The sequence below is a fragment of the Gossypium hirsutum genome, chromosome D03 (genome assembly GCF_007990345.1).
Source record: "Gossypium hirsutum isolate 1008001.06 chromosome D03, Gossypium_hirsutum_v2.1, whole genome shotgun sequence".
NCBI lineage: Eukaryota > Viridiplantae > Streptophyta > Magnoliopsida > Malvales > Malvaceae > Gossypium > Gossypium hirsutum.
In genome coordinates this window covers 34283992-34356080 of record NC_053439.1, presented here as the reverse complement: position 1 = coordinate 34356080, position 72089 = coordinate 34283992, and the positions used below count along the sequence as shown (strand labels likewise).

General features: G+C 32.9%; 2 protein-coding genes and 1 non-coding gene across 3 annotated transcripts; all 3 read right to left on the bottom strand.

Annotated features, from left to right (window-relative positions):
* Positions 1-35031: 35031 nt before the first annotated feature.
* Positions 35032-35103, bottom strand: TRNAQ-CUG (transfer RNA glutamine (anticodon CUG)). Its single transcript has one exon. It is a non-coding gene; the product is annotated as a tRNA-Gln (tRNA).
* A 202-nt stretch (positions 35104-35305) lies between these two features.
* LOC107950771 (F-box protein SKIP8) lies at positions 35306-37450 on the bottom strand. Its single transcript, XM_016885729.2, has 3 exons — positions 36705-37450; positions 36390-36586; positions 35306-35794 (listed from the first exon to the last, which is right to left on the bottom strand). Exons 1-3 carry the CDS (start codon positions 37158-37160, stop codon positions 35539-35541), a joined length of 909 nt encoding a protein of 302 aa, XP_016741218.2. The 5' UTR covers positions 37161-37450; the 3' UTR covers positions 35306-35538.
* Positions 37451-57451: 20001 nt separating this feature from the next.
* On the bottom strand, positions 57452-58936 carry LOC121215413 (golgin subfamily A member 6-like protein 7). Its single transcript, XM_041089885.1, has 2 exons — positions 58408-58936; positions 57452-57843 (listed from the first exon to the last, which is right to left on the bottom strand). The coding sequence occupies exons 1-2, from the start codon at positions 58934-58936 to the stop codon at positions 57452-57454; spliced, it is 921 nt and encodes a 306-aa protein (XP_040945819.1).
* Positions 58937-72089: the final 13153 nt, after the last annotated feature.

Sequence of the window (72089 nt, the reverse complement as noted above, 5' to 3'; positions counted from 1 at the left end):
AAAAAACCATACTGGTGAACTTTTTATTTATTTAAAAATCTTTTCTAAGTCAAAAGTTTTGAACGAAACGTTTATTATTTATAACAGACTCTTAAAAGCAATATAAAATATCGCAACTTAAATTTTTTTATCAAATAGACATATTTGTGGTGTATAATACTATTCACTATTTGAAAACATATTCCCAAAATTGTCTCTCTGTATGCATAACATTGCACTACAATCAACCACCCTGGCATATTGCAGGCTTGGTCCCTTCTAGCGAACTGGTTCAACTCAAGAACCTACATTACAAATAAACACTCATAAATTCAATGGAACTTAATGAGTTTCAACCAGTTTTACCTTTAAACAATGATGTTGAATTCCTCGACTTAAGAATTTTAGACTTCTTTTTAGATTTTGGAGGATACTTTTTTTATTCCTAGCGGAAAACTAAACGCCAACCTCTAACTCGACCATTTTGTACACATTCCACTTGATTGGTGGATTACAGACTTCCCACCTTAGAGCAAATCTTATTTTGCAATTGCTTGAAAATAAAAATTGGATATATTTCTTAGAATGATATACCTACGAACACTACTATCAACAGATTCATTTATGGGCTCTAGCAGCGGTCAGAATACCAGTCACGTCGTATCTTCATGTCGATCCAGACAATGAATTTGGTTTGATGAAGGTAATATTTAGATCAACCAATGAAAGTTTAGATAACTTTAGATACAAAAAGGGAAAGACTCTCCAATTTGGCGGCCACATACACCACCCACAAATACTTATATGCCAAGCTCTTTTTTTGAACTAGTGAGTTACTATGACAGATTCATCAGTTGAGTAATCTACCGAGGAAACCTTCAAAAAATGCCTCAAAAGCATACTCAGTTCTCACCACAGAGGCACACTAACAACTTGTCACTTAGTCATTACAGAATTCACTTTACAAACGTTCTAGATAATACATCACAAAGGCTCTTCAGATAATTCACCACAAAGGCTCTTTAGATAATTCGTCACAAAGGCTTGGCTTGGTTTTCCACCAGGCACCACACCAATTTTTGTGTTTGACGATATGGATTTGCCCAAAATGAGCATATCCTGAGGTTTTTCCATCATTGTATTAGATATGGTGCCGTAAGTGTGGTATTTTCGTCAATATACACTTGTAATTTTTCGAATACAAATTCATTAATTACGATTAATATACTTTATATTATTGTCCTCAAATGGTTTTCACATGCAAAGAAAAATGGAAGCAAATATTGCTCATTAGTTGTCTAATGTTTAACTAATACTAAACGGTATTACGTGGTCAGACCGAAATACGAAAAGACAACTTGTATTAGTAGAAAAACCTAAACATGTCCTTAGTCTAATCAGAAATAAGCAAACAGATTGAAAGTCTAATATGTCGTCTATCAAGTCCAATTGGGGAGATACATTGTCTTGGGCATCGGAGTAGATGACTCCCAAAAGATAGAGATATAGATGTGGACTGATAGTACATTGGATATGACTCAAGTAGAAAAGATCCTGAATTCGTTTATGGATTTATTCACTTGTGAAGTTCATAGTGTGACATACCTAAATCCTGAGTGGATGGCGGACTATGTATGCATGACTCGTACACTTTGATGTAAGTAAAAGCTTGAGTTCAAATAGATAAGGAACGAAAGTTGGTGCGTTGGATATACAAGTTCTGTAGCATGTAGCGTCATTCACATAAGTGAAATTCATAGCCTAAAACATGGGTAAATGATATACTCTCATTGGTATTAAATTGTTGATGAAAAGTAAACATGGCCACAGGTCGTCCGTCTTTGTGATGGATGACTTGATTACTATTTGATACTGATTGACTTTTTATGAAGGAAGATGTAATGATTACCATAAGATAAAATATGATCATATTGGGAGAACGAATATTATCCCAAATAGATTAAGGATATCCTATGAGGGTAACGCACTTATGACAAGGTCATTGGACGAGTATTGAGTAGTTGCTTTCGTAATAGTATGTCGTTAGGGAGAGCTCAATCACGATACTATAGTGGAATGACTTCGTGACTAAATGAGTTTATAATTAATAGACAAAAAGTCAAGACTTAATTATAAATCATTTGAGCCTCAACTACATAAGTCCAATCGGTCCCTCCACTAGCTCGTTGAAACTAGAAATGAATTACGTGTTTGAATATAAATGAACAAAATGAATAGAAAAAGAGAAATGAGAAACATTCAAGAATGATTATGGTTTTCTTTGAAATGGAGAAATGAAATCATTTGGAAATGAATGTAGGTTTTCAAAAATAGAAATGGAAATGGAAATGGAAATGGAAAATTGCAATACTATATAAGATTACTTAAAAAATGATGGAAGAATGTGTTTATGTTTTCGGACTGTTTTGAAGCCCGAAAATAAAAATAAATCATTCGATCATAGTGAATGTGTTAAGTTGTAGCATATTTAATGAATTTTCTCAAAATTTTATTAGGGGTAAAGTCGTCAAAATTTTCAATTAAAAAATGATGTTTTCTTCTTCCGAAGTTGATTGTAGCTTAAGGATAGTGATAAAATTTTGTTTTATTATAGTTTAAGTTTATTTAATTATTATTTTACCATTTTACCTTTATACTATAACTTAATAATTCAAAAAACCTTACCCAAATTTGTCCGCTACCTTTCTATATGGTTTATTTGCCATAATAGTCCACCAGTTCTTTATTCTATAACTATTTGACTCCTTTAAATAATAGAAACTAACATTCATAACTTTTACAATTTAGTCCTTTTTGTTTAATCAACTATCTAAACGTTAAAATTTTTATAACAAATTTTAATACAAAACTAGTGACCTCTTAAATATTAAATAATTAATATTTACAGACTGACACATTAGAGTTGTGGTCTCGAAATCACTATTTCTGACACCATTGAAAAACGGGCTATTACAAGTCTCTTCCCTTTAGGAAATTTCGTCTTCAAAATTTTTTACTAGTGAATAGGTTCGAGTACTATGCTTTCATTGATTCTTCAGTTTCCCATTTAACTTCTTCAGGACCATACTGGTGCCATAAAACTTTTACTAATAATACTCATTTATTCCGTAATTCTTTTACTTTGTGAGCCAAGATTGTCATCTATTCCTCAGGATACGAAAAATTTGGTTGTAACTCGACTTCATCGGGAGAAATCACATGTGAAGGATCTGACCTATAACGTCTAGCATCGAAACATGAAAAACATTGTGAATCTTTTCAAGTTCTGGAGGTAAAATTAATTGGTAAGCTATAGGATTGATTCTTTCACTAATCTCATACGACCCGATAAACCTTGGACTTAACTTTCCTTTTCTACCAAACTGTAATACCTTCATTCACGGTGAAACCTTTAAAAATACTAGATTGCCAACAACAAATTCTGTATCTTTTCTTTTTAAATTCGCGTATGATTTCTGACAGTCTGACGCTTCTTTCAAGCAATCACGAATTATACAGACCTTGTCTTTAGTCTCACGAATCAAGTTTGTGCCAATTAACTTAGATTCACTCAACTCGAACCAGTAAAGTGGTGTTCTACATTTTCTACCATACAAAGCCTCAAATGGTTCCATTTGAATACTGGATTGATAACTGTTATTATACGCAAATTCTGCCAATGGTAAATAATTTTCCCAGCTACCTTCAAACTCAAGAATGCGTCATCACAACATATCTTCCTGAATATGTATTACCCGTTCTGATTGCCCGTCTATCTATAGATGATACACTATACTAAAATTAAGTTTAGTACCCAAATCTTCGTGAAGTTTACCCCAAAATCTAGAGCTAAATCTTGAGTCTCTATCAGAAATAATTGACATAGGTACCCTGTGTAATCTGACAATCTCTGACACATATAACTCGGCTAATTTCTCGAGTGAATAATCTATTTAAACGGGAATAAAATGAGCCAACTTTGTCAATCTATCCACAATAACCCAGATTGAGTCTTTCTTCCTTGGTGTCACGGTAATCCAAATACAAAACCATCGTAACTCGCTCCCATTTCCACTCATGAATCGTGATAGGTTGTAACAATCCTGATGGTACTTGATGTTCAGCTTTATAGGTTGTAACAATCCTAATGGTACTTGATGTTCAGCTTTTATCTGCTGACAAACTAGACATTTAACTACAAATTTAGAAATCCTGCATTTCATACCTGGCCACCAATACATCTTCTCCAAGTCATTAAACATCTTAGTACTACCCGGATGAATGGAATATGTATTGCTGTGAGACTCTGATAAAATGTCTTGTTTTAGCTCTGAATTATTCAAAACACATAACCTATTACAAAAATACATCATACCACTAGTATCCATAGTAAATCTAGTAGACGGATCATTCTGGATTTGCTCCCATTTAGCTGTCAGCTTTGAGTCGTTATCTTGCAATTCTTGAATCTGCTGGAGAAATAACAGTCTAGCTCTCAATTCTGTTAAGATAGAACCATCGATCTCCAATGTCAAATGACCATTTAATGCTCTAAAAAAATAATGATTTTTTACTTAATGCATCTGCAACAACATTAGCTATCCCGGGATGATAGTCAATCAAAAGATAATAATCTTTTAATAACTCTAGCCACTATTGCTGTGTGAAATTCAGCTCCTTTTGAGTCATCAAATACTTTAGACTTTTATGATCTGTAAATATGTGACGCTAGATCTTCAAAGTAAAAATAATAGCAGCTAAATCCAAATCGTGAGTCAGATAATTCCTTTCATGTGGTTTTAACTAACAAGAAGCATATGTTATTACTTTCCCGGCTTGCATTAACACACAACCCAGTCCACTGAGTGACACATCACTGTAAACAACAAATTCTTTCCCAGGTTCAGACTGAGTTACTATTGAAGCTTCTATCAACATTCTTTTCAACTGATCAAAACTCTGTTGGCACTCATCTGACCAAATGAATCGAACATTCTTCTGTAATAACTTGGTCATCAGTGAAGCTATTATAGAGAAGTTTTTGACAAAATGACGGAACTAACTTGCTAGTCCCAGAAAAATTTGTACCTTTGAAACATTTTTCAAAGCTTTCTAATTAAAAATAGCAGAAATCTTACTCAGATCAGCACGAATTCAATTTGCAGAAATCACGTGACCAAGAAATCTAACTTCTTTAAGCCAGAACTCACACTTGCTGAATTTTGCATACAGCTATTTCTCGTGTAGAATCTGTAATGCAGTTCTCAAATGCTAGGCATGCTCAGATTCTATTTTTGAATAAATCCCAATTGATGTTATCTCTCGGTATTACTGCTGTTAACGTTGACCACTAGCTACAGGCTTCATATTTTAGTAATAACACAACATATCAGAGATAATCATTAGGAGAACAGACCATTTCATCAAAAACTCATTGAATATTCTCAAGCCAATAGCAGGATCATCTTCAGTTCTACCCCAAAATTCCTTGGCACCATATTATCTGACTGTATCAATTAGAACCCATCAACTTGTTTCAATTATCGGAGGAGGTGGAGGTACTACAGGAGGTACAACAATGGGTGGAGATTGTTGAGGCGCAAAGTTATTTCTTATAAACTCAGTGAACCATTAACCCATAAACCAAATAAAACATTTTTAACTTCGTTTTCAGACATCTGTGGAATTGGTATACTATGGCTAGCTTCAGAATCAGTAGTCAGGACTTTACTATTAACTTCATTAGTTTCATCATGATCAGATTCACATGACATCTTTAAAATCTACAAGAAAGTAGGGGTTTGATCAGATCAATCAATATCACACTATCACAAGTTTATATGGCATGTAATTTCTAGACTTCAAATACGGTATGTTCAGTTCGAGAACTAACTAAATTGTAGCTCTGATACCATTAAATGTAACACTCATAATATGTTTCCATCACTAGATTAGGGTTACGGAGTATTATTTTACATTTCAGAATATTTAACAAGTAATATTGAGTTTATCAATTATTTGAAAACATTCATATATGGGCCTTAAATCGAGCCTACGAGGCCTTAAAATAGTTTAGAAATAATTAGGGACCAATTCAAAGTAAATTAAGAAGTTTTGATGAAAAACTGAAAGTTTTCAAAATAGGGATCACACGACTGTGTGATAGAACCCAGACTGTGTGGCTCCAAACATGGCCGTATGGCTACTCCACATGCCCGCGTAACTACTTCACATGCCCGTGTAACTACTTCACATACCCATGTATGTAGACCATGTAACTAATTGTGCCCATGTAAAATAAGGTCTCACAACCGTATAGCTCTCTATGACTGTGTAGCTTTGGGTCACACAGCCATGCCTCCAGGTCCTGTAACTCTTTGTGCCCGTGTGGACCAACCTGTACTGAAAACAGTTAAGGCACACAATCATGTGAGTAGGCCATGTGTGACACACGGTGGTGTGACAACCTGTGTCCCAGGCTGTGTACATCCAAGATTGACCCAAAACTTGTCATTTTCACTCCCAAATGCTTAGGTACCTAAACCAACTTACTAACACATGATCACAAGGCCTCAACACACATTCAAGAACAACCAAAACATGCCAAATCAATCAACCAAATATCTAACCAATAAGTCATTAAGGACACCACAACTTAATCACTTAACATTTCATTATCTAGTTAAACTTCCAAGCTATGAACACTTAATCTCAACTAGCATACATTAAGATAACCAAGCTTTTTAATTGACTCACATAACTACATCCACTTGTGTCTAAATTGTAATCATACATACATTTATGAAGGAGTTGTAAAACACATCAAGATCATAAGCGTAACAAGTTAGACAACCTAAGCAATTATGCATATTTACAAACAAACTTAAATGCTCCTATTACATGTCATATAAGTGACAGCCTCTGGACGTACTAATGTCCAGAATGTGAATACTGCAATAAAATAGAGACTTATGAGGCTATATTCACAAGTATACTGGTCGAGTTCTAATATAGATTTTACAACGAAGTAGGGGAGTACTCCGAGGATCGTACCTAAGGAAGGCGAGTACTAAATCAATCTTTCCCTCAACAATTAAAGATGAAATTAATACTTTAAGTTAGTTATAACATGAGAGTAAAATAAGAAATATATTTAGGGTTTGTAAAATAATAAAATAAAATAACATAAAAAGAAATTAAAGTTGCGAGAGATAGAGATAAATAAAGTGAATCAAATCTGAGGATGGGTGATCAGCTCGCTTTGGCAATCCTAATTAACTATCATCTCAGGTTTCTTGTCAACCAACTAGTCGCTACCCTAGTAGGATCTTGCAATCTTCCACTAACATTACGAGTCAACAAGAAATACTTATCTCTCGACCTCACAGTCCAGACTGGCTTGGGTTAAAGGTGTTCACGAATGGGAAATACGAAATTTGGGTTAATTTCCACCTTGATGACTTCCCAGGGTTGTCAGGCCTAGGGTTGGTTTCATGTTCTTCCTTTTCCAAACAATTGATCCGTTGAGTAACTCTATAAAATAGTTAAGAGATCATGCCTCCACTGGCTAATCCCCTATAGAAGGACTAGTTCCTTATGGCTTTAATAAACAACATGTAAAGAATGGAAGAATTGATCATGGGGAATGAAGCAAAATAGAGAGTTTAAGAAAACCTGATTGATATTGAATAATATGAATCCACAGAAGTTAATCTTGATTTACAATCAAATCTCTTGAAGAAATAAATAAACTAGACTATGAAAACCTAAAAGAAACAAGAAAACAAATCTAAAACCTAAGAAAAGAATTTGAGCTAATGGAAAGCCTCTATAATGTGTGCCAGAGATGTCTATTTATAGCCTTCAGGTAGCTGTTGTCCTTAACCCTAGGTTAGTTGACGTTCTCGAGCTTTAATTTTGATTGTGCAGACCAAAACGCCCCTACTTTGTGTTTTATTCTTGTCACAGAGTTGATGTCGCGACACACCAGGACCTATGTCAGACATAGCAACTAATATGGTCCTCTATAACCATTTTTAGGGGTATGTCGCGACATAGGCTAAGGATGTCACGACATTGAAGAAAGTTTCTCACTTTCTCTATTCTGCTCTTTATGTTGCAGCATTGGATCTCCCATGTTGCGACAGATCGTCCAGTATTGGCCCGAAATGCCTTCTAATGGTCTCCTACACATTCATAAAGTACGTTAGTTCTCCCTTAGGCCTCATTCGGCCCTTAAGGTCAATAAAAGACTCGATTTGCACAATTTATTGAATGTTCGTAAAACTAAAGAAACCTAATTAAAACATAACAAAAATACTTGTATTCAAGCTCCTTAAATGTGAAAACTAGTTTAACCTGCTACATCGAATTACGGCAGATCAATAAGCCAATTTGTAATCAAAATCTACCAGAATGATCCTCAAATAGTGTGATTTCTTCAAATTGATTTGATCTCCTGATTTCCACAAAATAGTAATCTACAAAAAAAGAGACAAAAACACGAGTAAGCTTTCATAAGCTTAGTAAGTTCGAAGATTAAAACGATAAAGCTTATCGAATTAAATAAATAAATTCTATTTACAAGTTTAATAATCAAAACTTCCTTTCAACACAGTCACAGCAGCTGAGTCGATGCTCAACTAGAATATAAATCAATTTTTCTACATTTCAATAACATTTGATTATCGCCAAAACATTGTCGTTGAACGTTCTATGTATATGAGTACACGATTAACCATCCGAGAACATGCCAAATGCTTATACTAGCTAATCCAATCGATAACACACCTCGACACTAAGTGCCTAGCCCGTAGGCTAACATCCGCCCCCAGTAACACACCAGAAAACACTGTAATATAGCACGATAGTCCACAACAAATGTACGACCTCAATATATCCAGTGTATAGGAGATATACAAGAATAATCATCACATCTCATACCAATCCCGTACCACACACAAATTAATCTATTGACATGCCAATCGTACTCTATCCTTAGTTTATCCGGCTCAAGATATTTCATCAGTACGAAATGCTATAACGATTCATTACTTCCATTCTTAATTACAAGCATTAATACATTATTCAACACTCAACAATTAAATTCATATGACACACATTTAATTTGTATTAAATTAAACCGAATGAACTTACCAGACTAAACCGCAACAATAACAAAAGTACATGGGCTATTCTGCAACTTTCTCTTTTCCTCGATTTTGAACTCGTTCTTGATCTAGAATAATAATTTCATTCAATTAACTAATTCCAACAAAAAAATTAACTCATTTTATGCATTTAAGTCCTTTTATAATTTTTTTACAAAATTAGCCCAATATTTCACTTCTATGCAATTTAGTCCCTAAGTCCAACAAAAAAATTAACTCATTTTATGCATTTAAGTCCTTTTATAATTTTTTACAAATTAGCCCAATATTTCACTTCTATGCAATTTAGTCCCTAAGTCCAAAACACGCAATTAAACCATTCTCAACTTGAACCCAACTTAGTCGAACCGTGTAGGAGCTCATTACAGCCCATATTTTCTGTTAATTCAATCAAGTACAAGCAACTTTACTATTTTTCATTTTAGTCCTTAAACGTTAAAATCATCAAAAACTACTTTACAAAATAATATTATCTAACAACCAGGCTCAACATCTACCATAAAACTTCAAAGATAACTCAAACTCATTAATGGCATAATCCATAACGTTTGATAGTTTTACAAATTAGTACTTGGGTTAGCTAAATCAAGCTAATATGAGCTAAGAAACATAAAAATCACTAAAAATAGAATAAAAAATCACTTACAAGCTCCAACACTAGCTTGACCGAACTTTGCTCTTCCAAAATGGTGTTTTCTTCTTCCAAAGTCGATTGTAGCTTGAGAATGGTGATAAATTTTTGTTTTATTATTAGTTTAAGTTTACTTAATTACTATTTTACCATTTTACCCTTATATTATAACTTAATAATTCATAAAACCTTAACCAAATTTTTCCACCACCTTTCTATATGGTTTATTTGCCATAATAGTCCACCACTTCTTTATTCTTCCTTTAAATAATAGATACTAACATTCACAGCTTTTACAATTTAGTCCTTTTCATTTAATCAACTATCTAAACGTTAAAATTTTTAGTCCAAATTTTAACATGAAACTAGTGACCCCGTAAATATTAAATAATTAATATTTACGGACTGACACATCGAATTTTTGGCCCCAAACCACTATTTCTGACACCACTGAAAAATAGGATGTTACAGTGATAGCTCATTTCTCAAGCCATATGCTCCATTTTTAACATCCAATGCTAGCTAAAACAAACACCAATTCTTGCACACCAAGACACAGCATGCCTAGCTTGTTTCACATGGTTAAAAGCATATTCAAACATATACCAAATGTACCAAATATCACATTCTATGTGCTTAACCAATGTATCCTCACTGCCACCACAAATGTTACACAATCACATCACTTAAAAGATTAGCATTACCTAATACCAAACACATACCATAAATAAATCCAACTTGACCAACATCATAAAATACCTATAAAAAATTGCCATACTTCATTTCAACATCGATAAAGTTACCAAATCAAAATAATGTTTAACCAAAAGCACAAATATTTCCATACCAAAATATTATCAACTTGAGATTTAACTTACCAAATCACAACCATAAAAGCTTAGTTACAATTCAACTAATAAATTAACCATAACAACATCAAGTCCTATATACATGCCACAACCAAAATGACTCAAAGACAAAAGCTATCGAAGAGAGTCTGGAAAATATGAGCGTTGAAGCTTATCCATCCGAACCGTTTTGCAAAACGTTAACTATAAAAACAAAAAAGAAAATAGGTAAGCTTAAGAATTTTAGTAAGTCCATAGCTAAATATTCAAATAAACTTACCTCATTCCATAAATGAATACTAAAAGAGCATTAAATTTCTAAACCTGGAAATTGTTTCCAAAATCACATAATGTCGGTACCAAAACTTTCAATTAAGTGATTCAGAATCCACGGTAGTTCAAATAAAAACAAATCATCCTTTGGTATTTAAATTCATAACTTTGTCACCAATATCGAATTTATAAAGCATGTGTTTCACATATATAACTATACACTTTCCCTTTGTTTCAAAATTGTTACAAACAACTTTTAAAAACATAATCATTAATTATTTAATTTCATCACTTAACATCTTCATATTCATCTAAACATATCATCTCCAAATTATTCATAAATTCAATATCAACTTACCTTAAACAAAATAGATAATCAATAGGATGAATCTCTAATTCCTAATAACTGAATGCAAGATCACACTACATTAGTATATAATCATATATAATGTAAATGATACTTTTTGAAAGAACTAACCAAATTCTATCAATCACCATATCTCAATGTACTTATCAACATTTATACAAAAGCATTTTATAGAGATGTTTATAACATAGTAGCAATTTAAACATTCCATAGAATTAAGCAAGAAAATAAGTTTTAAGTAAATTACTACATAGCCTGATGGACTATAGTAACTTGACTCGAATACTCAGGTAACTACACCACACCAAAGACATCAAATATGCGTAATAGAGACACAAATGTGCAATTAGAGGCACCGAAGTACAATTTTGTACCAATGCGCGTTCTAACCCTATTGGCATGCCAATCATATCCTAATTGTTTACTATGTTCAAATGGGCATTTAAATTGAGTTCATCACATTAACAAAATCAGAGGCACTTACACAATATCTGTGCACATACTACATATTTATTTCATCCATTCCAAGATAATATCATTCATATGTCTTAACCATTTCTCAATTTTTGAATAGTACACCTTTACTTTATAAATAATTATATACAATTCATAATTAGATTTCATTACTAAATATCCAATCACAACTCAATTTAAAGAAATAGAAAACAATATAATTTATAAACATATTAAATTATTCACTAATTCTATGAACTTACTTAGAATATGCTAATGGCTGACTCGTAGGGACTAATTTAACATTTTCTCTTTTTCCTTGGTTATCCTCCATACGAATCAAATCTTGATCTATAATGATTAAATTCAATCTCATTAAATTCAAATACAAATCCCAACTAAATTTAACAAAATTCCAAATTTAACAAAATTTCTCTAGTACTCAAGCTAGCCGAATTTATTCGCATACTAGGATAGTCCATATTTATTAAAAAATTACAAAAATTCCATGTCAATTTTAACATTTTATCAAACTAGTCATTTAATTAAAACTATCAAAAATTACTTTGCAAATTAATCCTAACTAACAACCAATACTTCAAATCCATCATTTAACATAAAAAATAACAAAGATTCATTAATGGAAACTCCAAAATCCTTAGTAGTTTAAAAAATAAAGGTATGCGTTAGCTGGACCTAGTTGCAACAATCTCAAAAACATAAAAATTACTCACAATAGATCAATAAATCTTACCATGCAAGAGTGCTAAACCATTTTCAAAACTTAAGATCTTTCAATGAAGGAAAATGGTTTTTTTTTCGATGGAATTAAAATTAAGAAGATGATTTTATTTTAACTTTTATACTTTTTTTATATTTTAATTAATTTAACATTAAAAGTAATGTATAAAATTTATAAATACACCCACTAATCGTCCCAGTAAATAAAAAATGCATATTTTCCATATAAAACCTTCCACTTAATTAAGTCATTTAATCATTATAATTCAATAGCGATTAAGTTTTATGACTTTAACGATTTAGTCCTTTTCAATTAATCAACTATCTAAACATTAAAACTTCTAAACCAAACTTTCACGTAACAAAACAATATCTTTGTAAAAATATTTACAAGCTTAGTTTTCAAAAACAAGGTCTTGATATCTCACTTTCTGAAACCATTTGACTTTCGGGACAACCACTTATACCTAACTATTTATTGAATTAACTAAAATTCACCAAGTCAAAACTCAATATCAAATTATAATCGACTCATATGAATCAAATGATAATTAATACAGACTTTCTCATTGAATTTGTGGTATTGAAACCACTTTTTTCGAAACAATAGAAAATAGGTTGTTGCAAACCTCGTCCCAAGGAGGATGATCGGGGGTACATCCCGTTATGCTTCGAATTTAATAACTTAGTATCCGAGTAATGGGAAACAATAATCCATTCTCAAGAGTAATTAGATAAAGTCAGAATCTGCCAAGAAAATATAACATTTAGAAACCACCGAAACCCTTACGACATGATATAAGCTTGACCAGGTTCTTATGGTATTAGAAGTTAAACCATCGATAAGGAAAGGTGGAAAGTGTGTAACATCTCGAAATTTGGTCTAGAAGTTTTGAGGGCAATTTTTGAATAATAGCTCAAAATCAATTCAAAAATTCGAAACATGGTAAATCGAAAATGTCTTTGTCTATAGCTTTTTGAAAATTAAATCAATTTGTGAAAATAGTGTGGAAAAGACCTTTAATTTTAAAGTATGGGCTGTTTTGAAAAATGGGTTAAAATTGAGAGAACCACGAAAGTAAATATACCAAAGTTTAAAAAAATGCACTATTCCCCCCACCTATAGAAAACTCAAGAAAACTGCTTCTCCCCCACTTGTTTTTTTCTATCCCTTGATGTTCCCAAACATCATACATCTATTTTGATTTCCATTACTTCCACCCTTTGGGTTTCCATCATCTTTCAAACATTAAACCTCCCTAGAATTTCAAGAAGAGCATCAAGAGCACCATTAATTTTGCTATTGTGTAACTTGTGGGCTTTCTTAGATTCACACCAATCATTCATTTTCCCCTCAATAAAGGTAACATTTCAATTTCCTAATAACATTTGACATAATCTAGCCATTTAAATCAAGTTTTAAGCTATTAAATCAAATGTTTTAGGTAGAAGTTGAAACTTGGGTCGTTAATGGTGAAATTCAGGTTTTTGAATGAAATTATTTTTTCAAAGTATTTTCAACTTTTTTTGATGTAATTAGAAGGTTTTCAAACTCTCCTTAAAGTTTCGTTAAAGAATTTGATGGTTTTGTTGAGTTTTCGTTGAAAGGGGTCGTGTATGTCGAATTTTTGAAACCATGAACCTAAGCAGTTTTGTGTGGTTTGAAGGTTAAAAATTATTCTTAGATGAGTAATTAGATTATTGGAATTGATTTTAAGGAATGGGAATGAATAGAGATTAAGGTATTTGGGTTTCGAGTTTGCTAGTAGAAAAATTTCAATTCCAAGAGGAACTAACCTTAGACCTACGTTTTTTTTTCTTGTTGAGGTGTGTCTATGGCTGTAAATTAATTTTATTTGTTGTATGATTAACTTTGTTAAATATTAAAAACCATTGGTGCCTTCTTCGCGTAAGGCGAGAGGCAATGAAAAGCTAGTTTAAGCTTTCGGTAATTAGGCAAAAGTGTGAACGATGAGTGTTTAGAATCACTAGTTGTAGACACTATTCATGGTGTTAAATGGGAGCTTAGGAGTAGCCTAACCCCATACTCTAAGTTTTGAGTGTAAGCTTTCTTATTCCTCTCGTTTATTTTGCAAAAATTGTGACTATATGATGTGGATTGAGTAATATGATGTGTAATGTGATGTGTGATATATGTTGTGCTTGCTCTTGTGAAATGTTTCAGTTGTGAGAATGCTAAACATGCCAAGTGATAGTGATGATGTTGTGTTAATAATGTAAATGTGCAGAGAAAGTGTACAAAAAATGGTAAGTAAATATGTGTTTATTTGTGGATACTTTGGCCTTATGATATTTTGAGGCCGTTGGATATAGTTGGCATGCCATAGGATTATGTGAGTACTCACTCCTATATTGTAATTTTGGGGCATTAAGGCATAGGACAATTTGGAGAGATAAGGGTGTAATAGCCTGGTTTTAGTTAAATCAGAATAGTAGTTTTGGAACCACAAATTCAAGGTCAAAAAATTATTTTAATATTATTTTTGGTATTTATAGCATGTAAATATATATGTGTGAAAGTTTCATAAAGAAAATTTACTGTTTGAATGCTTAATTCGGTAAAAAGGACTAAATTGCGTAAAGTGTAAAAGTTGTGTTCTATAAGCTAAAGGTGTCTAATAGCTATATAACATTAAAGTAAAGGCCCTTAAGTAGTAAATAGGTCATTTTTAAGTTAGTGGATGATAGTGGAATGACATTTGGTGTAATTACTAATGTTTTTAATGGTTAAATAAGTAAATTAGTAAATAAATGATAAATTAAGTAAAATTAAGTAAATGTATCATCTTTTTCCATCTTCTTCAACCGAATAGCCAAGAAAAAGAAGCCATTTTTTCTATTTAGGGTTTGGCACACACATAGTTTGATTAAGGTATGGTTTGAGCTTGGTTTTTTTTATAATTTTTACATTTTTGAGATCGTTGCTTTGTATCCTAGCTAGCCCATGCCTTAATTTTTTGGATTGGTTGATGAATTTGTGAGTTTCCATTGATGATAGCTTGATGTTTTTGTTGTTTGATGATGAAAAATAAATATTTGATGTTAGATTATCATGTTTTACTAAGTGACTTTTGATAAAAATACTTATTAAGGATTAAATTGAGAAATGTGTAAATTTAGTGGTTGAAATGTGAAATAAATGCAAATTATGGGTCGATAGGGACCTCTAATATATTCGGCTAAGCATGGGTGTATTGAAATTTTGTGTAATTTGTGATTTTGTGAAATAGGGACTAAATTGAATAAATGTGAAACTTGGGGGCTAAAGTGAAAAAATATCCAAATAGATATTTTTGAATGAAATTGAATGAATAGGTGATTAAATGAGCTAAATTTGAATTCATATAGATCAAGAAAGAAAGAAATCAGATTTAGATCGGGGGAAATCGAAAGTTGACGAGTAGTCAATCCAATCTGTTCATTGTATATGCGAGGTAAGTTCATATGCAAATAAATACCTTTAAATTGATTTATGTATGTTTATTTGTTATTGAATTGCTTTGGATGTTGAATATTTGAATACGAGAAAGTATTAACCGAATTACGACGTCCGAAAGCCCCGTACGAACCATAGGAATAGTATAGGATACGTATGTCATGAAATTAGGATTCCGAGGTGTGATTTTGTGTAAGACCATGTCTGGGACATTGGCATCGTATATGATTTCGTGTAAGACCCTATCTGGGACAGTGGCATCGGTATATTATAACATGTAAGACCTTATCTGGGATATGGCATTGTACGAGCTTTATGTTCTATCCGAGTATCCTTATCAATTCTGAACGGTTCAACGGGCAATATTGAGAAGTGGATGAATATGAGAATGAGTAATCAATTCAGGTATGTATGATATTATATGAAAATTGAATGCTTAAGGTAACTGATGCTTATGAATCGTTAACAAGTGAGCTAGATGAGGAATGTGATATTTATACATGTGATTAGCCATGATTTTTCATTGATGAGTTGGTTATATTTACTTCATGTATTATAAGTTTATTTGTATATGGCTTACTAAGCTTTTAAAGCTTACTGTGTTTATTTTTTTCACTATTTTATAGATTATCGAAGCTAGTTCAGACTCGAGGATTGTCGGAAAACGTCATCACACTATCGATAATCTTGTTGGTACTTTTGAAGCTTTGTATATATGGTATATGGCTTGTATAGGCTAATGAATTTTTTGTATGTTTTGAATTGTAATTCTAGCCATGTAAGTTGGCTTGGAAATGGTATATCTTGTGTGATGGATTGTGGCAATTCGGTTTGTGTGATGATATGATGCTGTCCAAATTGATGCTTAATTGCTGTCCATTTTTTAGTATATTAATGTTGTCCAAATTGGTGCTTAAGTGCTATCCATTTTTTTACAAATCAATGCTGTCCGAATGTTGTTACTGCTGTCCAAATATTTGTGAATTAATGATGTTTATTTAGTTGCAATTTATGGTGTCTAGACCTGATTGGTAAAGGGATTAAAGCAGCCATTTATGAAGTTGTTGGATGAGAAATAAAGCAAAGTAACTGTTGCATAATTTATGTATAAGTGTTAGTTAATGTACTGGTTAAATGGTGTTCAATAGTTGTATATTTATGTTGTTTGGGCTACTGTTGGACAATTAGTTACAATAGGAGAAATAGTTGCAATAATGTTAGTAAATGATGTCTGAATTGATGCCAAATTAAGTTGCTGAAGAATGTAATTGGAAATTAATATGTGCTACATTAATAAGTTAATTGAATGTAAATAATGTTGTCTAAATGAATGAAAAGGTTGCTGTTCGAAAATGCCATTTAAAATGTTTACATGTGAAAATTTAAAGAGTTTATGAGGGTTAAAAGTTACAAGTAATGGTGTATGATGGTTGGAGTTTATTATGTCCAAATTACCCCAAATCTAAGCTGAGTAATTGTGTCTGGATTTAATCTAATGTGCTCTCGTTTATGTTGTTTAAGTGCCTTATCTATATTGTATTGTTAATGTGTTTATGCTGTACAAATCTGAACATATTGATTATGTTTCTTGCTATTGTTGATTAAATACTATGCGTTAATGTTGTATTTTGTTGTTCAATAAATTTAGATAAATCAAAAATAAATTGTAAGTTGAATTTCATGATTTTTGCCATTGTAAATTTCGAACTGATCTAACAAGTTGAAGATGGACTTGTCAAATTGACCTTAGAAATTAAAATTCTTTAATTATATTTTTCCTATTTAAATGTTTGCACTTTTTTTAGAGTATTTAAATGTCATATAATGTTATCCGATTTAATTACCTTGTTAATATTGTTCATTATCACCTTATTATTCGGTTCAATGTAATTGCTGTTTTGAATGACATAATATTTTCTTTTATAGTTGTTCGGATGCTAAGATATTAACGTTGGTTAGTTTTGGTTAAGTTGATATGTTTCTTTCTCGATTGATTTTTGGCTTGCTACATGATTAAATTGAATATGGAGTATGAGAGCATAATATGATTGATTAAAATTGATATTTTTGTTCAAGTTAAGTTTGAAACTTTCTCTCAGTTTTTATTTATTTATTTTAATCAGTTGAAGAAAGTTCACCTTGCACCCTTTATTGAGCCGACTATGTATAGAACCGTGTTATGTTCCGTAATGCCTCTAACCCCTTTCTGGTGACGAATATGGGTTAGGGGTGTTATAAAGGGAATGTGAGCTAAGCTCTATTCATTGGGATATGTTGGTGTGTTAGAGAGTGTTAGCTTGACGCTGCACTTTTAGGATATGTTCGACTCTACGAGTCATTGGTTTGTTGGAGATGTGTATCCAATGAGTGGTGATAGAGCCCACTTTTATGTTTCATAGTCTCAAGTTGCCAATTTATCAATAAATGAATTGTGTACGAAATGTGATGCATGTATAAATATGTGAATATAATGTCAGATGTATTAGAAAGTGATGCATAAGTATGCTAGATTTATACTATAGTTAAATACTGTTGAGAATGTGTCTTTTGTGGCTTTCGTTTAACGTATGATATTATGTGTATTCGTGGTAATTTTATACATTCATTGAGCTTGTTTAAGCTCACACACTCCATTCTAAACCATTGTAGTTATTTAGTATTGCAATGTGAGCGGTGTGGTCTTAAGAAAGTGATCCAAGTTAGGCTTAGTAAATTGAGTAGGTGACATTTTGGTTATTCTTTGGACTGTGGGAATAAAGGAAATGTGGCTAAAACTTTGGTTTTTTATGCTATTATGTCCATAGTGTTCTGATATGATTATATAATTTTAAGATTTGATGGACGTTTACCATTATACTGTTGGTTTGTTATAGTTTCATTAAATTAAGGTAGAGATGTTATTTTGGACTACGATTATGATCATTTTGATGTTGGATGGTAGGTCAGTTGATGCCTATTGGATAGAAAGATGTTTAAGTATGAATTTTTGCCCTATTTTGTTGTGTTTTTGATTTTTTGTGTAAATGTATCGATATTCGGGCATAAGTATCGATACCTCCATGTTATAATGAATATGCAAGAAAATAGTAGCTAATTTTGGTATCGATAGCCTTTCACGAGTATTGATATTCAGGGTAAAAATACAGATACTTTTGTTTTGTATCGATAATTTGTTTGGTTCTAAAATTTAAAAAGAAATATAATGCTAAAAAGGTACCGATTTTTTTAATGTTATCGATACTAGTCTCAATAAATATCGATACCAACAATGGTGTATTGATACCTACGCGACTTCTTTGGAAAATTTTGTTAGATGGTCCCCATACATGGTTAAACTTGTTATTAATGTTGATAAACATTGTTAAGTCATTTTAAATGTTGCCTAAGGTGTTTAAGACTTAATACTCCTCTAAATATTTGAAAGTGATGATGGTTGCATAAATTTGAGACTGTATGAATATGAATAAGTTCAATGTTTGATGTAGCATCCTGTTACTCGGGCTCGACGATTGAGCTGGGCATAGGGTGTTACAAAGCGGATGAGAACCCCCCAATTTAGGCATGGCTCGGAAGTTTAATAAAAACAGAGAGTTAAAGTATTTTAATTTCTTTTAAGTTAATACCCCAACTAAAAAGGGGTGAGCTATTCATGGTAGTAGCGAAGAAACACATTAAGTTCATTTGAACTTACAAATGTTTTGGATTATGATTACAGGACTCGTTGGGTAAGGAACTCGAGGAGGACCAAGCCAGATAGTGTTGGAGCAAGAATAAACGTTAGTTGGGAGTCATGCACATAGGAAGGGGCACCATTAAAGACTTTGCTTATGGTTTGAATGTATTGTAACTAAATAGTCCCCTTAGAGTAAGGAGTTGCGACAGTGAAATTTTATTTTAACTTATTGTTTATGTTGTATAGGTTTTTTAAGTAAATAGGTAATATAGTCTAATTGTTAAATAGTAAGACTTAAATGTGTACATCAACCTGTTTCAGATGTGACGCTTCGTACTTCAATTCGATGATCGGGTCGGGTAGGAGTGTTAGAAGCTAAGCATGACAACCATTTATCGATTAAATTGAAGTTATTCAACCTTAAAACCTAGAACCCAGTTTACAAAAACTTATTATGAGTCCTTGCCCTCTTTTTTTCTCAAATTCTCGAGCACTGAGAGTTAGAAAGCTTACCAGTTTTAAAATCTCTCTACTTCCAGACTCCAATTCTCACAACTTCTGCTCCATGCAAAGCTCTCCTAAATTCTCTTCTTTTCTAGAGCAATCGAAGAAGACAACGCAAGTAAAAAGAAACTTACAGACTGAATTAAATAGAAATTTTCTCATTTGCCAGAGTGACCACTTTTACCTATATATCTCTCTCCTATATACGGTCTCCCAGACCTTCTTATCCAATCACTGGAAATCGTTATGTCTCCCACTATAGAATTAATCAGTTCCATCCTATCCAAACCAGAATTAGAAGTTAATTATTTAATCGTCAATCACAATTTTTTCCCAAAATTCCTGGTAGAGTCCGCGAACTCTCAACTTTGTTTAATTAAGTCCCAAAATTCCTCTAAATTTGAGTCCTTAAAAGTATCCGAGTGTGAGACCCACTGTTTAATCGGTACTGTAACACCCCGTACCCTGTTCCTTGCAGGAACAGAGTATGAGGTATTACTAGAACTCAAACACTTATAATTTTTTTTATAAAAATTTCGGCAGCATTTCTGCTTATTTTTACATAAAACCCTTGCAAATTTTCAAAGTCAATTTCAAACAACTTCAATATTTCCAACCAATTACAGTTATATGTTCAGACATAATTTATCCATTAATAAACACCAACATATTAAACCGAACAATACTGAATATATACATATTTATACCACACTACATAAAGTCATCCATACATGCCATGTTTCCCAAGTATTAATTGCAAAATACCCAAAAAGTTGATGATACTGTGGATGATTATCTGACGTCGTCCAAGTTCCGAGCTGATTGATGTCACTATAATCAAGGGAAAATAAAAACGAGTAAGCATATAGCTTAGTAAGTAAACATATGACCAATAAATAAATTCCTCACATGATTACATAGTAACATAATTTTAATCACACATAAATTTCATTGTTTGTTCAATTTCCAGCAAGTTGTTTTTCTGCATCATGGTCACTAATTTATTTTATCTAGAGCTACAGGGCTTCAAATTAAGTTTTGTACATTTTCCCTGAAACTAGATTCATATACCTTTCCACCATAAAATTTTCATAATTTTTGGTTTGGCAAATTAGTACAGTTTATTCTCTAAAGATTCCTCTGTTTCACTGCTCGACAGTTCTGACCTCTTCTTACTAAAATTTACTTAAATCCCTGTACAGAATTCAAACAATGTTCTTTTTTTGTTTATATTAAAAATAGACTCATTAAGGAATCCAAACATATAGATTTCAAGCCATAATTATGTTTTTACAATTTATGGTGATTTTCCAAAGTTGGAATAGGGGATTTCGAAATTGAATTCAACCCTGTCTCAATAAAATTCAAATATCCCCAAATATACAACTCTTTTGCTTGCTCTATTTCTTTCATATGAAAATAAACTCGTCCAGATTCAATTTCATATATTATTCAACCTCTAATTCATTTTCCACCATTTATGGTGATTTTTCAAAGTTGCCCAACTGTTATTATTCAAAATAGTTTTGTATTTAAATTGTTCTTTTGTATTTTTGATATTTCCTCTCATCTTACATATGGGTTGATTAAGTATCAAACTCAATATTCCTCTCATAAACTTGTCCACCATATATAAATATTCACCTTTCCAATTTCCTCGTTGAACACTCGGAATGTTATCCGTTATCGGTGGATTCAGCACTTAGCAACCACCAATGAGTCGGATATCAGCACTTAGCAACCCCTTTCACATTTAAGATATGGTGGGATCAGTACTTAGCAACCACCAATGATTCGGGGAATCAGCACTTAGCAACCCCTCGGGGGAATCAACACTTAGCAACCCCCTTCACATTTAAGATACGGTGGAATCAGCACTTAGCAACCACCAATGAATCGGGGAATCAGCACTTAGCAACCCCTTGGGGGAATCAGCACTTAGCAACCCCCTTTATATTCAATGTAATCCAGCCTATTCCGAGTGTTCAACCAGAAACCGTGTTTTTCAACACTTTACCACCTTTCCCAACTTAACCACACTTTTAGAATCTTTGCCAAATATTTATTCTATGTTCAAATAAATCTCAACATATATCAAATAATATAAAAAATATGCATTATTTCACATGTTTACTTACCTCGGTGCAAAATATCGTAATTTTGCAATTTACTCCACTATCTTCTCTTTTCCCCGTTTAAGGTAGTCTTCTCATCTTTCTTGATCTATAATAGCAATTTTAACTCATTTAATGTTCAAATTTAATAAAATAATCCTCCACCCAACTTTTTGAAAAATTACAATTTTGCCCCCAAACTTTTGAATATTTACACTTGTGTCCCTAAGCTCGGAAAGTAAATTTCATCTCTTATTCTTATGTTTTACAACATGCTGAACACTTTTCCCTTCTATAGAAACATCAAATTCTCACTCTAACACATACTTTTGAACATTAACTATTTTTACCGATTATGTCAATTTACCCGTTTTCGTTTAAAATTGCTTAGCAAAAGTTGTTTAACATAATTTCTAGCTTCATATCCCACCATAAAACAGCAAAATAAACACTTTTCACCTATGGGTATTTTTCCAAATATAAACCCTAGGTTAAATTATTGCTAGAATAAGCTAAATTAAGCTACCGGGACTCTAAAAACGTAAAGAATATTAAAAACGGGGCTTGGAATCACTTACTATTGAGCTTGAAAGCTTAAAAACCCTAACTATGGCTTCCCCCTTGCTGATTTCATTCACCATGGAGAAGATGAGCACATTTTGCCATCTTTTTCCCTTTTAATTCTTTTTATTACTAAATGACTAAAATGCCCCCATTTAAAAAAATCTATTTCACCCATTTCTTATGTCTATTTTTGTCCATAAATTAAATAATGGTCTAATTACCATATAAGGACCACCAATTTATAATTTCATAACAATTAGACACTTCTAACATGTAGAACTCAACTTTTGCACTTTTTACAATTTAGTCCTTTTAACTAAATTGAGTGCCCAAACGTCGAAATTTTTGAACGAAATTTTTACGAAATTTTTCTGTGAAATTTTAGATCATAAAAATATAATAATAATATTTTCCCTTGTTGGATTTGTGGTCCCGAAACCACTGTTCCGACAGAATCGGTCTGTTACAGGTACACACTTCGATGAGTTTTCCCAAAGTGATTACTAATTGATCTATCCATTGTAGGAACACTACCAACGCTGATTACTAATGTAGTTGGGGATCTCAAGTTACTCAATTTCGGCTTATCTTTTCTCAAAAATCCTGACGAAGAATTGGAATCACTAAAAACATACTTTGACTTCTTTGGTAGAGGAGTTAGAGACAATCTTAGTCGTACTTTGTTTACTGGAGTCTCCGAGTTTTAACTCTTAAAATTCTCTTTTTCTTTTTTCTAGGTATGGTCGACTGGTGTATTTATTTCAATCAGTATTCAGCTCTAACCGAATCATCATCAGTTTTAATCTTGAATTCTTCAGCTCCACTTTTCTAAATCTTATTAATTGGAGGTCTGTGAACATATATCGGATCTTGAGGAAAATGGGGTGTCGTAGGACACACAGTCGATGGTGGAGGTTGCGAAGCTGCAAGATTAGCTTGCAAATACTCTAAGAACCATTGGTTCATCTTTTAACAAAAACTAATTTGCATATCATTATTTGGCCATTTCAAAATGAACGTGCTATAACTAGCTCCCTGATTGGAAGTGAAAACATTACCATTTACCTCATCTAATACTGCACGATTAACCTCAACCGACATATTTTATCTTAAAAGAAAATAAAGTCAGATCGGATCGAAAGTATCATACTATCGCAGATTAATGTGACATGTATTTCTAGACTCAACACATGTTACGTTCAATCCTAGAATCAACTAAACCATAGCTTTGATACCACTAAATGTAACACCCCTCACCCGTCCCCATCGCCGGAGTCGAGTTACGGGATGCTACAACAAATAACAAAATAATTACATATGATTTTAAATCAAGAATTCATTTAAAACATTTAATAATTTCATACATTCACACAAATCATACTTTGCAAACAAAATTGGCTTTAAATCGATCTTACAAAAGCTCTAAAGTAGGCCCGGAATCGAACAAGAACCAATTTAAAACTTTTATAAAAGTTTAAAGGCAATTATACAAAAAAAGGGGGTCACACGACTATGTGCTCAGGGTGTGTAACTCAATGTGCTCGTGTGAGTATAGTACCCACACTGCAATGCCATCATCCTATGTCTTTCACATGGCCGTGTGGCAACCCGTGTGGTACAAAAATAGGTTATTCGATGCTTGTTTCAAATCCAACCTTAAAAAGTGCCGTAAAATGTATTTCAACCATTATAAACCTGTTCAAACCATACGATGCCAAAACATAACATATAATCACCTAATCAAATCATACAACCAATATGCCACATTTGACACCAAATCACAACAAAGTTATATGTACAATTACATGCAATTCAACCATTCCATTTTGCAATTCAAATAATGTTCATTCTTGCATCAATAGGTACAAAACATACATATTCTAACCTGTTATATAAATTTTACACATATATATACCATTCATAACTACCACACCACCCATTTAACAACTTGATCATGCATACATTACTTGCTTGATTTACAAAGCATACTTATAAAATAAAAGCATTGAATTTTCAAACATAAGAAATTTGGCATAAGTGATAAAACCAAGTATGTCTCAAAACATACTTAACATTACAAATAATAAGACACTCTTAGACACATGCCATATATAACTAGGTTCAAACGATCAAAATTGTACCAAATCAGGAGTTGGATAGTGTGAGCTCCGAGATAATCTAATCTTCTTGCTCCATTCTGTAATCAACAATCTACAAGTAAGGGAGGACAACGGTAAGCATATCAAAGGCTTAGTAAGGGAAGACAACAGTAATCATATCAAAGGCTTAGTAAGTTCATACAAAATTTAACTTAACTTACCTAACTTTATATCAATTTAATCTATAGAATTACAAAGATACATATCATGAAACTTCTTTGCCATCCTTAAACATTCTTGTACAAGTTCACAAAACAACCACAAGTTAGTACATTGGCATAATAAGATCAAAGTATTCAAATCACATTCATGTGCCATCATACTAACTATTTTCATGTTATTCTCACATTTACATTTTATAAACATATCAACCAGGTTCATAATCACTCTTCCTTACCTTTTGCACCTTTAGTGCCTTTGTACACTTCCAACCTTGTATAAAACATGTTCAAACACATTTCAAAAAATACATTTTAAACAGTTCAATTCAATTTGATCCAATATCAACATTTCAATAGGTTATGCATAATTAGTTCAACATGTAACCACTTTAAAATACCAAAACCATATCATGCACAATTATACTTTTACCCCAGTTATCCGAGCTGAATGTATATATAAGCATACATCAGGTTACCAGTTCGGGCTAAACCTTTTAAAAATTCATCAAGATACTCATCCGAGCTAAATCTGTGTCCCAAGTATCTCTGATGTATCAATTGCTCGTCCGAGCTTAATGTATAATCATGTCAGGTTACCGAACTTGGATAAACCTTTAAAGACACATTAAGTAGCTTGGCCAAAGTTATAGTACACATGTCAAGTTACCTGTCCGGGCTAAACCTTTAAAACGACAACAGGTTACTCAATCAAACTAAACCAATGTCACATGTATCTTTGGACATCAATTGCTCATCTGAGCTGAAAATATATATATTCGTGTCATTTTACCCATCTAGATTAAACCTTTGAAGACACGTCAAATTGTTTGGCCAGCTAAAAATATACATGTAAGGTTACCCGTCCGAGCTAAATATTTAAAACAACAATATGTTACTCATTCGAGCTAAACTTGTGTCACATGTATCTTTGAGCCCGTAAAAAATGCTGGATCTCAGAAATTATTGGAATCAACCTATAACCTTCTATGCAAGCCTTTATTAGGTTCATCGAGACAAATTTCAACAATTCATACTATTTTAAATTCTTTTAATATTATACACACGCTTCATAATTCAAATAGCAATTTGTATACATTCTAAACCTTGTAATATCATCATATACATACGATACAATCACATATCAATTCCACATTCAATCAAAATCATGTATCTATACATATTATTCTTTCATTACATATTTATGATTCAGTCCATTTCGTGCCAAAAGACAATATTTATAAAACAATTCAAACCAAAAAGCATAACGATATAATAAAAACATAACTTGAAAATGTCAAACACTAATCCACAATTTCTCCTTTTTTTCTTGATTATCTACCGATTGATTCAAATCCCAAACTATAATAATTCATTACAAATTATCAATTCTAATTACATTAAATCATCATATTATAAGTATAAATCAGTTCAATTTAATTTTTAAGAAGTTCCCTAAAAAATTTAGCAATATAATAATTTCATAAATATTTAATAAAAATATTTACAGTCTCGATTTATGGAAATGAAATCTTGATACCTTAATTTCTAAAACCACTGACTTTAGAGTCAAACCACTTGTACTTTAACTAACTGTTCAATTAACAAATTTATCAAACCAAAATCCAATATAACACTATAATAAAATTGTAAATATTATTAAATAATATTTACTAACTCGATCATCAAAATATGGGATTCTAAAACCACTATTTCTGATACCACTGAAAAATGGACTATTATAGACTTAACATAATCCTTTGAATATGTATCCCATGAGGAAATGGGAGTGAATATGTGAAACAGACATTGTTTGACTTGATTATATCCTTTTAGGACTGATATTAAATCCCCTAAAGGAGTGAGAATGTATCCCATGAGGAAATGGGAATGTGTTCCCTAAGGGATTAGGGACGGATCCCTTGGAGGAGTGAATATGTATCCCTTGAAGGATTGGGAATTGATCCCTTGATGGGATTAGAATGTAAGAATGTATCTAATGCATGCAAAAAAGGTAAAGATAAGGACTCAAGCCTATCTTTTTCGCAAAGTCCAATTATAAGAGCAAGATCTAAGCAATTGAAGGCTAAATTAAATATATATGTATAGGATTTAGTATAAAACAACTTTCAAGAAAATCAAGATTCAAAATTTTGGTTTCATGAAAATCGAGAATACGTTTCTTAGTTCAATTTTGGACAAAACTTAGCATTAAATGAATTAAGAAAATCAAGAAATCAAATTATACTCCAAGATTGTATTTGTTAAATCAATATTTGCTTGTAAGACTCGTACTCAAGTGGAACATTTGAATTAAAGAAAGGTTGAAGTTCCTATGTGTTTTGATATTTTCGTGTTTTAGAATCATATGTTTAGGTTAAGTTTCTTTTTTTTTGGTTTTTTAGGACATAAGTTAGTTAATTCGATTATATGTTTTATTATTAGAGCAAGAGGAATTATTATAATAAAAGGATGCCTAAAATCCCATTTGTTTTCTTAATTTGAATCTATAATTAAATTAATAAAAAGGTAGTTTGATACAAGTTGGACTCTTATAAACAACATTGTGAAAGGTTGAGCCTTGTGAAAGAGATCCCTTAATTTAGTTTTACTTGCCCCCGTCATTTTAAGCAATTTAGAATAGTTCAAGATTAATTAGGAGATCTTGGATAGCCTTGTATTCGACGGCTTATATTAGTAAAATAATTGCACTTTCCAAATTTTTTCTTCTCCAAAAAGATACATTTTCTTTAGAAATTTTTTTGATTAAAATTTTAGATTTTTAGTTTCTTATTGTTCAAGAAATACGCTTGGTAATTCTAGTAAAAACTATGGCATAGTCAAAATTCTCTTAAGATTCAGACTTTGTTTTCTGTTTGAATTCTTTTAGACTTGCTTATATATAATGAGCAAGGCTATCCATTAAGATGTAAATTGCTCAATTTCTTTCAATAAATTTACCAATGGAGTTTTCTTTATCTTCAAACTTTGTTTCTTGTTACTTTATTGGTAGTAATTTCAACACAATTCATTCAAGAATTGTTGATTGGGTTCTTGACACTTTAACTTACCTTAGTCCATACTTAGGATGGTTAATTAAAGATCATCATCCATTTTTATCTAGATAAAGTGGACTCCTAATGCTCCTCTTATATATAGGTGTAATCAAGACCTAATGTTTGAGCAATTGAGTATATTCGTGAAAGACTTTCATGTTGGAAGAGGTTGGAATGATTAAGGCTTATCAAAGTTTTTGCTTAAAAGAAATGGTGGAGTGGATTCAATTAATACCCTTTCAACTTAATCAATAAAGTAATGATATTTTAACATGGGGAGAGACGACCGATAGAATCTTTTCTTAGAACCTAACAGAAAAATGAGAGGCCTTACAAATAATGAGAGTTGTGCCTTTTTATAGCTTGCTAAAGAATACATTATTCATATTTTGTGAGACCATCGAGTCGTTATGAATGTTTGAAGTAATTTTTTTGGGTGTAGGGCTTGGTATTCTTTTTATCTTTTCATCTATTAATTAGTGGTGGCATTTAATATCATTTCTTGTAAAGGAAAAATGATGGACATTTGGAACTAGAGCTTATTCTTCATGGTAACTTGTTGGAAAATATGAAAATGGAGAAATGAATTTTGTTTAGCTAAAAAAGCCACACCTCGTGAGTCTAAAATTCAAGTTACTTGTAAGAATTTAAATGAACATGTTAGTGTTAATGCTGCCAATGGTTATTTTAAGCTTAAGAGTGTCTTATTGTAGAGTTGGGAAAAACTAGCTAGTTCAAGTTGAATGCTAATGGAAATTGGAATCAACGATGGAAGATTATTGGTGTCGAAATCATTGTTGATAATATAGGTTGTTGGATTGCTAGCTTCATTACTAATAGAGCAAGGATGTAGTTAGGGGCAAGGAGGACCCTTAATGTAACACCTTACACCCGACCTAGTCGAAACATTCGAATACAAGATGCCACATCAGTTTCCGAAGTAGCTTGGATAAAGATAATTCATAACATCGAAGCAAGAATTAAACAAGTATGGCATACAGTTAATGAGCAAATAAAACATTAAATGCATAAATAAGATATTAATGGGATACACATATAAAGTTCAGGGTTAGGGTTAGTAAAAACAGTGCCAATTTATGAACCTTTGGATAAAATATCAAAATGTAGGGCATGTCTTGAGACAATGAAGCCATGTCTCGGCATATGCCTCCTCTGTTTCGCCATTTTTTCTTTGAAGTTTGAATAGTGAAAATTCATTAAGCAAGTGCATGTGTCGAATAAAATAATAAAGTGATAAAAAGATACCATTCCCACGAGGACCAAATTATAAGCTTCTAAGTATCAACTATTCAATTTTATCTAATCCAAATCAAGAAAATCGATTTTAATTACTACTAAAATTAAAGTAGGAAAATTATGAAAATTCTATTAAACTAAAATAATGAAAATTACTAAGTTTCTCAATCAATTTTTTAAGATCTTGGAACTCTAACTTCACCTATTCTAGTTAGTCAATCTATTATACAATTGTTCAATCCATGTAATTACTAACCCAGGATTCAAAGGCATTAACTAGACCCTTCCAGTATCTAGCTAAGTTAATCCCCCTTCTCCATTAGTTATATTTCTATGCTAAGAAAGTTGGGCAAATTCATTTCAAAAGAACCTATTAGATTGATTAGGTCATTAGGTATATTCCTATCCTAACTGTAAAGTAACTTGTTCATCGCCGCTACTAAAGTTAATCCTAACCTATTAGTCTAGATCTAAACCTTAATTTTCTCTTACAAGACAAAACAAGATTATCAAATTAATGCAACTTGGTGATCAGGCAATCAGATTAAATAAACACAGGATGAAATAAATAATTAATAGAAATCAATACAATTGAAAAGAAAATAATTAATTAACTAAAAATAAAATTTATCATCATTCCAAGAAAATAGAGTTTAGTTTATAATGATTTGAGAAAACAACACAAGAAGAGATTCAAAACAAACTTGCATTGAGAAAAAAGTAAAAGAAATAATCTAGAGAGAATAATTCTGGAATTAATGTCGAGCTCTTCGAATCTCTTTTCCTTCTCGTTTTTGTAAGCTTGAAAAGTTCCCCTTAGTATGAGAGAATTGTTTCTTAGCCTCCAAGTTGATTTTTTTTTCTGTTTCCCTCCTCCTTTTTTCTCTTAAAATCACGCCACTCCTTATTTTTGAGGTTTTAATAGTTCTGCTCCACTGAATGTAGACTTGTGGTGGAGCGAATTATTTGTTGTTTGAAAGTTTGAAATTGAAAATTGTGCTTTACTACACTAAAATTCGATAGAGCAGAAAACTTCTCTTCACTAATTTTTACTCTATGCGCCAAGCCTTCTATTCTTCATCTGAAGCCTACAATGTAGAGAGGAAAATGACAAGTAAATCAGAACTAACTCTAAAAATGATAAAAATCAAATAAAATATAATTAATCCAAAAAAATTATAAAATGTACTAAAAACTAATTTAAATGCTAAAATCACCTCTCAAAGTGCTATAAAAACTATATTAAAATAACTCTAAATATGAGACTTATCAAAGTTTGAAGTCTGGAGACAATGGCATCATATCTTGAAACAAGACTACAAGTTTTGAGACACTGAGCTGAATTTTTTAACAATTTTAACTTACCCTTTTCTAATTACTTAAAAAAATGTAAAATTATATTTGACCTTCCAAAAGTTTTCAATTAGTCCTAGTAAATTTTTTAATTTAATGCAATAAATTGGTAGCATTTTTAGATTAATTAGATATATAAACTTAAAAATATTTTTTTCTATGCTCACAATAAATAAAAAAATAAACTTTTAAATTTAAAAAAATTCAATTTTATCTAAATTTAGAAAAAAAACTGACTAAACTATCAATTTAAACAAATAATTTGGTCTAACAACTTAATTTTTATTCAAGTAATATATATTATAATGACATATATCCAATCTTAAGATCATTTTAATTTTACTCTTACAAGGCGTGTGATATGATGAAAATTTATCACTTTTCAAGAAATTTAAGCAATAGAAAGTGATTCATTTGGTGATTGTTGGGAAAATTACTTTCCAATGTAGATGGAAAGTAAGAAAGAATTGTTAGGACAAAATTAACATTTTTTTATTTGTGTTTATGGTGGGCATAATACCAATAAAGGTCCATTTCTGAAAGTATTTATGAAAATTGGCCGCTTCTAAAAATAATTACGAGTATGGACTAAAAACTCAAAATGCGGTGACGTGAACGCGTTTTCAAGGGATAACCTAGAAAAACGCTTCCACATCAGCACTTTTTTTCCTTATGTCAGGTAAAAACGAACTGATGTGAACGCACTTTTGCTCATGCTCAGATTAAATTTTCAAAACACGTTATTTTTTAAAAAATATTACAAAAATAAACTAATTTTTTAAAAATTTACAAGAATAAGTCTTTATAAAGACCCAAAGTGACAAAACCATTTTTTATTTTTATTTTTTGGTGCCACCAATTAATATAGAAATAAAACTTATAAAACAGATTTTTATATAGACCTCAAGTCTCATTTCTCTTGTTTTCTTAAGCAATGTGGGATGTGAGATACGTGTATATATAGATTCATGAATAGGTTTGCAACTTGTTCCTAGACAATGTGAGATTCCTTCCTCTTTTAACTAACAACATAAGATTAAAGGCTACACTATATTTTATAAATTTTTTACAAAACAATTTCTATTTTTTATATATTTTGTTAAGATTTTATCATATTATAAAATTATCTTTTGAGATCTTTAATCTTGTTGCGTTTTAGAATTGGTCACATATACAAAAGGACAATTAAAAAAAAAGAACAAATTGCACATATGGAGCTTGTGCATGCGGTAATCTTCTATTCAATTATTTATGGAAATGCTTGAAGTTAATATCCATGCAATTCTAATTTTTAAAATAAATTTCCATTATTTCAATTTAGAAGTTATACTTTTTAATTTTATTTATTTATTTATATATTTATTTTATGTTTTGCTATGAATGTTTGATTAAGAAATAAATGGTGAGTATTTGGTACTCAAATAGTTTTTTTTTGTAATTTTAAAAAATTGATCTCTCTTTTTAAATATTTATTTTTTAAAATATTTACAATACTCATTAAGTTTTTTAATTCTAATTTTAATTTAATTTTCATCACCTAATGAATGATGATAATTTTATTTCAGATGTATTTTAACTAGATAGATAATCTATTTAAACATAGTATATAATTATGTTCAATAAGTTTTTTTTATAGAAATACATAATATACATAAAATATAATAATTATTTTTCATATTTTTATATCTAGATTAAATTACATTAGTAGTCACTTAACTATGATTTTTTGGCTATCGAATTATAAAAACTTACAAAATAATCACTCAACTATTAGTAATTTTTTAAATATTTATTTTTTAATATTTTACTATACTCATTTTATATTTTTATAATTTTTTTACTTATAGAGTATTAAATTTTTATTTATAATATAACAAATGTTAATTTTTTGTAAAAAAAATTTAAACTCTATAAGTAAAAAATATATAAAATATAGTGTAGCCTTTAATCTTATTTTGTTAGTTAAAAGAGGAAGGAATCCCACATTGTCTAGGAACAAGCTGTAAACCTATTCATGAGTCTATATATACGTATATCTCACATCCCACATTACTTAAGAAAACAAGGAAATGAGACTTTGAGTCTATATAAATATTTGTTTTGTAAGTTATATTTCCACATTAATTTGTGGCACTAAAAAATTTTAAAAAGATGGTGCTGCCACTTTGGGTCTTTATAAAGGCTTATTCTCGTAAATTTTTAAAAAATTTGTCTATCTTTGTAATATTTTAAAAAATGACCTTTTTTGAAAATTTAGTCCGAGCACGAGCAAAAACAATGCTGATGTGGATGCATTTTTCTAGGTTATCCCTTGAAAATACGTTCACATCAACACGCTTTTGAATTTTCAGTCCATACTCGTAATTATTTTTAGAAGCGGCCCATTTCCATAAATATTGGTACTATGCCCGTTTATGGTATTCAACGCACAAAAATATCCACAGTTTTTGCTTGTTTTGTTGTTATCTGGTCTCTTCAACTTCAGTTCATTATTTCAAAGTATTTTTTAAAAAAAAACTAGGTAAATATCTATATTTTATTTTGTTATAAGTAAATTTTATTTTCTAGCATAGAAAACTTAAAACAACTTGTACAATTAAGTAATTGTATGCAAAACAAACCCATTCATAAATGACATCTCATTACCCCCAACTAGACCTCTTCATGAGATAAGTTACCTGGGCCTGAAGGTCTGCCTGAAATTTGGAAGGGTTTAGAAAAAAATATTAGGCCCGAAAAATGGGTCTGGGCAAAAAAATTAGGTCCGTTTAAAATATGGGTCGAAATTGGGTTTGAACATTCAAGGCCCAAGCTCGGTCCAACCCGACTTATTTTTAAGTTTATAATACTTTATATTATGTCATTTTTATATATTATGTAATTTAGAACACATTAAAAGAATTAAACCTATATTAAATATATAATACTACTCTAATGTAAATATTAAAATAATGTTGAGATGACTATAAAAAATTTTCAATAAATAAAAAATGTATAAGATTATTAAATATTAAAATAATATAATATAAATATTCTTTTAAAAAATTAAATATGGATAGACCTAAAATAGATTTGGGTTAGTCTTTTGCAAATATGGGAGGGTTTGTGCAAAATTTTAGGCCCGATTTAGGGTCAAGCCGAGCTTGGACAAATATAAAGTATGTTAATATTATACTTAGGCTCGATCCAAACCCGGCCCATAAGCACCTCTACTCCCAACAATAAAATTGGCATCACCTACTCTTAAATTTTATTTTTTAACTAGTTCATTGCCCAATTTTATCATCAAGAAAGATATATGACATGCCACCCTAACAAAGCTTACATAAAAATTCCTTTGTGTTAAAAATGAAAAGTGTGGCCACTATTGAAAAAAATATCATACATCTAAATCAAACTACTAATTTAAAAATTAGTATTAAAATGATTTATGAATATATTTGAATTTATACCTAGGAAAAATTTACAAATTGTACCTCTTCAAAATCTTGGGTTAATATGCAAGTTGTTTTTTTGAATATATTCATATAATAAATTTGATCAAAACATGAAAAAAATCATACATTGTGAATTAATTCAAATATTTGTTAATAATAAAAAGCATTAAAAAATATTATTAAATGTCTAATTCAAATATTTATTAATAATAAAATGTATTGATAAATGTTAAAATATATTAATATTAATATTTTTATTTAATAAGAGTAATTCTTTCAAGTAACCTTATATTTTTAGGGAAGTGTTAACGTGTCAAACATGTTAAATAACTTTTTTAACAATAATATTCCAATTAATCATATTCCATTGAAAAATTAACATTACAAATCACCAAACAACTCCTTAATTCAGTCTCTAAACAAAATCTCTAACTTCATCCTTAGCGAATGAGATATAGATTTAGCTGAATCGTGGGGATTGTTCTATGGTGCATGGAAAAAAAAAAGGGAATTAGAGACATTGAAATTGAATTCCTAGGGGTATTCATCATTCAAAGGCCCTCCACCTGTTCACCAGTTAATGGCTGATGTTGTGGGGGTGGCTTTTCTACAAATATATGATGTGGATCAGTGAGTAGTTTAGGGCATTTGTCCCTCCTATACAACCAAAAACAAAGGCTTTAACCAGCAGTAAGCTGATTATGGCTTTCAATATGAAACCCTGCTACGAGGGCCATAACAATGGAGATTAACCTGTTCTTTATTTTCATTGCATAAGCCATAAATAAAGCTTGAAGCCATGAACTAGTTGGTTGGTAGAAAAAAATTAAAAGTATAAGGTTCCACCGTGATTTGAACTCGGGTTACTGGATTCAGAGTCCAATGTCCTGACCACTAGACCATGGAACCTTAGACGACAGTATTCGCAACTTTACACTTTATATTATTACTTCTGACCCATCCCTGAAAAGTTCAACCACCACATTATATTAAATCAAAATATTGATTCATTCAAAGCCGTTGCTCCTTGAGCTTTTTTTATTTTATTTTATCCAGAACGTTATCATGCAACTTTGTGAACCCATCTTCAATTCACATGTACACATTCATGTGAAAAAAGAACTGAAGAATATATAAATATATACAGCCAAAATTATGATACTTAAGAAAGTAAAACAAATAATAAAAGGGCTAAAACGTTACAGGGACCTATTTACCACAAAAAAAAAAAAGAATGATCTTTGAAATAAATCCCAGAGAAACTTCCCGGCAACTTGCCTTTTGCTAATAGATTACTACTACTAAAATTATCCCTTGTATTAATTACTCTTTCATCTTCGGTTATCAATGAACAATTTGTTGTCCGATGTCACCGTCGGCCAGCATCTCCGAGCAGTGATGATCCACAAGGTACCAACGTCCATGATGAAACTCAAAGATGTTAGTCATGTTAAATGCCACGTTATCCATATCAACATAGGTTTTCATAGTAATCCAAGCCATGTTCGTTAATACCCGAGCTCGAACATCTCTAACCTGAAAATCAACCCCTTGCTCCCAATTAAATGCATGCTGCCAACTCTGTATTACAGCATTAAACCTGCAATGGATAACAAAAATGACTCTCGGCATTGACTGAATACATTATCTTTTGTCTATTCCGAAATTCTATTTACATAAAAGTGGCATGCTTTTGTTCTAACATATGCCTCATACTTATTAAAGAAAAACATGGGGCCTTTTCTCTTTTCTTCTCACAGTTAAATTGCACTAATATGTCAAGACAAAAGCATTTCTATGCCAAGCATGGCATTCACTATGTTCGAATAGCAAAACGCTGGTAAAACCCTTCCAATGCCGAAACCAAGACTCAAGCCATTAACATTGTGGTCATACAAACAACCTATAATCACCCTACAAATTAAAAAAGCTCTTCTCTATCTTCAAATATTCTTGGAATCATCAAAGCATTTCGGAGAAACATCTTAACTACACAAACACTCAATCGGCTATGCTATGTAACCGGTCAGCAAGTCCATGCAACTTAACCCAATCATAAGGTGAAAAAGATCTACCATGTTCAAGCAACAAGATACGAGCAAAAACTTATATACTGAAACACTATAACTTTCAGGCAACATAAGAACAAAAAAGAAGTGAACATCCTGATATTGAAGTAAGCAACATATTCATACCCTGAAAAAAGAACCCCTGACGCATGAATGCACTTTACATAATCCGCATTCAGCCAAAAACGACTCATAGCTGAAAGAGACCTATCTTTGATGATGCTAAAGAATTCGGTATTAACATTCATAATGGCTCTTGTAGCTGCGTAGTATGCCTTCCACCCATTAACAGGTGTTACTGTATCTTGCTCCAAAGTAAAATCCTAGCAAGCAAAAATATTAAGCCAGAAGATTTATGCTAAGAACCCCACTAATAGGTAAGTATAATGAAATAAATATTCAATTAAATCAAGGCAATAAAAAGAAGGGGAAATTGGGTACCTTGTGATAAAGCGCTTTCCAGGCATTATCATCATTAGCTGCCTTTCTCATAAGCGAATTAGTCATGGAAAGCCGACAAAGGCTTGGATAATCCAAGTAACTAAGCGCGTGGGTTGTAATCTCCGGGACCAACTGCTCCATCATTGACGCCCCGCTCTGCATCTCTGCCACAGCCTTCGAAACATCCGCCATCACCATATCCTCCTCCGCCGGACCAGCAGCACCTCCGTTAAGGAGCGCCGCAGAATTGGAAGTATGGTTGCAGGAGGAAGGTGGTTTGGCTTCTCTGGCTTGCTTTTTAGCGGATGACGTGGCGGTACCGGTTACGTTAGATTTGTGGTGGGGCCTCTTGAAGAATGAACGGACGGCAAGGAGGGAAAGGAGGGTGATGATAATTGCAGTGATCAACGGCTGATGGGATTGAAGAGCGATGGAGAGGCTATAGGCAATCTCCATTCATACGACATTAAATCTTCGCCGTACATTAAATAAAACCCTAGAAATCTCAATTGAATCCACAAAAAAAAAGGAAAATTAGAGAAAAAAATGGTCTGTTTTCTAGGGAAAATAATTAAAAATGTAAATAAAATTTAAACGAAAATTCATTTTTTTTCCAGAAGAGAGGGCGGAGAGTCGTAATCGTAACCGAGTCGAAGAAGAACTCAGACCAGAAAAATAGGTCAGTATTGAGGGACAGTTCTGTAATTGCGATTCATAGAATTTCTGCTTCGACGGCGTTTTGATGCATGTGTTCTTTTTAGTTTTTAATTTTTTATTTCGAATAAAATAACTATTATTTCTCCTCACCACAATTTTACAAATGTGTTTTTATATGAAAACCATAAATCTAAATCATAAAATATATAAAATATTTTAAATAATATTTATGGATATCTAAAATAATATTATTTCAATTCAAATAATAATTTAAATAATATTTTTTAATTATTTTAAATATTTTTATTATCTTGATTTGACTATGGATCAATATATTAAATTCACAAATAATATATTTTTTAAAAGTGAAGTGGATATCTTATTATTAATATTCGCATCCATTCCCTTAATATTTATTATCATAATGACAAATCTAATATTTGCAATAGAGAAGAGGGAAGTCACTCATCCAAGAGAGTTCAACTATGTGAAGAATGGTAAGATTCGGGAAGATCCATCTAAAAAGGTAACTACTAGATCTTCTCTTAGAAATACTTGTAATTATGTTACATTTATCTCATGCATTAAGCCTAAAAATATCAAAGAAACATTAAATGATGAATATTGGATATTGGTTATGCAAGAAGAGTTAAATCAATTTAAGAGAAGTAAAGTATGAACCCTAGTTGAAAGACCTTGAGATAAATATACTATAGGTATTAAATGGGTTTCTAGGAACAAGCTAGATGAGAGTGGTAACATAGTGAGAAACAAGGCTAGACTTGTTGCTCAAGGTTACTCTCAAGATGAATGAATATATTTTGATGAAACTTATGCTCTCGTAGCTAGGATGGAAGCCATTAGCATGCTTTTAGCTTTTACATGTTTTAATGATTTTAAATTATATCTAATGGATGTAAAAAGTTCTTTTCTAAATGGGTCTATAAATGAAGGAGTATATGTTGGACAACCACCCAATTTTGAAGATAAAAAATTTCCTCACCGTGTTTTCAAACTATTAAAAGTTTTATATAGTTTGAAATAAGTTCATAGAGCTTGGTATGAATGATTATCAAATTTTCTTGTTGAAAAAGGTTTTCATAAAGGAAAGGTTGACACAATACTTTTTATTAAAAGAAAAGGCAATGATTTATTAGTAGTTCAAATATACGTTGATGATATTATTTTTTGTTCTACTAATGATCTTCTTTGTCAAGAATTTTCTAAGCTAATGGAAGGTGAATTTGATATGAGCATGATGGGAGAACTAAATTTCTTTTTGGGACTCCAAATCAAACAAATAAAGGATAGTATCTTCATCAATCAAGCTAAGTACACAAAGGAAATGCTCAAGAAGTTTGGGATGGACACTCTTAAACCACAAGCTACTCCCATGAGCCCTTCTACAAAGCTTGGCAAAGATAAGGAAAGTAAATGTGTTGATTTAAAGTTATATAGATCTATGATTGACTCTTTGCTTTATCTTACAACAAGTACACCCGATGTCATGTTTAGTGTTTGCATGTGTGCTAGATTTCAATCATGTCCTAAAGAATCACATTTGCAAGCCTTTAAGAGAATCTTTAAATTCCTTAGAGACACTCTCAGTTTAGGTCTTTGGTATCCTAGAGACTCATCCTTTAGCTTGCATGCATTCTTAGATGCGGATTTTGGAGGATGCAAATTAGATAGGAAAAAACACCTCTGATAATTATCAATTCCTAGGCAACATGCTAATATCATGGTTTTCAAAGAAAAAAATGGTGTTGCATTGTCCACCACCAAAGTGAAATATATTTCTGCCATTAGTTGTTATGCTCAAGTTTTATGAATGAAACAACAAATTAAGGACTATTAAATTGATTTAGATACCATCCCTATAAAGTGTGACAATACTAGTGCTATTTGTCTCACTAAAAATCTTATCCAACATTCTAGGACTAAACACATTGAAATAAGAAATCATTTCATTAGAGATCATGTCCAAAAAGGAGAAACAGTTCTAGAGTATGTAGACATTTTGAACCAATTAGCTGACATTTGACATTTTTACAAAACCTTTAGACAATGAGAGATTTTGGACACTTAGGAGAGAACTAGGTTTGACCAACTTGCCTTGACTTTGTGTTGAATTTTTCCATGGACATAGATTGATTTTTAAATTTGTATATTGTGTTTTTATTGCAAAAAGCATGATAGTATGACATTCATAGCTCTTGTATTCAAAAATATTGGAGGAGTTTTATGTGGTTATTTGATTTATTTTGACCTTATTTATCTAGCATGATTTTTTTTACTCTTGTACTTGCTAAGAATGGACTTAATATTTTTAATTTAGCATTTTTTAATCTAATTTTTATTCATGAATCATATGCATCATGCTTAAAATTTTCATTTTCATGCATATGAAATCATTAGGGATGATCTTAGAGTCATTTTAGGACCCTTAGAACCCCTTAGGACCTAAAAGTTTCGTTTTTATAATTTTTCTGTACTTGAAAATTAGAACTGTAATTAGGTATCGATACCATTTAAAAAAATATCAATACTTTTATAAAAATATCGGTACCATTGGGTTTTTAAAGGCACCTACACCATGTTTCTTCAAAAGTAATTTGCAAAAACCCAGAAACTTCATTTCTCTTCATCCAAAAATCATTTTCTCATATTAAAAAATTCTTCAAAACTCTTGATTCTTTTTTGAAAAATATTGTCTTTGCAATCCTTTAAAACACCATTGCATCAAGATTTCAACATTTTTAAGGTAAACCCTAAAATTTTCAATCTTTTGATTTTATACAATGTAGGTTGGAATATTGTTTTTTGATGAACTATTGGGTTGATTTGGACTATATGCATCGTTTTTTGTTGCAAGGGGTATCCTCTTTCTAGACTTTTTCTTAAATTTTTTGCCTAAAACCCTTGCACACCAAGTGTTTGTCAAAATTCCTAAATGAATTTTTTTGGTGTTTTAGTGGTACTTTAGTGCTTAATTCTCAAAGTATGGTGCCTAAGAAATGACCTAGAACTGATGCATCATCATCACATCCTCCTAGTGGTCCTAGATCATCCTTCAATGCATGTTTTAGTTCTGATGAGTATTGTGAACATTTTGATAGGAACTTTGCGTCCAACAGAGTATGGGAGTCTAGGAGAGTTGATGTAGCCATGTTAGAAGGAATAAAATTTTCTTATCTTTCTATTTTTCGAAATTGGGGTTGGATGGATTTTCTTAAAATTTCCTCGCTAACTTTCTACAATCCTGTTCGAGTGCTTTTCTCCAATGCTAAACTTGAACACGATGAGTCCAATAACACCGTTATAGCTATTACTTCTTTTTTAATGAACACCCATATCCATCTAACTTTGTAGGATTTTGGAAATTTACTTCATTTACCTTCTAGAGGTAACTTCGACAAAAAAAGACCCTTTAATCTCACTCTCTTCATTCAGTCCGGATTAGCATCCGAACTTAACATTCATAATCGTGTCCTCCATTTGATCATTACTTTGATCCTACGTCCTATTAAGAAACATACTAAGCTTCATAAAACTGATTATTGGTGGCTCGATTCTTTCCATTTTGATAGGCATCCCAACCTAGCCCTTATCATGTTCAATGACATAACTAAGGCTATCAAGAGGGCGATGAGTACAACTATCACCCTTCCCTATGGAACTTATTTGTCATATAACTTTAGGAGGCTAGGCATTAGCACACTTGGAGACACCCCCATTTCTTCTAACCAACCTATTAGTTATGAGGCAATTCATCATGCCGGCTATCATTATAATGCCAACTTCGGTGCGTGGATTAAGAGTGGTCATCCAGTGGAAAATGAAGATGAAGACATTTTGAAGACCTTCCAGCACCTGAGCATGTTCTTTTACTTGAACATGTTCCTCCTCCGACTTCTTCCTTTCAAGCTACTCAGCCTGCGTTCGATATCAATGTTACCATCCTCAACGCTCTACATTCCTTGAGTCGCAATGTTTGGGGACTTCAAGATGAGTTTAAAGCTCATCGAGATGATGTTAAATCTCGATTTTCAGTATCAGAGATGCAAATGGAATCTCTCTTTACTCATTTTCCTTCGACACCTCCTTTCTCTCCTCATGATGACGATTAGAGTAGTATTTTAAGTTTGCATTTTTCTTATCATTGTTCATCACATTTGCACTATTACTTTTGCTCATTTTGTATATATATATTTTTTAACCTTAATTTTTTTATTAGTATTATAAGATACTCTGGTATTTTTGTTATTTATGCTAGTTCTCTATTTCTTTATTGTCATATATTTTTGAACTAACCATCTTTTTCTCCTCAAGATTTATTTGTCTTTTTTTTATATAACAAAAAGGGGGAAAAGAAAAAGGTAAATTGATTAATTAATATTATGCTTTTGCTAACCTTATGCAAATTATGTGACCATTTTCTTAAAAGTAAAAATGAATTTCAAGTTTTGAAAATGTATGCCAATTTTTTATTTAGGCCTTAAATTGAAAATAACTTTTATTAAAGGGAGCAATTTATTCAAAAACAAGTTTACCAATTGTTTTACTATATCAAAAAGGGAGAGATTGTTAAACTAAGCTTTATTTGATAATATGTTTTGATATATCAAATGAAGTATTTTTGAATAAAAGTTAAAATTGAACAAAATTGACAAAATGATTTTTCAATTCCAGTTTAAGAGACAAAATTTTAAATCTTTACTTTGAATTCTTAGAAAATTTTTAAATGAACTTCAAAATCAAGTCAAAATGATTTCAACAAAGTAAAAAAAAATTATACTTATCAAAATAATTTTCAAACAAGGCAAGATAGCTATAGGCAAAAAAGTTCTCACAGGTTCAACTTTATCCTCAAAGGTTGATCAATCTTTACTAATTTGATCATACTCCCTTGATTTTGAGGACAAGGTTTATGATCTTAAGGGAGTTGTAAGGTTAAACATTGTCCTCAAAGGTTGATTAAATTAGAAAATTTGGGAAAATCCTTAGTTATGGAAAGCTAAGGTAGTGGAGTAGGAAATTGGGGTCGAACCACTCAAAATTCTTATGTTCAATTTTTTATCCTTTGTCTCTAGCTTTCCTATTTTTTTTAAAAAAAATCAATTCACCTCCTCTTGGAAATTTTAGTTAGATCATTTAAGCTAATAGTTATGTAGCACAGTTGTGTATGCAGATGTTACACCAAAAGCCATTAAGTTTCTATTTATTCCTTTTACCCTGGAAGGATATGCAAAAGCCTGGTTAGATGCTCTGCCTCTAGACACCATCACTATGTGGGTAGAATATGTACAATTATTTTTGCATCGAGTTGTACCAATGACTATGGTAATTAGCACCTACGAGGAGTTATTCGAATTCAAGTAAGATGCTACCAAAACATTTAAGGTGATTATCTGAAAGGTATTGGGATGAGGTATTGATCTCACTATACAACTGCAAATTTTTTATGATGGGTTGGATGGGCATAATAAACGATAGTTTGACATCATAGTTGAAGGAAGTATTTGGGCAAAAATAGGCCATGAAATAGTCATACTGTTGGAAAAGGTAAGCAACAACGATTATACATGAGGCATGAGTATGAAACTAGAAACTGTGAAGGCATTGGAAACCATACCACAAGATGTTATGACTGGTAATCAGGAAGATTCAAGAGAAGTGTTGAAGGAAGAAGAAGAAATCACTGAAAACCTGGAACAAGAAAATGATGAACTAATATTTTAGTTAGATTGGTGGAATAAGTGTATGGAACATCAGGAACTGGTAAACTCATCTTCAAACAAAATGAAACTTTCTATTTTAGAACCACCTGTCTTAGAATTAAAACCCCGTCCTGATCATTTGAAATATGGGTATTTGGGAGATAGAACACCTTATCGATAATTATTGCAGTGGGTCTGTCAGCAAAACAGGAAGGGGTATTATTGGATGTTTTAAAAAGGTACAAGAAAGTGATTGGATGGACTATCACAAACATTAAATGAATCAATCCAGCCTTATGCCAGGATAAGTTCAAACTGGAAGAGGGAAAGAAACCAGTTGTAGATGCACAACGACATTTAAATCCAACCATGAAGGGTGTAATAAAAAAATGCTTAAATGGCTGGATGCTAGAATAGTCTATGCTATTTCTGAGAGTAAATAGGTGAGCCAACATAGTGTGTACCGAAAAAAGGAGGGTTAACAATAGTAAAGAATGAGAAGAATGGATTCATCTCAACTCATAAAATAATTGGATGTAGGGCGTGTATTGATGATAGGAAATTGAATGATACGACTAAAAATGATCATTCTCCTTTCCCATTTATTGATCAGATGCTTGATAGATTAAGATGAAGAGAATATTATTGCTTTCTTGATGGATACTATAGATACCATCAGATTCCTATACACCCCAAGAATTAGGAAAAACACCACATTTACATGTCCCTTTGGTACATATGCTTTCAAGCGCATGACATTCGGTTTATACAATGCCTCGACAACTTTTATGAGATGTATGATTGTTATCTTTGCATTTATGTTAGAAGATGGCCTTAACATGTTTATAGAAGATTTCTCGGTATATGGAGACTCATTTCGAGAATGTCTAGATAATCTTGAGAGAATGTTACGAAGATTTGAAAAAACCAACCTAATACTTAATTGGGAGAAGTACCATTTTATGGTGAAAGAAGGAATGGTTCTAGGACATCAGATCTCTAAAAAAGGCTAGAAGTAGGTAAAAATAAAATTGAAGTCATAAAAAATTTTTTTAGGACACACAGGTTTTTATAGGCAATTTATTAAAGATTTCATTCAAATCTCAAAGCCACTAAACCAAATTTTATAAAAATAAATGTTTAATAAGGAATGTATTGAAACTTTTTAGGTAATAAAAGAAAAACTCACCTCTGCATCTATTATTGTTAATCATGACTGGTCAAAACCTTTTGTTATTATGTGCGATGCTAGTGACTATGCTGTAAGAGCAATGTTGGGACAAAAGAGGGACAAGATATTCTACGCTATTCATTACGCGAGTAAGACATTGAACTCAGCACAATGTAATTATACTACCACAGAAAAAGAAATGCTAGTCATTGTGTTTACATGTGAGAAATTTCATCCTTATTTGATGGCATACAAAGTATATGTTTATACAAATCACTCCACATTGAAATATGTGATAAAAAGGAAAGAGACTAAAGCTCGATTAATGAGGTGGGTCTTATTACTTAAAGAGTTTGACCTTTGGATAATAGGTCAGAAAGGAACAAATAATAAAATAGTTGATATCTATCAAGGTTGAAAACTAGAACAGAAACAGAAAATGTTGATATGGTAAACGAAACTTTCATTGATAAGCAATTATTTAAAGTGGATTTGTATCAAGACGGGCACAAGGATGATAAAATTCCATGGTATGCTGATTGTGTTAATTATATAGCCCTAGGTGTCTTTCTAATAAATTCCTCTTAGAAACAAAAATAGAGGATTATCCACGAGTCCAAACTATATATTTGGGAAGAAACTTATGTTTTTTGACAATGCGCAGATTAATATATTTGAAGAGGCGTAGCAAAAGAAGAGAAAGACGGCATCCTAAAAGGATGCCACACAGCACCGTGTGGTGGACATTTCATAGGAAAAAGGATCGCTCAAAAGATATTGCAATCGGGATTCTATTGGCCCACCATGAATAAAGGCACCTACCATTTTGTGCTGAAGTGTGACAGATGCCAACGATCTGGAACTATACCGAAGAGGGATGAAATGATGTAAACTGGAATCTTAGAGGTAAAAATATTTGATGTCTGGGGAATTGACTTCATGGGGCCTTTTCCAAGATAATTCAAAAACCAGTATATTCTATTGGTAGTAGATTATGTCTCCAAATGGGTCAAAACAACGACTCTGCCCACCAATGATACAAGGTCAGTAGTAAACTTTGTGAGGAAAAATATATTTTCAAGATTCGGAACTCCACAAGCTCTTGTAAGTGATGAAGGATCTCATTTAACAGTTTCAATCAATTGTGGCTAAATATAGTGGAAGACATCGAATTACTACAGCATATCATCCTCAAGAAAATGGATAAGTAGAAGTGTCCAATCGAGAAGTTAAACAAATTTTGGAAAAAATGGTAAACCCGAACAGGAAAGATTGGGCACTTCGATTAGACAATGCACTGTGGGCATACTGAACAACATTTGATAAGACTATAATGCATTTTTAGCTGATATCTTTGATTCTAGAATATATGAAATGAAATTTGATCAAGTACAGAAAGTTTGGGAGTTTACAAATGTTTTTCCTAAAAAATTACCGGGATTATCATTAGAACGGGAAGTTGAGTTCACTATTCAGTTAGTGTTAGGGATTACTCCAATCTCGGTTGCTCTATATAGAATGACTCCTGTCGAAACCATTGTTTTAAAAACAAAAATTTTAGTTATCGACCTTCAAAAAATGAAAATTGGGAGTCGCCACCAATCTTTTATTGAGGTGTGACTGGATCACCTAAAAAGTAGCTTTGGTCTACGAGTTTTAGAAAAATGGATTCAGGAGTCAGTTACGCACGAGGAAGGATTAGCACCCTCGTAACGCCCAAAAATTGGTACCAAATTGATTAATTAATGTCTTAAATTCGAGAGTTAAAAAAAATGCGATCCTTAATTAAATTAAAATATTTATTAAGACTTTCTCATTTTGAAAGAAAAATATCACACCCAATGTGTTAGGGCACAACATTTTATTCTCTTCAAGATGAGTTAGTCCAAAAAACTCGTGTAATAAAATTTAAGAAAATATCTAATTGTTTAAAATTTATGAAGAAATCGCAGCCCAATACGTTAGGGCACAATTTCCTAAAGTCCCAAACATTCAATATTTCCTTTATTTTTTTTTTAAAATCCTTGTCTCGAGAAATCAACGTGTCACATCCAATACGTTAGGACACAACATATTGAATTCCCGATGACAAGTTTTATTTTGTTTGATTAAAGAGCAATTCTCGATTGTTAGATTTAATGAAGAAAATCGGAACATAATACGTTAGGGCTCAATCTTCTCGAAAATCCTAAATATGAGTATTATCTCTATTTTGAAAAATTCTATTTTTGAATTCGAGTAAAAAGATGACGTAATGTTATGTTGAATGTATGAATAGATGCCTCTTAAACAAATATCAGTAATGAATATAACAATTGTATAGAAATAGTATGAATAAATAAATAAAAATAATGACATATAAAATATTAAATAAATGAGCAAGATAATAAAAAATATATAAAAACATAAATTGATAAACAAATGATTGAAATAAACAAAAAAATATATAAAGAATAAGAGATACATAACATATAAGGAAAAAAAAACACATGATTTACATATAAAATTTTGAATTATACAATTTATATAAATATATAATGCATTTATGAAAATAAAGAAAAGTATATAAATATACATATTGACATAACTTATAAAATATGTATTAAAAATATAAATAGGTAGTTAAACATTTTTTTTGAAAATAAATAAAAAACATAGTTATATACGCATATATATATAAATATAAAAGAATATTCATAAAAAATGTATACATGTACATATAAAAATATATATATATATATAGGTTTAAAATAATTAAATAATATCTACATTATCAAAACTAATTAAAAAAATATGTGTATATATATAAATACGCGAAAAATATTAGTTTGAAAAAAATATAAATACGTACATAAAAATAAATATACATATATATAGATAAAATAATAATAATTACATATGAAAATTATAAAAATAATAATAATTACATTATTAAATTTAACTAATTTTAAGAAAAATATAAAAAAGACTAAATTGAACTGCAAATAAAAAATCTGGGGTAAATCCGCATATAAATAAAGCCCAAAGCACTGTATTGAACGCGCGTATAATCATGAAGGGACTGGAAGGGAAATTTTCCCTTTCCTTCTAAACGGCGTCATTCGATAGGGACCAAATTGAATTTTAAAATAAATTAAAAGCGAATTTTAAAAAACAAAATAAACTTAATTGCAAAAATATTAAAAGGCGGAGGGGCTAAAAGCGCAATTTACCCCTCCGCTCAAAAATACGTGGATCCTAGGCTGGATCGGGTCGGCCTCCCCAAAACGACGTCGTTTTAGCTCTTGGGGAGGCCTAATGAAACGAAAGGCTATTTAAGCCAAAAATAATTCAAAAATTTTCATTTTTCATTCTTTTTGAAAAAAAACAAAAAAAACTTTCAAAAAACTCTCCCCTATCTTCAGTCATCCGGCTTAAGTCCGGCATCGGCCGATCGTCGGCCACTGCACCGGCCGCCAATCTCTGGCGCCGGCGCCACCGTCTGCGATGGCCGAAAAAAGGGGAAATCCCTTATTCGGCTCCTTTGGCCTCTCTAAGCCCAAATCTGGGCTCAACTCCTTCAAAAAACATCAAAAACACTTCAAGATCCCTTGAAACCCCTCGACTTCCGGTCGTCTATCCTCGGAGACGAGCCTCGGCCGCCCCAACAGCGTTTCAGAAGCGAGCAAAGATAAGAGTTTTTCATTTATTTTATTTTTGTTTCGGTAAAACAATAAAAAAATGAAAAGAAAATATAATATGAAACGAAACTAAGAAAAATATATCAACCTTCGTTTCTGATTGATTCTCTGTTTGAGTTCTTTCTTTGCTGTGAAAAATACGTGCTTTTTCTTTTATTGATTTCTAGATTCGGAATTCCGATTACAGTGTACCAATGGCTATCTTATAGCCATAATGAGAAAAATATAAAGAAATAAAATCTGCTCATATTGATTTGATTTTACAAATATTTGATTTTGTTTCCTTTCTTGCGTTTGTTCCTTGCAGGTGAAGATTCGGCTCTTGGCTGCGGCGCGAACGGGCTAGGGCGCTGATGAACTCCATAGAAACCCTAGGGTTTCTTCCTTTGTTTTGGGCCACTGTATTTGGGTCATTATTGGGCCATGTATTTTTGTCTTATTAATTAGGCCATACAGGCCTGCTTGTAATTCAGGCCTTTTAGACCCAGGCAAAATCGGGTATTTACAGCTGCCCCTCTTTGCTCATTATTGTGTAACAGGAACAGAGCAAAGATTTTAAAAATGCCCAATTTTGCCCGGTCGTGCTGGACCTTGGAACTCTTCTTCTTCAAGTAGTCTTATTCCTTCCTACTACATCTTCAGAGGTGTAGGAACTGGTGCTTCAATCTACTCCACTGTAATGCTAGAGAGATAGAATTTGTACATCGTAGTTTCTCAAGAGAACAAGATTTGCTATCTTTTATCTGCTCCACTGCAACTTCAGGGAGATAAGACTAATAGCTTCAACTTGTTGCAACCTAAGGATGAATTTGATGCGATCTGCTCCACTGTAATTTCGCATAGACAAGATCCATCATTCTAATCCATTCCACTACAACTTTAGGAAGATATGATTTGTTTATTTAATTTTCCCCACTGCAACTTCAGGGGGATAAGACTTTCTTACTAAGTCTGCCTCACTACCAATATAAGAAGACAGGATCTGCTATTTTTGATCCACTTCACGCCAATACATGAAGACAAGATCTGCTTTCTTCGATCTACTTCGCCACCAATATGGGAAGACAAGATCTGCATCTTCAATCCAATTCGCTACCAATATAGGAAGACAGGATCTGTTATCTTCAATCTACTTCACGCCAATACATGAAGACAAGATTTGCTTTCTTCGATCCACTTCACCACCAGTATGGGAAGACAAGATCTGCATCTTCGATCCACTTCACTACCAATATAGGAAGACAGGATCTGTTATCTTCGATCTACTTCACGCCAATACATGAAGACAAGATCTGCTTTCTTCGATCTATTTCACCACCAGTATGGGAAGACAAGATCTGCATATTCGATCTTCGCTACAAATATAGGAAGACAGGATCTGTTATCTTCGATCTACTTCATGCCAATACATGAAGACAAGATCTGCTTTCTTCGATCTACTTCGCCACCAATATGGGAAGACAAGATCTGCATCTTCGATCCACTTCGCTACCAATATAGGAAGACAGGATCTGCTATCTTCGATCTACTTCACGCCAATACATGAAGCCAAGATCTGTTTTTTTCGATCTACTTCGCCACCAGTATGGGAAGACAAGAACTACATGTTCGATCCACTTAGCTACCGATATAGGAAGACAGGATCTGCTATCTTCGATCTACTTCATGCCAATACATGAAGACAAGATCTGCTTTCTTCAATCTACTTCACCACCAGTATGGGAAGACAAGATCTGCATCTTCGATCCACTTCCTACCAATATATGAAGACAGGATCTGTTATCTGTGAAACATGACCATTATGATGAACCCAATTATGCCTAAGATGAGGATGGCATGATCAAAATGCATAAAATGCTCTTAACCAGACATGTGTGAATGGTGTTTGCATGAGTGTAGAATGCTTATTTTTTTGTGAGAATGTTCCTTCTTTATCACTTAGGTTATCATTGTTCGAATTTTATTAAGGCTTTATCACTGACGTGCTACCACGCCTTCTTACTCAGTTGATGTTTTCAAAGAAACACTTAGTCATATTGCCCCCACTGTAAACCTCGAGGTTCGATCCACTGGGATACAAAATTGGTACCATTTTTCTTTCGTTGTAACTCAAGGGTAAAAAGATCTGCCATTTTCTCAATCCTTTGCTATCACAATTCAAGGATATAGCATGTGAAATTTCTTTTGGTCTTTTACACCATTCCCAGGGTGTCATACCCAATTCTCTTGCATAAACGAAAAATTTTATTTTTTAAAGGGAACTTCTTCTTATCCTTGGTGATTAAAACTTTGTCACCAACAAGATATATCGACAAAATTTTAAACTTGATGTGTTCTAAACAATAGTCTTGTTTCAGGTTACTGTATTATTTAGAATCTTCCAGAGTAATATTCAAAACTTCCTTTGTGAAAGTTTATTAGCCCATTAATCATTATTCTAACTCAACATGCTTGCATCAAGATAATACTGACCCAGAAATGAATTATCAAATATGAATAAAAGAAAAGGAATTTATTGAGAGCTAGTGTCTTGAAAAGAAAAAGATATTCAAGAACAACAAAGAATGAAGTATTACAAGAACAAACAAATTCGGTACAAGTAATATGAAGGCTAGATGCATTGGATATCACAGCTTGAACTTCTCCGTACAAACTAAGGACCATTTTGAATTTAACATGTGTTTAGAAGATCTACAGTACTTTGTCGATGCCCTAAGATGTGGCATACCCTTTCCCTGTTGATTTAGGTATAGCAAGATCACCACATGCCCTAATCTGATCAATGTTTGAGCTGCCCTTTTCGGGTTTTCAACTCAAATCTCCTTTGGTCTCAAGGCGCCCTTTGCGGGTTTTCACCTTGGCCTCTCCATTTTTTTTATTCAAAGCGCCTTTTGCGGGTTTTCACTTTGATTCCTTCTTTTCCTTCAAGTGAAATATTTCTTGACTGAATCTGAATTTACAGGATTCGGTAAGTTTTTACCATCCATTTCACCCAAAATCAAAGCACCTCCAGAAAAGGCCTTTTTTACAAAATAAGGTTCTTCCCAGTTTGGCATCCATTTCACTCTGAAATCCTTTTGTAAAGGGAGGATCTTTTTCAACACCAAGTCCCCCTCATAAAATTCTTTGGGATGAACCTTTTTGTTATAAGCTCGCATCATTCTCTTCTGATACATTTGACCATGACGAATAGCTTTCAGTCTTTTCTCTTCTATCAGGTTCAATTGATCATACTGAGATTGGAGCCATTCGGCCTCATCCAATTTTAATTCAACCAATACCCGAAGAGAAGGAAAATGTGTTGCTCCAGTAGAAGTCCTGATAGATGTTCAGTAAGCAAGAAGAGTGAATGGTAACTTCTCATGCCAATCCTTGTAAGTTTCAGCCATTTTCGCCACAATTTTCTTAATAATTTTGTTGGCCGCCTCCACTGCACCATTCATTTTTGGTCGGTATGGCGATGAATTATGGTGTCTAATATTGAACTAACTGCAGACCTCCGCTATTATGTTGTTATTCAGATTCAGCGTATTATCAGATATGATTCTTTCAGGCATTCCATATCGACAAATGATCTCTTTCTTCAAAAACTTACTGACTGCTGACTTCGTGACGTTAGCATATGAGGCTATTTCTACCCATTTAGTGAAATAGTCAATAACCATAAAAATGAAACGATGTCCATTAGAAGCCTTCGGTGATATCTGTCCAATGACGTCCATACCCCACATGGAGAAAGGCCATGGAGAAGTCATAACATGAAGAGGTGAAGGAGGCGCATGCATTTTATCCCTATAAATTTGGCATTTATGGCATTTCTTGGCATGATTGATGCAATCTCTTTCCATGGTGGACCAGTAATATCCAAATCTCATGATCTGCCTAGCCATGGTGAATCCGTTGGCGTGCGTTCCACAAACACCCTCATGGACTTCTTCTAAAATTTCCTTAGCCTCTACAGCATCCACGCATCTCAACAGTACTCGATCCTTTCCCTTTTTATATAGAATCTCTCCATCTAGGACATAGTCAATAGCTAACCTCCTCAATGTCCTCTTATCATTTTCCATTGCCTGATCAGGATATTTGCGATTCTTCACATATAGTAAAATATCTTGGTACTAGGGGCGATTATCATTCTCCACTTCTTTAATACTGTAGCAGTGAGCCGGGATTTCATAAATACTAATTTGAATGGGCTTCATATCCTCTAATTCATTCACTTCAATCACGGAGGCTAAAGTAGCAAGAGCATCAGCCATCTAATTTTCTTCTCGTGGGAGATAGTGAAAAGTAATGTTGTCAAACTCTTCAATCAAATCCAGAACCAATCTTTGATAACAGATCAACTTAGGGTCTCTTGTCTCCCATTCCCCTCTTAGTTGGTATATTACCAATGCTGAATCTCTGTATACTTCTAATGTCTTAATTTTCAACTCTATGGCTACTCGGATACCCATGATGCAAGCTTCATACTCAACCATGTTATTAGTACAATCAAAGTCCAATTTGCTGGTGAAAGGATGATAATCTCCATTTGGAGATACCAGGACTGCCCCAATCCTATTGCCTAACGCATTCGAAACTCCATCAAATTTTAATCTCCAAGAATGATTTTCTTGGGGATTCTCTTCAGCATTTGCCACATACATCAAGTCTTCATTCAGGAAATCAAAGTCTAGAGGTTCATAATCTTCTAAAGCTTTACTAGCCAAGAAATCTGCTATCGCACTCCCTTTTATGGCTTTCTGACTTACATATACTATATCGAACTCGGAGAGCAAGATTTGCCATCTAGCCATTCTTCCATTCAACGCCGTTGACTCCATCATATACTTTAAAGGGTCTAATTTTGAAATCAGCCAAGTCGTATGATAAAGCAAGTATTGCCTCAATCTTTTCATTGTCCAAATCAAGGCACAACACAATTTTTCGATAGACGAATATCTCATTTCACAATCAGTGAATTTCTTACTGAGATAGTATATCACATTTTCTTTCTTTCCAATCGCATCATGTTGACCCAACACACATCCCATGGAATTTTTGAACACAGTTAAATACAAAATTAATGGTCTATCTGGGCTAGGCGGTGACAGCACTGGAGTATTGGATAAGTATTACTTTATCTTTTCAAAAGCTTCCTGTCATTCCAAACACCTGGATTATGTTTCTTCAGAAGACAAAATATGGGATCACATTTCTCGGTCAACTGTGAAATTAACCAAGCAATATAATTTAGACGTCCTAAAAAACCTCGAACCTCTTTCTGAGTACATGGTGGCGGTAAATCCTGTATTGCCCTAACTTTGTCTGGGTCAATCTCGATTCCTTTCTCACTGACTACGAAGCCCAACAACTTTCCTGATCTGGCTCCAAAAGTGCATTTTGTTGGATTGAGTTTGAGCTGAAATTTTCTTAGTCTTAGAAACAACTTCCTCAGGACCTGCACATGTTTCTCCTTTGTTCTGGATTTGGCAATCATATCATCAACATAAACCTCAATCTCTTTGTGCATCATGTCATGGAACAAGGCTACCATGACTTTTTGATATGTTGCTCCCGCATTCTTTAACCCAAATGGCATCACTTTATAACAGAATGTTCCCCACAAAGTAATGAACGTGGTCTTTCCCATATTTTTAGGATGCATCTTTATCTGATTATATCCTGAGAAACTATCCATGAAAGAAAACAGTGAATATCCTGCCGTATTGTCTACCAACGTGTCAATATGTGATAATGGGAAGTTGTCCTTTGGGCTAGCCTTGTTCAAATCTCTGTAATCTACGCACATTCATACTTTTCCATCTTTTTTAGGGACTGGAACGATGTTGGCTACCCATTCAGAATATTTGACCTCCTGTAAAAACCCAGCATCAAACTGCTTCTTGACTTCCTCTTTTATTTTAAGCACAATATCAGGCCTCATCCTTCTGAGCTTCTACTGAACTGGCTTGCAATCCTCCCTTATGGGCAAGCGATGTACCACAATGTCAGTGCTTAATTCGGGTATATCCTGATATGACCATACGAAGACATCTTTGAATTCATGGAGTAATTCAATGAGGTCTCGTCTTGTCTTTGGGGAGATTTCAGATCTAATTTTCACCTCTTTTCCTTCTTCCAGGCTCACAACTTCTACTGTTTCCTTGTGAGGTAGAATTTGTTTTTCCTCCTGTCCTACTATCTTTAACAAGTCCAAGGATAAACCACAATCTATGTCACCTTCAAAGTCATGCGATCACTCTAAACAAATGTTTTGTTCGAAAGGAGACTCTGAGTTTGCAGCAGCGTCATTCACGTCATTGATATACAATGACCTAATATGGTTACAAAAGAATGTATGACTTTATGTACAATTATTTGTGCAATGTGATTATAAATGAAAGAATAATTATATAATATTTACTCGTATGGAAAGAATATTTGCTCGAAGAATTGTAAAGATATGTTTTATTAAAATAACGATGCTTGAACAAAAGCCTTTTTCACAAAAGAGTTCTTATTATTTCTAGGCTAAAACAATAAGTTTGTTCTGAATATTACTCTGAGACAATTCTAAAGACTTCAGGTATTTCTTCCGCAGTCCAATTATCTAGAACACTCCTAGGCTCATAAGGACAAATGTCTGACAAACTTTCTTCTTCCTTTGTACCCTCACAAATGGCATTGATGTGCACATTTTCCAGTGTCTCCTCGATGCTTTCCTCAGTTGATATCCTTCTCTCAAAGTGAATAATACCCCCAGACACGAAGGTTTTGGATATGTGGGGAATTATCATTGGCTCCCATTTGATTTCCTCCTCATTTAAATGCGCCCTTCTTCTTTCCTGCCTTCTTTCCAGCTCCTTCCTTCTCTGTCCTCTATCTGGCTTGTACCCTAAGCCAAAGTTGTCTTGTTTTTCTTTTAGCGCTGGAACCCCAATTTTCCCTTGAAGGTATTTCCCTAATCCTCTTCTGGGTAAAACTCATTTCCCCAACAACAATTGCAAACCCATCTCTGTAGTTTTGGATATTTTAGACACCAAAATTTTACTCCCTTTAGGAATAAATATTGCATTTACAAATTCCAGAGATCGAAAGGAGTATTCCACCGCCTTGTCATTGGTTTCCACATACGATGCCTCATTGGATACGGCCGCTATAATATCCTCTTCAGCGTTTATTGTCACCAACCAACCTTCTGACACCAACTTTAATTTCTGATGTAATAATGAAGGTACGACCCTCGCCGAATGTATCCATGGTCTCCCTAGTAAGCAATTGTAGGAGGGTTTGATATCCATCACAAGAAAATCCACCTCGTAAACTATTGGGCCGATCAATAGGGGTATCTCAATTCGTCTCATGACCTTCCTTTCTGTACCGTCAAATTCCCTCACTATATTTTGGCATGTTTTCATGTACGAGCTGTCTATGAGAAGTCTGTTAAGTGTGGATAATGGCAACACATTCAAAGCTAATCCATTGTCAATCAACACTCCTGGCAAAGTATACCCCTTGCATCGTGTAGTGATATGCAAAGCTTTAGTAGATCCCGTGCCCCCAAGTGGTATCTCATCATCGTTAAAGAATATGAAGTTATCAGCATTGATATTATTGACCAACTGATCCAATTTATTGACAGAAATATCATTGGCTACATAGGTTTCGTTCAACACCTTCATCAATGCACTACGGTGTACTTCAGAATTTAAGAGCAAGGCAAGTATGGATGTGCGAGCCGGTTGTTTATGCAACTGTTCGACCACATTATACTCACTATGCTTCAAAAATTTGAGGAATTCCACAGCTTCTTCCTCCTTCACTGGCTCATTGATAGATGGCACAGGCTCAGCTACTATCTTTTTTTGTTCCACTGCTATGGCCTTTCCTTTCACAGGTTCTGGATCGGCACTCACACCTTGGTCCTTTGCAGTCTCCGTTCCAGGGACAATTGTATTGCACTCGTAGTTCCACGGAACCCCCTTACTATCCTAGTAAGAAAAGGTTGCAGGTTTCTATATTATGATCCTTGGCATTACTGGCGTTCTCACTTCATTATTCTTTGGTCGTGAAATGATGACCACCGGCTGCACTACTCTTGGAACCTTCATGGATTCGGATGTGCAGATACTCCCTTCTTCCTTAACTTCTTCGTAAAACTCCATTTCCTTGTTATCCATCATGCCTTGAACCAAAGCTTTGAATTCTGTACATTATTGAATCTCATGTCCCTCCTCATGATGGAACTCATAGTAGTTTTCCACCCCTTCAAAGCCTCTCTTTGAAACAAATAATCCCCTTTCTACCATCTTCCTCCAGACCCCTCTCAAAGGAATTTTCACTTCTGCAATATCTTCTTTGATTCTTCTATCCATGCTCCCACCTATCATGTTCACTCCATTATGATTAGGTAACAGATTCTCTGTCTTAGGTGAATCATCCAATTTAACAACGCCCATGCTTATGAGTCTCTCAACTAGATTTTTGAACATCGTACAATGTTCTATGGAATGCCTCACGATTCCCGCATGATAATCGCATTACGCATTTACATCGTACCACTTGGGGTACGGAGGCTGTAAAGATTCTAAATAAAAGGGAGAAACTACGTGTGCATTGAATAACTTTTGATACAACTCCTTATACGACAATGGAATGGGCGTAAATTGGGGCTTTTCCTTGTTTTGCCTTGTGTCGGCTCCTTGTTTGTCAATAGCTACCTTTCTCGGCTGATTCACCGTAATCGTCTTTGAATAACTGGCATTATTGACCTCGTTTTCCTTTTTCTTCGAGGGTAACCTTCTACTACTTTCTCCCGCATCTATCTTCCTGCTTCTGATAGCATTTTCTATCATTTCACCATTCATAATTATGTTGAAAAAGCTTTTAGTAGCACTTCCCAACATGTGAGTAATAAATGGGGTCTTTAATGTGTTAACAAAACGCATTGTCATCTCTCTTTCTAGAAGAGACGGCTGAACTTGGACAGCAACCTCCTCTGTACATATTGCCTAAAACTCTCACTGGGTTTCTTCTCCATATTTTGTAGAGTGATTCTATCAGGTACCATGTCAGTCACATGACTGTATTGTTTTATGAATGCCTGTGCTAAATCTCTCCATGAATTAATCTTGGTACGACTCAATTGATTGTACCACTTGGACGTTGCCCCTATGAGGCTATCCTGGAAGCAATGTATCAGCAGTGGGTCGTTATTAACATGCCCAGTCATTCACCTACAAAACAATGTAATATGAGCTTCAGGGCTACTAGTTCTGTTGCACTTCTCAAACTCTGGCATTTTGAACTTGTAAGGGAGTACTGAATCTGGAACCAAGCTTAATTCTTTAGCATCCATCCCATAGTAGCTTTCGACACATTCCATCGCTCTAAATTTCTCTTCCAGCCACTTGTACTTTTCCTCTAGCTTTTTTGGCAATTCATCATTCATTTTCTCCTTTTCAGCTGTTTCATCGAAATCAGGGACAGCAGGATTAACAAGGTTGTCTCTGGGTTAGAGCCTGATCCAGCCTAAAAATTCATTGGCGTTGCCATGCCGGCCTGAAATTGCTGAGGCTTAATGGTGACAGAGGATTTGTGCGGATATACCTCAACTTGCTGAGGGGTAAAGCCTGGAGGATAGATAGGTCTCTCACTGTCTCCTTCCTCAACATTAAGCATAGAGCTTTTCCCTTTATCAACGCCTCTAGTCAACAACTGAGTTAACTTAGCCATCATATTCCCCTGAGATTCCATTATTTTATCTATCATTTTTTGTTGAATCTTCTCAAGCTGCTCATTCATTTGTTGTTGAAGTTGATCTTGCATTTCCTTTTGGAACTGTTCTAGCCTTTGGTCAATGTCTTTAGTTTTCGATCGAGTACCGTAGCGGTGTTTGGTAGGTTGGTTGGTTTCCAGATTATCTGAGGAATTAATTAGAATCTTTTAGTATTTTTTTAATGCATATGAAGCAAATGCAATGCATGAAATGAATACAAAAAGGCGTCAATTTTGATTCAATTCCATTTAAGAAAACTTTTCTAGAAAGCAAATTTCTTTACATAAAGTGAATTACAAATAAAGCTTTGCCCTATTACTCAGCATTCTAATCTTCCTAAGTAACACAGCTAACTCTTGCCCCCGATCTGATTCTAATTCATACTTCACACTCAGCATGTCTGTCTGTACTGCCAAAGTTTGTATTTGATCAGCTACTTCACGGATCTAGACCACAGCTTCCTCCATAATATGATCTATGCTCCTAACTTGGTTCTGAAAATAGTGTAGCTTTTCATTATTACGACTTTCATTTGCTTCCAAGTGCTTGATCCGGATTTCACAATTTTGCAATGCCATTTCTAACTCTTCGTTTCTTTTCTTCATTTCTTCAATCTTGCTCAAGCTTGCTTTCAACTCGATTGCAGAATTTCGATTTCAATACTGATGAAGAGATCTTTCCAACTCAGTCACCCTATCCTTTAATTCACCTTTTTCTCTTTGGCGATCTGACAAACTCCTTTCTAAAGCCTCGTTTCGCATTTGCATCTCTTGGAATTTTCGTTCCCATCTACCGGCTTTGTTCTTTTCTTCTCGAATTTCTTCTCGCCATTGTTCTGAAGTTTTTCCTAGCCTGGCAGCTCTTATTGACAGACGCAACTTTTTATAATCCTTCTTCAGACTACTCAACTCCTCCTTAGCCTTGTTTTTCTCTTTCCTTAATTTTTCAGTTTCGAGCTTCTGAACATCTATGTCTAATCTCAAGTTCATATTTTCCTCCTCCATCTGTTCTATCTTCTTTTCTAAATCTGTATTTCTTATTTCAAATTCCTGTCTTATAATTTCCAACTCAGAAGGGACGACTCGCAAAGATCCCTCTATTGACTGGCTGTTTTCCTGATTTAACTTAAGTGTATTATCGTTAATCCTCCTAATCCACCATTCATGATACTTAGAAGTTGTCATCGAACCCACAGCTAACCTCTTCATTCGGCGAGTCTGTTTCCACGCACTAGACATCTCTTGAATCTTTTTTCTATAACCATCATCCCTGTACGAAAATTCACAATCAGCTATCCCTTGGGTCGCAGGTATAAATTGTCTTGACTTATATTGCCTTAGCACCAATAATGGGGAATATCCAACAGCTCCCCAAATACCAAGCAAAGGAACCCAATCAAAATTACCACACCTATACAAGATCTCATTTGGAAGCAACCAAGGAGCTCTCCACTCAATGTCCTCCTCCTAAAGATTTTGAAGAATTGCCATCCACTTCTCCTCCAAAATGTCGTCTCTCCTCGGCGTAGCTACTATCTCCTTTAGTGATAATAATTTTCAGAGAAAACCCGATACGAAACCTTATCCACCTTCCAAAAGTGACTGTGAAACCATGCTAGTAGAAGCTGTGCACACCCAATGAATCTTTCCTCTCCCGCTTTTCGGCATGCACTCAATGACCTGAAAGTTTCTACCAAAATCGTCGGAATTGGTGTAACCCTCTTATCAAGCTAGTCGAATAAGTCGGTGACTGCTTCATCAACATGCCCCAATGCTTTGGGGAAAACAACCAAGCCATATATACTTAGTGCAAAGACGTCTAACCTCTTCCTCACGTCTGGGTGCGTTAAAATTGCATCTTTCAAACTCCTCAAAGGAAAGTACTTACTATCCCCCTTTTACTTAATCCGTGCAGCAACCCACTGCTCACTCATCCCTGTTATACTCATTAGCTTCTTTGAAAAGGTTGGCACATTTATCGCTCTCGAGTAGACCCTGTCCACTTGAAACTTTGAACATCGGAGTAAAGCCACATATTCTTCTATTGTAGGCACCAAATCGACCTTCTCAAATGTGAAGAAACTGTAAGCAGGATTCCAAAACTGGGCGAGGGCTCGGAACAAACGCTTGTCTACCTTCACGTCAAGCAAATAAGGCAAATCCCCATAATTATCATAAAATAACTGTCTAACCTCATCATTCCACTGATCCCAGATTTCCTTCAACTCTTCCAAACTATTTTGAGTTACACTAATGCGAGTAAAGTCCCGCAATTTTGATACATATCCACCGGCCAAACTATCACCTTTCTCTTGCTGCGTTGTTTCAGACTAAGTTCAGACAGCTGCATTATCCTCCACTTTATCAAGAAACCCTTTTTCCATGATAAGCTTTCTATCTAGTAACTGAATATGAACCGACGCCTTTTATGATGAAATGAAATGCCATGTCATGCAATCACAATAAAACACAAAAAGTCAGTATCATATAAAACCATAGAATATAATTAAGAAATAGTGAAAACACCTATTCAGGTATCTACTAGGGTTTAGTGTAGCTTTACCTATGGTGGATTCCTAAGGTTCACTATATGAGGTTCGGCTTTCAGGGAAAAGGTACCCGAACTAGCAGATTCCTCGATCTTCACCCATTATAGGCTAATATAGATCAAGTTCGATTCAGGGGAACACATTTTCCCTATGACTATACTGAGATGATAATCTCACGAAGGCATAGGTACCGATGAATTCTGAAAGCGATTCACTATCCTATACGGAGGTAAAAACCTCACGAAGGAATAGTTTCTCACTCCCACTTAAAAGGGTAAAATCATTCAACTCATGTAATGTATAATGCAAAGATCAATTAAGCAAAAAACAATGAATGCAAAAAGGATCTTATGATTTTTTAAAAAAATATTTTCTCGACCATAAGACAAAAATTAATCAACTTTGTGGCTCGACTCTCTTATTTTTTTTAAAAAAAGTCCCCAATAGAGTCGCCTAGCTGTCGAAACCATTTTTTTAAAAACAAAAATTTTGGTTATCAACCTTCAAAAAATGAAAATTGGGAGTCACCACAATCTTTTATTGAAGTGTGATTGGATCACCTAAAAAATAGCTTTGGTCTACGATTTTTAGAAAAACGGATTCGGGAGTCAATTACGTACGAGGAAATATTAGTACCCTCGTAACGCCCAAAAATTGGGACCAAATTGATTAATTAATGTCTTAAATTCGAGAGTTAAAAAAATGCGATCCTTAATTAAATTAAATTATTTCTTAAGACTTTCTCATTTTGAAAGAAAAAATCACACCCAGTGCGTTAGGGCACAACATTTTATTCTCTTCAAGATGAGTTAGTCCAAAAAACTCGTGTAATAAAATTTAAGAAAATATCTAATTGTTTAAAATTTATGAAGAAATCGCAGCCCAATACGTTAGGGCACAATTTCCTAAAGTCTCAAACATTCAATATTTCCTTTATTTTTAAAAAAAATCCTTGTCTCGAGAAATCAACGTGTCACATCCAATACGTTATGACACAACATATTGAATTCCCGATGACAAGTTTTATTTTGTTTGATTAAAGAGCAATTCTCGGTTGTTAGATTTAACGAAGAAAATCGGAACCCAATACGTTAGGGCTCAATCTTCTCAAAAATCCTAAATACGAGTATTATCTCTATTTTGAAAAATTCCATTTTTAAATTCGAGTAAAAAGATGACATAATGTTATGTTGAATGTATGAATAGATGCCTCTTAAACAAATATCAATAATGAATACAACAATTGTATAGAAATAATATGAATAAATAAATAATTAATTAATTAAAAATAATGACATGCAAAATATCAAATAAATGAGAAAAATAATAATAATAAAATATAAAAACATAAATTGATAAACAAATGATTGAAATAAACAAAAAAATATAAAGAATAAGAGATACATAACATATACATTGAAATTATGAAGAAAAAAAAAACAAACACATGATTTACATATAAAATTTTGAATTCTAAAATTTATATAAATATATAATGCATTTATAAAAATAAAGAAAAGTATATAAATATACATATATACATAAATTATAAAATATGTGTTAAAAATATAAATAGATAGTTAAACATTTTTTTTTGAAAATAAATAAAAAAACATAGATATATACACATATATATAAATATAAAAGAATATTCATAAAAATATATATACATGTACATATAAAAAATATATATAGGTTTAAAATAATTAAATAATATCTACATTATCAAAACTAATTAAAAAAATATGTGTATATATATAAATATGCGAAAAATATTAGTTTGAAAAAAAATATAAATACGTACATAAAAATAAATATACATATATATATAGAAAAAATAATAATAATTACATCTGAAAATTATAAAAAAATAATAATTACATTATTAAAATTAACTAATTTTAAAAAAATATAAAAAAAGGACTAAATTGAACTGCAAATAAACAAATCTGGGGTAAATCCGCAAATAAATAAAGCCCAAATGACAGTATTGAACGCGCGTATAATCATGGAGGGACTGGAAGGGTAATTTTCCCTTTCCCTCTAAACGACGTCGTTCGATAAGGACCAAATTGAATTTTAAAGTAAATTAAAAGCGGATTTTAAAAAACAAAATAAACTTAATTGCAAAAATATTAAAAGGCGGAGGGGCTAAAAGCGTAATTTACCCCTCCGCTCAAACACACGCGGATCCTAGGTCGGGTCGGATTCAGGTCGGCCTCCCCAAAACGACGTCATTTTAGCACCTGGGGAGGCCTAATGAAACGACGTCGTTTCCAAAAGGCTCTTTAAGCCAAAAATAATTCAAAAATTTTCATTTTTCATTCTTTTTGATAAAAAACAAAAAAAACTTTCAAAAAACTCTCCCCACCCCATCTTCAGTCGTCCGACTTAAGTCCAACATTGGTCGATCGTCGGCCATCGCGTCGGTCGCCAATCTCCGGCGCCGGCACCACCGTCTGCGGTGGACAGAAAAAGGGGAAAATCCCCTATTCGGCTCCTTTGGCCTCTCTAAGCCCAAATCTGGGCTCAACTCCTTCAAAAAAACGTCAAAAACACTTCAAGATCCCTTGAAACCCCTCGACTTCCGGTCGTCTATCCTCAGAGACGAGCCTTGGCCGCCCCAACGGCGTTTCAGAAGCGAGCAAAGATAAGAGTTTTTCCTTTATTTTATTTTTGTTTCGGTAAAACAATAAAAAATGAAAAGAAATATAATATGAAACGAAACTAAGAAAAATATATCAACCTTCGTTTCCGATTGATTCTCTGTTTGAGTTCTTTCTTTGCTGTGAAACATACGTGCTTTTTCTTTTATTAATTTCTGGATTCGGAATCCCGATTACAGTGTACCAATGGCTATCTTATAGCCATAATGAGAAAAATATAAAGAAATAAAATAAGCTCATATTGATTTGATTTTACAAATATTTGATTTTGTTTCCTTTCTTGCGTTTGTTCCTTGCAGGTGAAGATTCGGCTCTTGGCTGCGGCACGAATGGGCTACGGCGCTGATGAACTCCATAGAAACCCTAGGGTTTCTTTCTTTGTTTTGGGCCACTCTATTTGGGTCATTATTGGACCATGTATTTTTGTCTTATTAATTAGGCCATACAGGCCTACTTGTAATTCGGGCCTTTTAGACCTGGGCAAAATCGGGTATTTACAACTCCAATAGAATTAAAAGAGGAAATATGTGTTTCATGGTACTGAAGATCTATTCGATTAATTGAAAAGTGCTATAGTATTTTTGAAGATAGATCTACGATCTGACTATTATCGGTTACAAGATAAAGACATGGATGTCACGAAAACAGCATTGAGAATGAGTTATGGACATTATGAGTTTCTAGTTATACTTCTCGGATTGAGTAATGCTTCTACAGCATATATGGATCTGATGAATCAAGGTTTCAACCACATTTTGACTGATTCGTTGTTTTTTTTATTGATGATATACTGATGTTTTATAAAAACTAATTCAGAGCATGCTCAGCATTTAAAAATGTATATTAAAGACAATTCATTAAGAATTTCTAAATAATGGTAATGTCGATGACGAAGCTAGTACAGGAAAATGTCGAATTTGTTTGGTCAGGTAGTGCAAGGAGTGTTTTAACTAGTTGAAAACTTTCTTAACAGAAGCTCCAGTACTGATTCAACCTAAATACAGGAAGGAAGTCATTATTTATAGCAATGTTTCACTCAGATGATCTTGAATCATATTGATTTGTTTATTACAAAGTTTACTGTTCTTCAGAAAATTTGTGAGATGCAAAGAAAAGATTCAAATTTTTTAGCTAAACGATAATAGATTCAGAATCATCAAATCACTAATTTTAGTATTGATTGTGATAATAGATTTTATTTTTTTAAATCAAATATGTGTTTTGAACAATTTTGAAATTATACGAGACGTCTTACACTAGGTTTATAGTAGTTTCTATTTGAGTTAAACCAGGCAGCAACAAAATTTATAATGACTTGAGACAAAATTACTAGTGGTCAGGAATAAAACGTGAAATTTCTAAGCTTGTAGTGAGACATCTAGTATGTCAGTAGTTCAAAGTTAAGTATCAAATTCTATCCCGATTATTATGGCTTGTTTTGATTTTTGATTGGATATGAAGACGAATCATGATGGATTTCGTAACTGGATTGCCTTTGACGTCGAGAAAGAAAGATTCGCATAGGGTTATTATTGTCAGACTAATGAAATCGGCTCATTTTATTCTAGTCAAAATAGATTACTCGCTTGAAAAGCTAGTTGAGTTGTATGTATCCAAGAATCACCTTTAGATTCTGAAGTAAACTTCATGAAGCTATGGCACAAATAGACGAACAATCGAAACATGTAATTCAAATTCTAAAGGACATATTACAGTGTTGCATCGTTGAGTTCACTTGAGCGAGAACAAGCTAGTTGGGAAAAATTTAATTTGAAAAATTAAAGAATATTTGAGAACACAGTACCGAAACTAGTATTAGGTGAGAAATTTTGAGGACGAAATTTTCTAAAGGGGAGAGTTATAATAGCCCTTTTTCAGTGGTTTCAAAAATCGTGGTTTCGAGGCCCTAAATCCGACGAGTGATTCTGTAAATATTATTATTTAATATTTGCAAGTCAAATATTGTATTATAGTAAATTTTAATTTGATATTTTTTTTATTTCAATGAATAGTTAAGTTCAAGTGGTTTCTCCCTAAGATCAAATGGTTTTGGAAAATAAGGTATCGGGACCTTATTTCTATAAACCGAGGCCGTACACATTTTATTAAATATTTACAAATTGGTTATATAGGTTTATTGAAATTTGGTTCAGAAATCTCAATATTTGGATAGTTAAATTAAGGAAAAAGGACTAAATTGTAAAAACTGTAAAAGCCAGTCATTATAGATTTTTAATTGTTAAAAGCTTTAAAAGGTAAACATTTAAGGACTGGCTTGGCAATTAGTCCATAATGTATTATAGTGGACGGTTGAAGTGGGTAATTGGTTTTTTTTGTTAATTATTAAATGAAATAAAGAATAAAATATGTAAAATAAAGTAACTAAAGTGGAAGGAAAGAGAAGGAAAATTCATTCTCATCTTCCTCCACCATAAGAACATCATTAGAGAAGAAAAAATGGAAGCTTTAAGTTCTTCAATAATCAGCCCCTTGCATGTAAGTGTAAACGATACCCTCTTTTTTTGTAAATTTTTTGAGATTGTTGTAGCTTAAACTAGCTAACCCAGGGAGTAATTCGTAAAACTGTTAAATATTTTGAGTTATGCCATTGATGAAATTATACTATTTTTGAATTTTGGTGGTAGATTTATAAGCTTGATAGTTAAATAGGACTATTTTGTAAAGTAGGCTTTAGTGATTTCAATGTTTAAGGATTAAATTATTAAAATAGTAAAACTTCATGAAATTCTTGTAAAATTATGATAAGTATGGGTTGTAAAAGGACTATAAGAAAATTTTCTAACTTGGTTTAAGCTTAATTGTGTTTAGATTTGGAAGTTTCGGGTTTAGGAACTAAATTGAATAAAAGGTAAAAGTGTAAATTATCGATAAATGGTTATATATGTGAAATTAAGTGTTTTAAAGTAATTGAAATGGTTATTTAATGAAGATATTATATTTAGATCAAGAGACAGATCAGACGGTTGAAAATCACGGGAAAGAAAAAGTTGTCAAGTAGTCGTTGTTGAAGTGTTCGTAGCTATTGCATTTAGGTAAGTTCATATTAATTTTGGTTATGCATGTTTATGTTTTGAATTAAAATTGGATATATGTGAATACGTATATAAATATGTATATATATGTACTTATTATTTACTGGGTTAAGTAAAGAAAGTTTTGAAAATGGAAACAAAGAACCAATTTGTAAAATATGACAAAGGTATGTGTATGAATTGAATTATAACATTATATGGATTACAAATGTTTATGTTGGATATGGTACAATGCCATGGAAATGTAAAGGATTGTGTAATCTATTGAATAGTTATGAAATAAAATAGAAACGGATCAAAATTTAAAGTATAGAAATGTTACATGTTGAAAACGAATAATATTATGACATGTTATGCGTTAAACTTGTGGAATATGGTATTATGCTATAAAGATGTAAAGATTACGGAATTTATCTAATCAAGGCAAAAGCTGTAAGCATGTAAAGGTTATAGTATACAGGATAAGCCCGTGTGCATGTAGTGAATAGCTAGGATACAAATGACATGTCATTAGGGCGTAACAGGCTTTGTGCCAGTATGTATTTAAAAGGTACTATGTACCTGTGATGGATACTGTACCGATGGCTTGAGGTCCTACATGTGTTGCATATTTTTTAAAACTTGTGTGAGCAGCATCGTGTATCGATTAATGTCCTTACGTTAGCTCGTATGAGCATTACCCTCTCGTGTATCCCAGGTCAATTTACTATTGTTCTCCGAGAAAAACAGTTAACTATCGAATTGGAAATGGAATAGAAAGATATGATGATTTATATCTTGATATATGATTATTGACATTTTATGTTAGGTTATACAAATTTTTTATATGGAAATAGTTATATGAAATGGTTATATGAATCAGATATATGAAAATAGATATATGAAATGGAACATTGGAATAGACATTTGAAATGAAAATGTGATATGTGAAATGAATATATGATAGATGAACGTCATATCAAATGTGTTTACTGGTATATGTTTTATGACATGAAAAAGTTACACGTTTTCATATATGTGAATTTACTAATCTTGTGAGACATGTGATGTGTATAGGCAACTAAATAAACCCATGACCTTGATTATTATTTTTATTGTGAAATGTTTAAGTCCTTTAAGGAAGTTAAAGTTTGAGTTCAATATGAACTTACTAAGCTTTACACAAGCTTACCTCATTTTGGTTTTTTATCCTTGTAAATCATCAGATACGAGCTATTGGTTGAATTGCTTTTGGAGATCACAATATTTGACAACTTAATCGGTAACTAATTGATCACTTTGGTCTAGTTATAAGTGGCATGTAAATAGGGTTTTTGGTATATATATGTTATGATCATTTGGTTAGGTTTTGTGCCATTTGAAATATGTAATATTTGTTTTGATGTAAATCTTTAATGGTATTTTGGGTCAGTTTGCATTTGATAGCATAAAATTGTGTTTGAAATATAATGCATTGTTGGTTTATTGAATTGGCACATAAATGATAGGTTAATTGATAAAATTCAAGTAATGATTTTGGAATTTAGTGATTTATGTTGATTTGGTGAATGTATAAGCATGGAAAGCTAATTTGTTTAGGTTTAAATGGTTGATGTTTATGTTTGAATTTTGGTGCCAATGAAGGCATATTGGTTAGAAACATAGGTTGATTATGAAATGGTATGTTTTGGCACATTTTGAATAGGCTTGAATTTTTATCGATGTATGGCTTGGAACTTCTGTTTTGGTATGTGAATTGGCTTGTGTTTGAAGGTGAATTTAGGCATACACAGCTTGTGACACGGTCTACCACACGGTTGTTTAACACTGTCCTGTGGTCTATTTGATTTTAGGTACAAGATGTTCCACACAGTCACAAATTGTTACACGGTCTAGCGACACGACCGTGTGACCCTGTATTTCATAACATTGAATTGTACACGATTTTAGGACACGAGAGTGTAGCGTAGCACCGCACGACGTCAGCCTTGTCACACGACTGTGTGGCCCCTGTTTACACTTTTTACTCAAAATTTCATAGAAGTTTCAATTTAATTTAGAATTGATCCCGGATTGTTTTAACAGCTTTGTATGCTCATTACATTTGATTATCATTAAATGATTGTAATTATATTATATCATGAATTGTTTGATCATTTATGTCATTATACCAGTTAAGATTGATGTTTTATAGTTATAATACCTTATAGCTCGGGTTGAATGATCAGATCGGGTATAAGGTGTTACACCTTAGGTCAGAAAAAAGAGCTTTGTTTCCAAAATATTATAAATGCCATGCAGACAAAGCTTGATGTGATGGTAGAAGTTATCCAATACAATACTCAAATGATCGAAGCAATGACGTCCCACATTAATCGAGAAGCAACAGAGTATGGTTTTCTGCAACCAAGTTGGTCAGGGAAACCGAAGGGAGTAGAAATTCATACCTTGAGCGAGGAAGAGTTAGGTATTCAACCACAATCAAAGTAGTTCTCCTTTCAAGAGTAAACGGAAGCAACCATTGATCGAGAAGCCAATCTCTGACTCAGAATAGTTTCATGCTTTCTCAATTTTATTTTTATTTTTATTTATTTATGTGGCATGTAAACTATACTAAACTTCATTACTTTTGGACTTATTTTTCTATTTCCATATTTCATATGTTGTTCGATGTTTTTTATTTTGTGTGATCATTTTATGTGCAGCCAATTACCTTGACAGACTATGCAACATTCGTGAGCTTTGACAAGGAGCTAGACCTCCGAGCTCGTTTGACGCTCCATTCTAGGGAAGTCTGGTAAACTTCTATCTCTTTTTGGGAACACATTGAGGACAATGTGTAGTCTAAGTGTGGGGGATGCAAATAATTTTATGTGTTTTATTTGTTCTTTCTTTTATATTATTTTGTGTGTTTATTTTATTTTTAAGCTTTTTTCAAAAAAAATATTCAAAATAATTTTTTCATTTTTTTTTGTAATTCCATGGTGCTCGGACAATAATTAGGTAATAAGTAATTAGTTGTAAATATTGAAAGTACATTTAATTGTCAAACGTGTAAATTTCAAATGATACTAGAAAACTTGATGCTCTTAATTGTAGACTAATTAGTTCATTTTGTTAATGTGTATAATAGAGTAGAGGCAATAACCTAAATGAAAATGTATAAAGTGTACCATAGGATGAATAAAGTATACAAATCATTGTAGATAAATAATTTGAATTGTTAATTATTCATTCAAATAGATGTATACTTGTTAGAATTCGTGTTGTGTGATTAATTCGGGAAAGAACTTAGGCATTGTTTCAACTAGTCGAGAGCCTAAAAGCTTACCTTTTGCTATGTACCCCTATTTCCCACATCTTTGAGCCTCAAGTACCCTTTTCTTGTAACCATAAAAGCAAAGCCTTAAGCCTAAATGAGTCTAGTAGTCAATCATTTTCTGTCCCGATTTTTAAAATGCACTATGTAATGGATGTCAAGCCATGGACATTAAGGGCTAGGTAGAAACATGATGGTGGCTTTGTATGTGAAAAAGAAAATGAAGAGATTACGCGATTTAGTACATAATAATAATAATAAATAGTGAACAAAAGAGTGCAAAATGAAGAAAAAGATAGCTAAACCAAACTGAAGCTCGAAAAAGAAAATATTTTGGTTCACAATTACCAATTTTGTATGTACTATCGCATAATACCTTATTACATTTTAGAGAAATAAGGTAGACGAAGGAAGGAGAAATAAAAAGGTAAGTTGGTAAATAAATTGGGGCCGAGTAGGGAACAATGTTATGTGTTTAACCATTTATAGTGCTTGTACTCGTTTTGAGTGCCCATCGTATCAATTCTGAACCGCTCTAAGCCTCAGAACGCTACAGGCCTAGAAGAACTTTGGGAGCCAAATAATTCATCAATACAATAATTTGTGAATAGCTTGCATTTGTTTGAACGAATATGACTAATTCTTTTTAAATATCTATGAGTGATTCGCATAATTTATTTTGATGGATAACACTTGTACATACATTCATTTCCATTGCCTCTATATCTATTGACATTTTAACTTAGTGAACTAATTGTGGGGTAGAGGACACAGAGATGCAGGGCACAAGTAATGATAAGGGATTTTTTATGGATGTAGCAATCGCTCCTAAGGGAGAAAGGTGGTCTGAGGAACCAGAAGAGTACGAAGCTTGGATTTTGTTGATTCTGAGTAGCAAAGTTCACCTCTAGTTTCTGCAGCTCGACAAGAGGATGAATGTCATCCTAATGATGATGACACTTTGGATGCTCACAACGATATTGAGGATCAAATTGAGCAGCAACGGGTTAACCAACTAGATTGGTGGAGGCATTGCAAGGAACCGTTGGGTTCTTTGGAAAACACCTTTGAGAAAATTATACCCTTTATAGTTAAACTATCGAAATTGGAATTGAAGCTTCTTCGCAAACTTTTAAAGTATGGGTATTTAACGGAGAGCAACACTTTATATGTGATTATCTCTGCCCAATTGATTTCGAAACACGAAGAGGCCATTGGATGGACTCTTGTGGATATTAAGAGCATAAGCCCAATGCTGTGTCAGCATAAAATCCGACTAGATGAGGGTAAAAAGCTAAGGGTGGATGCCTAGAGAAGATTAAATCCCGCAATAAAGGAGGTTGTGAAAAAGGAATCAATAAAATGTCTAGATGCGGGTATTGTATATGTGATTTTCGATAGTGAGTGGATTAGCCTGACTCAGTGTGTTTCAAAAATGGGCAACCTAACTATGGTCCCTAATGAAAGAAATGAGTTAGTCTCGACCCGCATCATAACTGGATGGCGTGTTTGCATCGACTATAGAAAACTCAATGATGCTACCCTGAAGGACCACTTTCCTTTACCATTAATTTACCAAATATTGGATAAACTAACAGGGAAAAAGTACTATTCTGTTCTTGATGGCTACTCTAGATACCATGAAATCCTGATTCACCCCAATGATCAGGAGAAGATCATATGTCCCTTTGGGACATATGCTTTTTGAAGAATGCATTCAACTTCTTTAACGCCTCGGCTACCTTCATGCGTTATATGAGAGCAATCTTCGGCGACAAGATAGAAGACGGGTTGGATGTGTTCATGGATGACTTTTCTATGTATGGGGGTTCCTTTACTAATTGTCTAGCTAATTTAGAACGGGTTTTAGAAAGATATGAAGACACAAATCTAGTTTTGAATTGGGAAAATGTCATTTTATGGTCACTGAAGGGATTGTTTTGGGACACTATATTTCTAAAAAGGGGTTGGAAGCCGACTCAACTAAGATTAAGGTCATTGAAAAACTCCCTCCTCCGAAAACGGTCTGTACGATTCAAAATTTCCTTGGAAATGTGAGATTTTATCAATGCCTCATTAAGGATTTCTCTCAACTAGCTAAACCTTTGAATCATCTTCTCCAAAAAGATATTCCCTTTGTCTTTGACAAAGCATGCCATAAAGCCTTCAAAGTGTTGAAATAAAAACTAGTTATGGATCCAATCATAACAAGTCCAAATTGGAATGAGCCCTTTGTGTTCATGTGTGATGCTAGCGATTATACAGTTGAGGTAGTGTTAAGACAAAAAAGGGACAAGATCTTTCATGTCATCCACTATGCGATTAAAACATTGAATTCAGTTCAATGTAATTACATGATCACTAAGAAGGAAATGTTAGCAGTTGTGTTCACGTGTGAAAAGTTCCAACCATATCTGATGGCAAATTAGGTTTATTTATATACAAATAATTTAGTGTTACAATATGCAATGAAAAAGAAAGATAGAAAATCTTAACTGATGAGGTGGGCTTTACTTTTTTAGGAATTCGATCTATGGGTTTTGGATAGAAAAAGGACAGAAAACCAGGTGGCTAATCATTTATCACGATTAGAGGTTGAAGATGACCAATGGGAGACTGGCACCATAAATGAATCTTTTATAGATGAGCAACTGTTCTTTACCCAATGCTATCATGTGAAGGACAAAACTGAGTTCATACCTTAGTATACAGATATTTTTAATTATTTGGTACGAGGCGTTTTCCCAATAGGATCATCTAGTCAGCAAAAGAAAAAGATCGATCATGATGCTAGGGATTACATTTGGGAGGAACCCAATGCCTTTC

Bases quoted from the DNA above. Each gene is read 5' to 3' on its own strand.
- LOC121215413 (XM_041089885.1), bottom strand. From the start codon at position 58,936: ATGTCTAGTGCGTGGAAACAGACTCGCCGAATGAAGAGGTTAGCTGTG. The intron at 57,844-58,407 runs GTGAATTAAAGG...TTAATTCCTCAG, and splicing joins AGATCGCCAAAGAGAAAAAG to ATAATCTGGAAACCAACCAA.
- LOC107950771 (XM_016885729.2), bottom strand. From the start codon at position 37,160: ATGGAGATTGCCTATAGCCTCTCCATCGCTCTTCAATCCCATCAGCCG. The intron at 36,587-36,704 runs GTACCCAATTTC...TTTGCTTGCTAG, and splicing joins GGAAAGCGCTTTATCACAAG to GATTTTACTTTGGAGCAAGA. The intron at 35,795-36,389 runs GTATGAATATGT...TATCCATTGCAG, and splicing joins TCAGGGGTTCTTTTTTCAGG to GTTTAATGCTGTAATACAGA.